The sequence below is a fragment of the Chlorocebus sabaeus genome, chromosome 16, assembly GCF_047675955.1.
Source record: "Chlorocebus sabaeus isolate Y175 chromosome 16, mChlSab1.0.hap1, whole genome shotgun sequence".
Lineage (NCBI taxonomy): Eukaryota > Metazoa > Chordata > Mammalia > Primates > Cercopithecidae > Chlorocebus > Chlorocebus sabaeus.
The window spans coordinates 54589067-54661155 of NC_132919.1; positions in this window are offsets into that span (position 1 = coordinate 54589067).

Below are 72089 nucleotides of genomic sequence, written 5' to 3' on the forward strand. Positions count from 1 at the left end.
GAAGGGATCCTGCATCTCTCACTAAGAAGCTTGAGGTTTATTGGGTGAGTGTTGCACTGAGGATTCAAATGGTCAGAGGATGTACTTTAAATACCATGTTCTGGTTGCAGTATGGAAGATGACTTTGAAAGAGGATTAGGAGGTGGAGAAGCTGGGACCATTAGAAGTCTATTGGGGCAATGCATGGTGGCTTATGCCTATGATCCCAACACTTTGGAAGGCTGAGGTGGTAGGATCACTTGAGGCCAAGAGTTTGAGACCAGCCTGGGCAACATAGGGAGACCCTGTCTCTAACAAGAAAAGAAAAAATAGGCAGGTGTGATGGCACGCTCCTATGATCCCAGCTACTCAGTAGGGTGCAGTAGGAGGATCACTTGAGCCTGGGAGGTTGAGGCTGCCGTGAGCTATGATTGCACCACTGCACTCCAGCCTGGATGACAGAGCCAGACCCTGTCAAAAAAAAAAAAAAAAAAAAAGGCTATTGCAAAGTCCAGGCATGAAATGACAAGGGCGTGAAATAACAGCAGCAGGGATGGCGAAAAAAGGACCAATTCAAGGCACATTCATGAAGCAATATCAATAGGGCTTATTGACTGATCAACTACGGAAGAGGGAGGAGAATTAGCTGACTTTCAGGTTTCTGACATGGTGGCCCAAGTATCACTGGGTCTGGATAGAAAAGAAAAGGGTCCATATGTGGGCCCTAGAATGTAGAAATTCTGGTCCATTTTGGCTGCTGAGTTTGAGGGGCTTTCACGGTACCCAGAAGACACGGTAACAGCCAGTTAGGCAGATATCCAAGTCTAAGGACAGAGGGGGCCTGAGGCCTGGAGACATAGGGCTGGGCTTCATCATCACAAGATTTGACCATGAGGTTTTGTGAAGTGAGCCAAAGAGACAGTCATTCAGAGGATATCATGCAGACAAAGCAGGCTGTGAGTGAGGCCAAGGAGGAGATTTGAAGAAGCAGGAGCAGAGCCAGCAGAGGTGGGTGTCATGGAGAGCAAAGAGGCAGAGGATGTCAAGTCTGAGGGTGCTTCAGGTGAAACAGATACAGAGCAGTCGAATGCAGTGGTGCCCTTGGGTTTAGTGACCATGAAGTCGCTTCCAGCTTTATTAAGACCGTTTCTGTGGACCTTGGGGAGACGCATGCTCACCCTGGACTGAGGGTGGCTCCAAGTTTCTTCAGCATGAACTTTCTTCCCCTAACTCCTACTTTTTACCCTTCAGGTTTTAGCTGAAATGTCACGTTTTTAGATAGACCACTCCAATACCAGGTAGATGACTTGGCAAACAATAGGTGCTCAAAAAATAAATAAAGAAATAAATAAAAGAAAATAGTTTTTGACTGGGTGCAGTGGCTCATGCCTATAATCTCAGCACTTTGGCAGGCCGAGGTGGGCGGATCACCTGAGGTCAGGAGTTTGAGACTAGCCTGGCCAACGTGGTGAAACCCCGTCTCTATAAAAATACAAAAATTAGCCAGGCATGGTGGTGGACGCCTGTAGTCCCACCTACTCAGGAGGCTGAGGCAGGAGAATCACTTGAATCCAGTAGGCGGAGGTTACAATGAGCTGAAATCATGCCACTGCACTCCAGCCTGGGCAACAGAGAGAGACTCAGTCTCAAAAGAAAAATAATTTTTACAAAGCGGACTTTGCCACTGTGAGCATTGTTGTTACCGGCTTAGGCTGGAAAGAGCTTTCTGTTGCTGCAGAACTCCGAAGACTGGGAAAGTTGACAGAGGGGGCAGTTGGGGAATGAATGAGAAAATGAACCTTCAGCAAGTTGCTCTGCCTTCCCGAGCCTCCATGTCCTCACACCAATGTGACCAGGCCAAGCACATTCATCTTCAGGATGTAGCTGGCTCTACAAAACAGTGGAAGATCCTAAGTGCTTAACTCCTCGTTGTCATACACATTTATTGAGTTGTGTTTCATGCATTCTTCCTACTTCACAACATGTGCCAGGAGGAGGTACTAAAGCCCTCAGAGATGAGATGAGGACACAAGACTGACAGGGCTAACTCATTTGCCCCAAGATCATGCAACTGATATGTTTCACAAGAATTTTAGTTCTTCCCCTGCCACTGGCTTCCAGTGATTCCCCACCCACTTTGGTAAACCCCATCTTCTGAGTGTGGGTTGGAGCCAGCAACTCCTAAAAAACAGAATGTGACAAAGTGGTGGGGTGGCACTTCCAAGGTCAGGCTACACAAAGGCCGTGCCTCTCTCATTCTCATTGTATCAGTCAGGGCTCATGGAGAAACAGGATTAATATGGGGTGTGTATGAGATAGAGAAAGAGAGAATAAAACGGAAACAGAAAGAGACACAGACAGAGACAGAGAGACACAGAAAGTAACAAAGAAAGAGAAAGAGGGACAGGCAGAGACAGAGAGACAGAAAGTAACAAAGAGAAAGAGGGACAGACAGAGACAGACAGAGACACATAGAAAAAGTAACAAAGGGACAGAGGGATTGAGACAGAGAGGCAAAGAGACAGAAAGAGACAGAGACAGAGAGACACAGAGACAGAGAGAGATACAGAAAGACAGAGAAGAACAGAGAGAGACAGACATGAAAGACAGAGTGAAACAGAGATGCACACACAGAGACAAACAGAGACAGAAGCAGAGAGACACAGAGACATACAGAGACAGAGGTAACAAAGAGAGACAGAAATGGAGAGAGAGAGGAGAGATTGATTTTAAGGAATTGGCACATATGATTATAGAGGTCTGGTGAATCTAAAATCTGACTGGGGAGACCAGCAAGCCAGAGACCCCTGCAGGACTTGTGGTTACAGCATGAACACAGTTTGCTGCCAGGACTCCCTCTTTCTCAGAGGAGGGCAATGTTTGTTCTACGCAGGCCTTCCACTGATCGGGTGAGGCCCACCCATACTGTGGCATGTCATCTGCTTTACTCAAAGTCTGCCAAGGTAAATGTTAATCTCATTCAAAAAACACCTTCACAGAAACCTTCAGCATAATCTTTTGACCAAATGTCTGAGCACCATGGCCCAGCCAAGTTGACACATCAAATTAACCATCACCCTTCCTTGTTTGAAGAAAAGTCGATTAAAGGGTTGTGAGTTGCAGTGGAGAGGCCCATGTGATAGGGGACTGATGGAGTATCAGGCTAACAGCCAGGGAGAATCCAAGGCCCTCCATCCAACAGCCATGTGAGTGGGCTTGGAAGCTCACCCACCCTGACCACACCCCAGCTGTGCCTTGAGATGACCGCAGCCTGTGAGATTCACAGGGGCAGAGGACCCTACTACACTGCACCCAGACTCCTGACCACAGAAACTATGAGACGCTAAATGTTTGTTGTTTCAAGCTGTTAAGGTTTGGGGTCATTTGGACATTAGCAATAGACAGTCAACATGTATGCCTTGCGGCTTAAGCTGGTCCTGGGATTTTTCCCAAATGTTTCATCTTAAGTATAGGTATGTGGGCCGGGTGCCTAGTGTAGAGAACTGGTTTGTGACCCATCCAACATTCTAATGTGATGATGCAGTCAGTGATTGTATTAGTCCTTTTTCACACTGCTGATGAAGACAGACCTGAGACTGGGAAATTGACAAAGGAAAGAGATTTATTGGACTTACAGTTCCATGTGGCTGGGGAGGCCTCACAATCATGGGGAAGGTGAAAGGCACATCTCACGTGGTGGCAGACAAGAGCATCAACGCCAAGCAAAAGGAGTTTCCCCTTATAAAACCATCAGATCTCCTGAGACTTATAGGGGAAACCGCCGCCACGATTCAATTATCTCCCACAGGGTCCCTCCCACCACACGTGGGAATTCAAGATGAGATTTGGGTGGGGACACAGCCACACCATATCAGTGATTATTTTGCCACCCTTCCTCCCTGTTCTTATTTCTCCCTTGAACAGTTTCAATCCAATTTCTAGATTGGGACACTGAGTTTTGAAGTGACCAGTACAGAATTGTGGAACGACGTGCCTCCTGGTGCTGGTGTTTGCACTTGGAGCTCCTCCACCCTGTGGATCAACAATCCTCATGTCAAAAGCACGACCTTCCTTCAGCAAGGAGGACATGATCACATTCCACATTGATGTGGAGACTTACTGCATCTGGGGACGGAATTCGCTCTGCTGAGCCCAGCAGCGGGGCCCTCTCAGTAGGCAGTCCATCCATGTTAATAAATGTCTCACCTACCAGACAGCTTCAATAAGGTGAACCGTGCAGGAGGGGTCATGCTTGTCAGTTTAGTTTTACTGAGACATGGAGGGCCTGTCTGATCGAGGCTCTGGGATTCAGCTGTTGTCCTGGAGGGAAGACAGACAGACTGGCAGTTTCTTCCCCAAGACCTGGCCTGCTCCCTTCCCAGACACACTCTTATTTCATTTCCATTTTTGAAGTCTAGGGACTGCTGGGGTCACATCGCCCTGCGTGTGTATGCGTTGTATGTGCATGTATCGTACTCGTGTGCAATTAGGTATAATATATGCGAGCTTTGTTCAACGTTAAAAAACGCTTCCATAGCAGCTATCTCAATTGCTGTCCCAACAGGTAAGCTGTGCAGGCATTATTTTCCCCGCTTTGCACATGGGTATAACTGAGTCTTAGAAGGTACCTGGTTCCCTTGAGGTTACCCTGTAAAGGAGGAGTGCTTATTCTCAGCCGTTAGGATTCCCAGTGGCTAATTCTCTGAGATGCTGTGTCCTCCTGTTGGACGTCATGTCTCTTTGCATCAACTGCAAGGAAATTCACAGGACTCAGGATTTTCCTAGGGATTCGCAGAGTGTCAGAATTTCACCAAAGGAGGTAAATGGCGAAACAGCCCAAGCGTGGGCATCCCCCTGTTCCACAGGAAGGAAACTGAAGGCAAAGCAGAACAGCCCAAGGTCAAATTTGACAACATGAGGGAGTCCAAGAAGCATCTGGGTGAGGCCCTTCACTTAACACACGAAAAATGTGAGCCTGTATCGGGGAGTGAGTGCCCAGAGTCAGAAGCCAGGGCAAGATGGAGATGTGGGTCTGATCCCCGTGTTCCTGCTCCTGAACCAAACAGGTTCTGATGGTCTGAAGGCAGACGCAGCTGTGTGTCTGTACTGGTGATGAATTCCCTTCTGCTACCTATTCCCTCTCCCCAGGAGCAGCTTCCTCCTTAAACTCAGCTGATCCAGCAGGGTGAGCTCCTCCAGAGAGCCGGCTGTGTCAGTCTCCCCTTCCCACACCTGTGTCCCCTCTCCATCTCCGCCCCGGATTCTCAGAGGCTGCACCTGTCCCATTAGGTCTCTCTTCTTCTCCGGGGCCCCTCCTTCTCTCTTTCGACTCTGTCAGGACATGAGTAATGGGCCCTCTCCTTCAAAGAGGAAACAAGATTGATGACAGAAAAAAAGGCCAGTGAAGATCTCCTGCTCCTCCCTGCTCCAGCAGAAAACATGCTTGTTCCGTGTGGATTTATGAAGTGGTCACATCTCCCCTCCCAGATAAAGCTTGGCAGAGACTCGGCCACCCAGGGTCACGTTTCCTCTGCAGCCAAGCGCAGAGGGAAGATTCTCCAAGGTAGGTGTGCAAATAGGACCACCAGTGGGGAGCAGAGGCCACTTTTCCCAGACCAAGAGGAGTCTAGACTATCGCTCACACATGCCCTGGTCGTCTGGGACAGCCAGAATTCTGAGAGTGCTTCAGTGGGCTTAAGGTGACGGCTGTCTTTTTTTTTTTTTTTTTTTTTTGGCGGGGGTGGGGAGGGGATTACAGGTCAAATCCTGCTCCAAGAAAATGGGATATTTCTTGTTTTTTTTTTTCTTGTTGCCCTTCCTTCCTTCCCTCCCTCCCTCCCTCCCTCCCTCCCTCCCTCCTTCCTTCCTTCCTTCCTTCCTTCCTTCCTTCCTTCCTTCCTTCCTTCCTTCCTTCCTTCCTTCCCCCCTTCCCCCACCAGGCTTCAGTGCAGTGACATGCCTGGTTAACTTTAGAAAAATGTTTTTGTATGTGTGTGTGGAGATGGAGTCTCCCAGTGTTGCCCCAACTGGTCTCAAACTCCTGGGCTCAAGCAATCCTCCCACCCTGGCCTCCCAAAAGTGCTGAGATTACAGACATGAACCACCCTATCTGGCCAAAATGGGATATTTCTGCCCAGTGAGGACACGTGTTCTCCCTCTGGACTTTTTCCCTATAAGATTACCTCTACTTGAAGATACTGTTGACAAATAAGCTATAGGATGCTCAGGTGCATTCAAATTTCAAATAAATGACCAATTTTTCTTCAGTAAAAATATATTCCAAATACTATGTAGGACATGCTCATACTAAAAAAACAAAACAACTATTCCTTTTTGCTAAATTGTGCGGCCTGACGTGAAGAATCATTTTGCTTGTATGTGTTTGTTCTTTGTTCTAATGATGAGTTTAAAAGCACTTTGGAGGAATAAATTCCTGAAAGTCCGGAAGATGAGGGCCTCCTTTTTGTATTTCATTTCTGCTACGTGCCTTGGGCCCTGCTTGCCCTTGGCCATGCTTGACTTTTGGCCACTGAATTGGGGAGGCAAAAGGCGGGAGATTTGTAGAACAGTGGTTCTCAACTGGGGACAGTTTTGCCCTCGGGGACATGTGGCAATGTCTAGAGACATTTTTGGTTGTCATTACTGGGGGTGGGGGATGCTACTAGCATCTAGTGAATGAAGCTAGAGATGCTTCTAAATACCCCACAATGCCCACACGCATGCGTGCGTGCGCGCGCACACACACACACACACACAAATTACTACCCTCAAATATAAATAATACTGAGGTGGGAACCCCTGGAGTAAAGGAAGAAAATGCACGTTTAAAATAAAGGGCCTGAGGCTCAACTACAAACCCACTGCCTCAAAGTTCTCCCAAGTCGGCCAGGCATGGTAGCTCACGCCTGTAATCCCAGCACTTTGGGAGGCCGAGGCGGGTGGATCATCCGAGGTGGGGAGTTCGAGACCAACCTGGCCAACACAGTGAAACCCCGTCTCTACTAAATATACAAAATTAGGCAGGCGTGGTGGTGCGTGTCTGTAGTCCCAGGAGAATCACTTGAACCTGGGAGGCAGAGGTTGAGCTGAGATCGCGCCACTGCACTCCAGCCTAGGCGAGAGCAAAACTCCGTCTCAGGAAAAAAACAAAACAAAACAAAAAACACCCGAGTCAGGAATTGGCACAGACAGCTTGGAAACTGCAGTCTAGCCCCCTCCTCCACCCAGAGCCCTGAAGGCCTGTAAGACCTTCCCTCCGATTTCCCCTTGAAGGCTGCCCCTGAGGTTAATTTTAACCATCTTTCATGCAGACAACAATGTTGGGGGTTGGGCGGTCTCCAAGTAGTGCTTAGTCCCTCTTTTCCGTCTTCCTGCCCTTCCCTGCCACCAGCCTTCCCTAACAAGGCTCTGGGATGATGGTGGCAACAGCTTTCCAAGGCGCCCAGATGTGTCCTTTCTGCCCTGGTGGAGGCTGAAGAAAAGATGCCTCTTTGCTTGCTGTCCAATAGGAAATGTGAAAGCACTGAAGAGGCAATAACTATTAAGACCCACCTCTTCCCCTAAGTCCTTTCTTCCACTGGCAGCCAGGGTCTCCAGAAAGGAGACTGGCAGAATCAGTATTCACTCCTAGGTTCTTACAGCAGGAGAAATAGACTGAAGGTTACCCCAACAAAGGAGACATAAATGCTCATCTTCAGCAAACTACATCAGCTCTCCATACCCTAGAGTTCAGGGAGGTTTGCAAGCTCAGCTCTCCTGCATGCCCCTTCATCCTTGTGTTTTCTCCTATGTACTCCTCAGCAGAGATGACAGTGAGCTGAGCCCCCACACTCAGCGGTCTGCCGAGGATGGAGATATTGAAAACGCCCCCACCAGCTTCTCCAAGAGCCCTCCGTGTGGTGTGGGTGAGCAAAATCCAGTCCTTTCTTTGGGCTGAAAAACAAAACAAACCATCAAAACAAGACAAAGGCAAAAATAAGCAACAAAAAAGCGGGAGGCTTTTCCTTCTTAAGTTAAATCCTGGGACAAGTAACTTTGAACTTGTTTTTTACTAGAAGGGGTAAAAAAGTTCAAGTCTTACAACTTAGATTTTGTTTCCCACAGTCTCTCACATTTTTATCTATGGCTGGAGAAGCAAAATAGTTTATTTTATGGGACCTGTGATTTTTCCCTCCACCAAGTGACATGAGCCAGTGGCCGCCCGTTGGGTTGCAGTAGAGAAACTGCTCTTAGCAGCCCTGGCTAGTCTCCTCCCTCCCCTGCTCTTTTTCTGTCTGCCCCTCACTTTGGCTCCCCAACTCCCCGCCCCACCCTTTCCAAAAGATTTATAGAGCCAAGTGGCTTGAGAACAAATGAGCAGACTTCAGGCTGATGTATTCTGCATACTAATGACAAGATACTGCTTCTGTACCTAGGGGCAAAGCCAGGTCAGGCCAGTTTAACCATAAACTTTATTTATGGGCTTATAACTTTGCAGCTGCGGTAGCTCTGCCCAATCTTCTGAGATCTGCCTCTCTCTAGAGATTCATACATATTTTTAAAACAAATTTGGTGGGGGCTGGGGAAGAGAGTGCTGGTAGCGCTTTCTTTATGATCTCCTGAGTAATTCTAGTAAGATGTTTCAGCCAAAGGAAAAAAAGGGGTCAGAGAAGGAAATAGTAATGGTAGTAGTAGTAGTAGAAGTCATACAGTAGTAGTAATTCTTCCTCACAGGGAAAAATAAAGCAATAATAATAATAATACTTCCCCCTAAGGCAGATATTTATTCTATCTAGTACTTCTGAGTTTTCTACAAGTTAATTTTTAGAACCACCCATCTTAAATCTTGAATCACAAAATGAGTTGCATGCTTCAAAATGGCTCCAGACCCTTCCTTCCTGCCCAGGATCTTCTACATTTGAGCAACTTTAATTTATCAGTGAACTGGTCTCTCCAGTCCAGATGGTGTGAAGCTCAGAGCTCAGCACCTGCTCACCTTGCCTCCCTCAATCCTTACGGTGCCCCTCCTCCATTCTGGTTGTATGTTATAACCCTGTTTGTGTAAGTCAGTGCAGCATGAGAAAGAGTCCATCCAGGATCGTAAGTTCAATGTAATGAAAATGGATCGATTTTGCTTGGCCTCTGTGTCATGGACTTAGCTCAAGGACAGAGATGGTGTAGATAGCTTCAGTCATTCAATAGAGATGTATTGGTCACCTGCTATGGGCCAAGTGCTGTGCTTGGTGTCAGGGACACCAGAGTGAACAAGATACAATAATCTCCTGTCTGTAATGAGTTTGAAGGATGTAGGCAAGTCCATTCCCACTGCTGAGAATGCATTTTAGAGCATGCATTAGAATGCTTGTGGCACCTAGGCCATCATTAGTAAACCATGCCAGATCTTTTCCAAGGTGAAGAGCATTGGATCCGTGATTGGAGATCAGCCTTAGTATCCTGGGGACTTGGGTCATAATCTCTGCCCATCCGTGGAATGGTTAATCCATTTTACCTTTCTGCACTTCAGCCTGCCCTTCAGAAAGGATCTAAGACATTAGTGGGTGAAGAGGGAAGAGTTTGTGAACACCTGTGACCTTCAACAAAAGCTTGAAAAAACAAGGTCACCACTATAGATTGCCACTTTTCTCTGTTTCACATGTGGGCTGGGCCACGACTGGGGTCAGAAATTGAATAAGGACATTCTTTGAAACTTGCTCAGAGCAAAATGTTCCCCTCTGGGGAAGGAGTTCAACCAAGTGGTCATGAGATGCCAGTCATCTTCTCTGACTCTCAGGAACCTACTCTTTCTATTCTATGTGGATAGAGACAAAGGATTGGGGCACAAGAACTTTGGGGACATGACAATAGCAAGGGAACTGTAGGCTGCTGGATAGGCCTAATCTTGCCAGCTTGTGTGACCTTGGACAAATCACCTTACCTCTCTGAGCCTCAATATACACATCTTTGAAATGGGTATAATAATAATTCATGTCCTAGGTACCTTGCATGGTTGATATATTTGCGAGGTCTATATAAACCTACTACAAAAATGCTACGAATAATTAGTGAAGTGCTCCAAAAATGTTAGTTTTTTAAATGGCTGCTTGAACAGTGGAAATCAGATACTGATGAGGATTTGTTATATAAATGAAATACCTGAATAATTGAAGGGTTTGAATGCTCCACAACTTTTTAATCACACTCAACCAATGCCGGAGTATATAAATCTATATAGTAATGATCATTTGTCTCACTGTGATTTTGAATGGATTCATTGACTTTCCTTGTAGGGCAGGGGTATGTGAGTCCCCAGGAGAGCATAAGGTTCCTGTGGGTAGCAAGTAGGTCCGTCCGTTTGCTGATGTCCCTGTAACACCTGCTGCGGAGGGCTGCATTCTCAACTGGTCACTCCCCTGTCTGACCAACTGATTGACCGACAGACTAGGGCTAGGGATAGACATTCATAGACATGGAAAGATGTTTTCTAGTCTTGTAACATCTATGATACTCCTTTGACATTCCTGGAAGTGGCATCTATACATGGTGACTGAATGAAAGCCGGGAGCTGTACAGCATCTTGTGCTATTTGCTGGTGCTGGCTGCCCCTGGAAGGTGTGATGTAGAGTAAGATTCTTCGTCCCCAGGACAGTTAGCATTGGTGTTGCTACTTCAAAACAAGATCTTGAGGAGGTCACTTTGCTATCTGATTTGGTAGTTTGCAGAACTCTAAAACTGAAATGCTAAAGGCTACCTTGCAGCTGTTGTGTGGATTGGTGTGTTCTATAAAGACCCTTGCACAGTGCCTGGAACATGATAGTGGTTAATAAATATTATTTTCCATACCGCTTTCGTACTGGTGCAGACACGACTCAAGACTACATTTGCTAACTAAATGAGTGCGTGGTGTTATCTGACAGTTTTATTGGCAGGAAGGACCATCTTTCCCATCCATCTGCTGCTAGCCACATGGCCCATGCGTCTGTGCCGTTTGTCCCCAGTTCTGTTTCCACAGCTCCTGAAGATGTTACTTCTGTACTTCAGCAGACCCCAGAGTAACTGGTTTTTTGTTTTTTTTTCTCTCATACATAATTCTTTTCTTTTTTTTCTTATTTTTTGAGAAGAGGTCTCACCCTGTCACCCAGGCTGGAGTACAGCAGCGCAATCTTAGCTCACCGCAACCTCCTCCTCCTGGATTCAGGCGATTCTCGTGCCTCAGCCTCCCAAATAGCTGGGATTATAGGCGTGAGCCATCGTGCCTAGCCCCATAATTCATTTCTTATTTCATCTATCAAATATTTATTGAAAACCTCATATATTCCAGGTGCTATGATGGACATTGAGATATACTTCTAGGCCAATACCACTGAGCTTAGAACATAAACACAATGTAAAACAAATAAACAAACAAAAAAAGTCTACTTCTAAATTCAGCCAATGAAATCCGGATAATAAGAAAGGTTACTATGGATTCCCCACCCACTTCCTCAAAAGAAGAATTTTTAACCCATTGCTGAGGCTCAAGATGTTCTTATTCCTTTTTTAGAGAATGTTTTCTTTTCCAAAGCCCGTGAGGAGAAGGAGATTGTAGAAAACAGGATCACAGAAAAGATGCTCTGCAATTTAAACTCTCAATTTGGGAGTCATCAGGCTTTTTCTGTAAAGGCCCACGTAGATAGTAAGTTTCTTAGGCTTTGTGAATAACATGGTTTCTGTTGCAACTACTCAAGTCTGACATTATAGCATGAAGGCAACCACAGATAATATGTAAAAAAAAAAAAAAAAAAAAAAAATAAGCATGACTGTTAAACAATAAAACTTTATTTACAAAATCAGGAAATCTACAAAATTCTGATTAAAAATACAAAAATGTAATAAGTAGAGAGAGATTCCATGTTCATGGATTGGAAGACTTGATATTGTTTAGATGTCATTTCTTCCTAACTTGTTCTGTACACTCACCACAATCCCAGTCAAAATCCCAGGCAGCTATTTCATAGAGAATGACAAACTGATTCTAAGGCTTATTTGAAAGGGCCAAGGTAACATAATACTGAAGAAGAATAACAACATTGCAAGACTTAAACTACCAGATATCTCACATTAAGGCTATACTAATCAAGACAGAGTGATATTGGTGAAAGAATAGATAAATAGATCAATGGAACAGAATAGAAAGCCCAGAAAAAGACCCACACAAATACAGTCAGTTGATCGCTGACAGCACAGGCAATTCAATGGAGAAAGGATAATCTTTTCAACATATGATACTGGAGCAATTAGATATCCATATGGAAAAAAAAAAAAAACTAGACACAGATCTTACACTTTATACAAAAACGAACTAAAAATGGACATGAGCCTAAGCATAAAATGAAAAACTGTAATATTTCTTGAAGAAAATGTAACAGAAAATCTGCATAACCTGGGGTTTGTGACAAGTTCTTAGATATAACATCAATAGCACAGTTGATGAAAGAAAAAATTGATGTCAGACTTTATTAAAATGGAAAACTCCTGCTATGCAAAGACAATCACATAAAAATGAAAAGGCAAGCCACAGACTGGGAGAAAATGTTCACAAAACACGTATCCAAAAAAGACATGTATCCAAAATACACAATCTACAGACAACTCAATTTAAAAATGGGTAAAAATTATGAACAAACCCTCACTAAAGAAGATACGTAGATGGCAAACAGCATATGAAAAGATGATCGATATCATTTGTCATTAGGGAATGGCAAATTAAAACAGTGAAATACCTGTTAAAATGACTAAAATTCAAAAACTAACAATACCAGCTTTTGTCAAGAATACAGAGCAACAGGGACTCTCATTCATTGCTGGTGGAAATGCAAAACGGTACAACCACTTGGGAAGACAACTTGACAGTATCTTATAAAGCTGGTCTTGCCCTACAATCAAGCAGTCACACTCCTAGGTATTTGCCCGACTGGTTTGAAACATATGTCCACTCAAATATCTCCATGTGAACTGAGCACGGTGGCTTACGCCTGTGATCCCAGCAATTTGGGAGGCTGAGGCGGGTGGATCGCTTGAGGTCAGGAATTCAAGACCAGCCTGGCCAACATGAGGAAAGCCTGTCTCTACGAAAAAGGAAAAAAAAAATTAGCTGGGCATGGTGGCACATGCCTGTAATCCCAGATACTCGGGAGGCTGAGGCATGAGAATCACTTGAACCTCAGAAGCGGATATTTCAGTGAGCCGGGATCTTGCCACTGCACTCCGATCTTGGTGACAGAGTGAAAATCTGTCTCAAAAACAAACAAACTGCATCTGAACAGCAGTTTTATTCATAACTGTCAAAAGCTGGAAGTAACCAAGACATCTTTCAATAGGTGCATGACTAAATAAACTGTGGTACATTTATGTAATAGAATATTATTCAGCAATGAAAGAAATGAGGCATCAGGACATTGAAAGACATGGACTGATCTTAAATGTATATTGCTAAGTGAAAGAAGTAAGTCTGAGAAAGCTACATGGGGTAAGATTCCAATTATATGACACACTGGAAAAGGCAAAATATAGGTCTTGTTCCTCTGTCAGTTAAGAGAACCTAGAGTTGGTAAAGAGATTGGTGGTTGCCAGGGGTTCAGAGAAGAGAGAAGGATGACTAGGTGAAACACAGGGACTTCTTTAGGGCAGTGAAATGGTTCTGCATAATATTGTAATGGTGAGTGTAAGATATTAGGCATTCATTAGAACCCGTAGAACTTTAGAGCAGAAAAGTGCACCTTAATTTATGCAACATTTTAAAAAATTGTTTTAAGAGTTTGAGGGATCTCAGGGTGGAATGCAGATGTGACAGAAGGATGTAGAATTCTTACAAATATATGAAAGAACATCAGTGAATGAGGTCAGGGAATAAGGTACTGACCTAAGTAACTTTGAAAATGAGTGAAGTCTGTAAGACCAGAAAAAGGAGCTGTAGGCCGGGCACGGTGGCTCACGCCTGTAATCCCAACACTTTGGGAGGCCAAGGCGGGCGGATCACTTGAGCTCAGGAGTTTGAGACCAGCCTGGCTAACATGGTGAAACCCTGTCTCTAATAAAAATACAAAAATTAGCCAAGCATGGTGGCGCACACCTGTAATCCCAGCTAGTCGGGAGGCTGAGGCAGGAGAATCGCTTGAACCTGGGAGGTGGAAGTTGCAGTGAGTTGAGATCATGCCACTGCACTCCAGCCTGGGTGACAGAGTGAGACTCCATCAAAAATAATAATAATTATTATATTACTAGAGAAAAAGGAGCTGTATACAAGCGCTGTATTGGCATTTCTACCCACCCCCACCAACACACTTTTTTGTGGGGAATATATGGGTTAGCAATTCTGAAACCATTATACATAAAGGCTGGAATTAGACAGTTCAATAAATGGATCAAAGATTGTGGGAGCCAGGTTTTTCATTGCTAGAATGGGAGCTCACAGATAAGCAATGGGAGGAGATGGAAATGATCCATGTGCTAATGGATTCGAGTTGGAAATATAAGTACAAACCCAGATTTAGCTTAACATAGAAACAGATGATTACATGTAGAAATATTCATTGATATGTGTATATATACAGGTTAGCACATGCATATATGTCTCCTTGCTCTGTCAGTTGGAAGAACCTAGAAGCACTAACACTCCAGTAACAATGAGCACACCTAGTGCCTGGTCTTAGTTCCTAAAACCATTTGCCTATAGAAAGAACCAGGGCTCCTTGTAGATCTAGCTGACTCTACTGGAGCAGGAAATGCACAAAATGAGCCAGGAGTCTCTTGTAGTGGCAGGAAGTAAGAAAATGCTCAAAAAGCAAAACTAAAACAAAGTGAAATTCAAAAAAAGCAAAATGATAAAACCCCCACATACCGGGCACAGTGGCTCATGCCTGTAATACCAGCATTTTGGGAGGCCAAGGTGGGAGGATCACGAAGTCAGGAGATCGAGACCATCCTGGCTAACACGGTGAAACTCCATCTCTACTAAAAATACAAAAAAAGTTAGCCAGACATGGTGGTGGGCACCTGTAGTCCCAGTTAGAGGCTGAGGCAGGAGAATGGCATAAACCCAGGAGGCAGAGCTTGCAGTGAGCCAAGATCACGCCACTGCACTCCAGCCTTGGTGACAGAGCAAGACTCTGTCTCAAAAATAAATAAATAAATAAATAAATGAATAAGGTAATATTCCATATAACCCCCAAAATATAAAGTAAATACCCATGATTCATAATGATAAAGATAAATGACTGGGTAAACAAATGGAAGAGACCAGACACATCTGTGCAGAAGGATTCCAAATAATTTATGTAGCTACTCCACCCCTGAGAAGGAGGAGCATAACTCCCCCCTCCTCAAATGTGGGCTTCACATAGTGACTTTCTTCCAAAAACTAGAGTATGCAAAGGGAGAAACAGAAAGTACAAGAAACCCAGCAAACCCTACCTGAGCCAGGTTAATATTGATATCAATAAATTTCATTGATAACATGGACTTTTTTTTTTTAATGTCAACAAAAGACTTTCACATAGACACATAAACAAGCACTGTTTTTTTTTGTTTTTTTTTTTTTTGAGACGGAATCTTGCTCTATCACCAGACTGGAGTGCTGTGGCACAATCTCAGCTCACTACAACATCCACCTCCCAGGTTCAAGCGATTCTCATGCCTAAGCCTCGCAAGTCGCTGGGATTACAGGTGCACACAACCACACTCGGCTAATTTTTGTATTTTTAGTAGAAATGGGGTTTTTCCATGTTGACCAGGCTGTTCTCGAATTCCTGAACTCAGGTGATTCATCTGCCTCGGCTTCCCAAAGTGATGGGATTACAGGCGTGGGTCACCACACCTGGCCAATAGCATGAACTCTTGATGTGATGAGAGTGGCACTTTCCATCTGTCGTCTTCCTCCCCAAAGCTCATTATCCCAGTCTAATCAAGAAAAAACAAAAAAAAAAACGAAGACAAGTCCCAACTGAGGAACCTTCAACAAAATATCCCACCAGTATCCCTCAAAACTGTCAAAGTCATCAAAAACAAAGAAAGTCACTCTGAGAAGTTATCACAACCAAGAGGAAGCTAAGAACTCATGGTGACTAAATGTAGTGTGGTGTCCAGGGTGAGGCCTTGGAATACAAAAAGTGTATTAGGGCATAATTGAGGAGATTTGAATAACATGTGGTCTTTAGTTAACAATAATTGATTAATATTTATTCCTTCGTCATGACTAATGTGCCACCATAATGCAAGATGTTAATAAAGAAAAAAGGGTGTGGGGTGTGCAGAAAAATTCTGTATTCTAAATAATTTTGAAAACCTGAAACTGTTCTAAAATTAAAATTGTAATTAAAAAAAAAATACAGGCAATAGGCTGAATTTGGCTCCTGGCTACAGTTTGCTGACTTTACCCAAGATCAATGTTTTCAAACCTGGCTGCTCATTTTACAAGCTTTATTTTATTTTAGTTTAGTTTAGTTTAGATGGAGTCTTGCTCTGTCACCAGACTGGAGTGCAGTGGCATGATCTCGGCTCACCACAACCTCAGACTTCCTGGTTCAAGTGATACTCCTGCCTCAGCCTCCTGAGCAGCTGGGATTACAGGCATGCTCCACCACATCCAGCTAATTTTTGGATTTTTATTAGAGACGGGATTTCACCATGTTGGCCAGGATAGTCTCTATCTCCTGACCTCATGATCTGCCCACCTCGACCTCCCAAAGTGCTTGGATTACAGGTGTGAGCCACTGTGCCCGGCCACAAGCTTTATTTTTAAAATAGGTAATTTACATGTTTGAGAATAAAGACATTATGAAAGTCTGTTTTTTTTTTTTTTTTTTTTGAGATAGGGTCTTGCTCTGCCACCCAGGCTGGAGTACAGAAGCATGGTTACAACTCACTGAAGCTTCAACTTCCCTGGGTTCAGTTGATCCTCCTACCTTAGCCTCCTGAGTAGCTGGGACTACAGATACATGCCACTGTGACTGGCTGATTTTTTTTCTTTTTTTCTTTTTTTTTGGTCTTTCTGTAGAGGCAGGGTTTTGCCATGTTGCCCAGGTTGGTCTCAAACTCCTAAGCTTAAGCAATTTACCTGCCTCAGCCTCACTAAGAGCTGGGATTGTAGGCATGAACCACCACACCTGGCCCTATGAAAAGTCTTAATCTTACCCATTTGGAAAGTATTCTGTCACTCCTTGTTCCCCGTTGTCACTACTTGTATTATTTTCTTTTGTATTCATCCAGTGCTTGTTTATTCAGCTCCAAGCAATAATGAAGTGTATTTTTTATTTTCTCCCTTTTTCTACATAAACAATAGTACCCTATAAATACTGTTCTGCCTCTTGCTTTTTTTTTTTTTTTGTATCTATTCTGGAGATTTTTCAATATTAGTGCAGAAAAAATCTTTCTCATTCTTTTTAACCGTTGCATAGTATTCTAAGTTACGAGTTTATTTAGCCAGGCTCCTATGAGGGTTGCCTCTAATCTTTGTTATCACAAGTTATTCAGTAGTGGACAATCTTACATGTCTGGAGTTAAAAGCTTGAGGAGGTCTGACTTTGATGCCTGCACTCCACTTGAAGTGAATTAAATCAGAAATTCTTAGGGTGGGTCCTAGGCATCCTTATTTTATTTATGTATTTGTTTTTAGATGATGTCTCTCTCTGTCGCCCAGGCTGGAGTGTAGTGGTACGATCTCAGCTCACTGCTACTTCTATTTCCCGGGTTCAAGCGATTCTCCTGCCTCAGCCTCCCAAGTAGCTGGAATTTCAGGTGCCCGCCACCACACTCGGCTACTTTTTGTATTTTTAGTAGAGACGGGGTTTCACCATGTTGGCCAGGCTAATCTCGAACTCCTGACCTCAGGTGATCCACCCACCTAGGCCTCTCAAAGTGTTGGGATTACAGGCGTGAGCCACTGCACCTAGTTGGCATCCTTATTTTAAAAAAAATCCTCCAGTGAATCCTAACATGAATCCCAGACTGAGCAGCACTGCTACAGAACAAACATATCCTGGAAGGTTAGAGGAGAATGGTTCTCAAGGCAGGTGACCACATCAGAATCACTGCAGTGCTAGATAAAAATCTATACAAATATCCATGTACAAGGCTCACCTCAGAAAAACTGGATCATAATCAATGGGAGGAATACCCAGTGTATAATTTTCTAAAGCTTCCTATGTGTTTCTAATGCACAATTAGGGTTAAGAACCATCAATCTAGGGCAAAAGTGCACCTTGTTAGAGGGAGAGCTGGAGAATTGCCTTTTCTTCCCCTGGATCTTCCAGTCCACTCTCTGTTTCTCTATCCCCTTCCTACACCTGCCTTGGAATGTCGCTAGGAAGTAGACCTAGGACAGGATGAACGGCAAGTCAGGGTGAGTGCCCACAATGCAAGAGTGGGGTGGTGGGCTTGTGTCAGCCCACGGGCAGCATGAACATGAAGGGAATGCCTGCCATCAGGGGGTGCGCATCACTGCCCATCCGTGAGCTCCGGATTAATATTTTGCCAGCCCTTGATGGACTTTTGTTTCCTTCCGGCAACCTCTCTTTGCCGTCGTCAGAGCTGTGGTGAGTTCTGAGGATATGGGTGTACAAACCGAAACTTCCCTTTCCTCATCTTTACTTAATCTCAATGAGTTGGCTTGAAATCTAAGCCATGACATGCTTTGGGCATTGCTTCCTCATTGTGTCATGGGAAAAGACACGGGGAAACGAAGTTTTAAAGAAAGGACTCTCCCTTAGTAATTGACATGTGTTGAGTGCTTACTCATGGTACTCTTGCCCCAGATGTATGACGTTTTATTTTACAATGGGAAACTGAGGCACAGAGAGGTTAAAAAATTTATGGAAACTGAGGCACAGAGAGGTTAAGAAATTTATCCAAAGTGACACAGTTGGGTAGTGTCAAAGGAAGTGGATCTGAAAACCAGGTTTACCCATCTCCAAAGCCTAAGCTCTGTTCTATCCTGCCTTCTTCCTATAGAGATTGAGAATTTTCTCCTGATTTCTGTATATCCTTGAGGACTGTCATCTTCAATGGAATCCAAAATGTTGGTGGCCTCCACCTTGAGGAAGCATAAAAGGGATCTCTCTCTCTATATATATTATCCGCTCCTATTCCAAGGTTAACTTTCTGCAGGAGGCAAAAGCAATTACTTTGCATCTCCAGTGCAGCCATAGGGCTTTGTCATAGTCTTGAACTCAAGGGTTCTTCAAAAAGTTCCTCCTGGAACTCCACAAATACCATCTGCTCTAACAACCAGTACAGTAACCATTAGGGTTTCCAGGCGTATAGAAGTCTTACCCTCATTGCCTCATTTAACCTTCATTCCACCTTATTAGATAAGCAAACTGGGACCCCAAGAACTTAAGTCACCTGCCGAAGGTCACAACACTAGGAAGTATCACTGCCAGATTCAAATTCAAGTCTCATTTGCCACCACAGCTTGTGCTCAAGCACTGCCCTGACCATTCCAGTGCATTTTCTAGGGAAACTTTCTTTTTCACCCCCTGGTGAGTCTTTCCACTTTCCTCTAGCTATCCCTAAAGACATTCAAAACTTTTAAGTCTCTTTCTCTTTCTTCCCCTACCCAAGCGAGGGAGAATTAGGCCACAGTGGATGGATTGATATGTGGAGTTAACTCATGTCTTCCCCAACCACGGCCACACAAATTCCAGACATTAGAATCAGGGGCAAGGAGCTGGAGTGAGAACCCAAGGGTTAATATAGCTATAGTGGGAAAGTTATCTGCTTTGTTGTAAAACACAGCTTCCCAGCACTACAGAAGGGGCTATTAGCATGCAAATGTACTTTGCCTCATGCTTTTTAATGTTTTACTTCTGTTAATTGCTGAAACCGGTTGTAATTTCTGGGCACTGCTGGCTTCAGGGAAGCAGTTTCCTCTAAAGAGAGTTATCATTGCACCTGGAAAGATTTGAATTCTAATTTTATTAACCAGTTGGGTGACGCATTTTCGCTACTTCTCAAAGGGAAAAAAATAGTTGGTTGAAGTAAGAAACCTTCTCATTGTACTTAGTTTCCTCTGAATTCTTTGGTTTGGAACCTGGTGTTCTCCATAAGAGATCAAGAATCACATATGAGGCCGGGCGCGGTGGCTCATGCCTGTAATCCCAACACTTTGGGAGGCCGAGGTGGGTGGATCACGAGGTCAGGAGATCGAGACTATCCTGGCTAACACAGTGAAACACCATCTCTACTAAAAATACAAAAAAATTAGCCAGGCGTGGTGGCTGTAGTCCCAACTACTCGGGAGGCTGAGGCAGGAGAATGGCGTGAACCCGGGAGGTGGAGCCTGCAGTGAGCCGAGAAGGTGCCACTGCACTCCGTGCTCCAGCCTGGGTGACAGAGCGAGACTCAATCTAAAAAAAAAAAAAAAAAGAAGAGTCACATATGAGATTTGATAAAGATAACAGGGAGTTTGCTAAAGACTTTAGATATCAGGCTCCCAGTTAAAAATTTGCAGTGAAAAATATTTCCATTTTTTTTTTCTCATTCCAGGGACAATCTAGATGAGTAAATTACTTTTAAGGTGACTTACAAATCTGAAATTCTACTTTCTATGAAGTAGAAATGACTAGAGAAGGGAACCCCTGCTATGGTAAGACAAATTTGCTGCTAGCACCCAGCAAGGCCTTCTCAGCCAGTTAAAGGAAGTGACTTCCCACCTTACCTCCATCGACACATACATCACAATGGATTTTTTTTTTTTCTTCAGTGGATGCAGAGATTCTGAAACTGGACAGGGGTTCCAGAAAACAAGTCATTTCTCTAGACCTTCCATAGACGCCGTTGTTGATCAAACCATTTTCATTTTTCAGGAAGTATTTTATTATGGAAGTCCCGAAGACCATTAGTCCTACCTGGCACTGGCTTTCGGGTTGAAAAGCAGCATTGTGGAGCCTGAAACAACGTCAGAGGCAACTACTCCCCATCCCTGTGGATTTAGGACCGCTGTATACAGAGGTCTGTACTAGAGAGCCAGCTAGAGTAGCCAGCAGTGGCATAACTATGTAGGGAGACGATGCAATTGTCACCTCGACCCCACTGGATGCAGAAATGTCAATGGAAAAACAAATTCTGCATCCGCTGAATTTGCTCTGTCAATGCTTGCATTTTCTTGTCATTTACTATATAGAAAGAATTATTACTATCTTTTATCTGTCAGTTATTGATCCACCTTTTTTTTTTTTTTGGCAGTTCTCCTATTTGTTAGTTTGTTCTCCCAGTTGAATTCTGAGTTTCTGGGAATCTCTAGTGCAATGAGAAATGATGGAGAACCAATTCTCATTATCTGATGAAGGAAAGAGCCATGTACCTACAATAGCAAAGGCTCAGACAAGCCTTCTCCTGCCTTGGGTTTATGGTCACGTGCTGTAGGTGTCTTGTCTTCCCACGCACACCTGTCTGCATCCTCATGGTGCATCTTCAGGATGTCCCATACAGTGTCTTACCTATCGTTATGCTTTTATAACAATGTGCTAATAAAAGCATGGATTACAAAACAAAACAGAAGATACGGGTTTCCTTGTTGATTTAGATATGCACAAGCTTTCTGGGTTGGGAGACTGCAGTGTCTGGACTGTCTAGAGTCAAAGCAATGTTGAATCTATAACAGCAAGAAGCTATTTCAGCAGAGCAGGTATTAGGCTCTGGGCTGAGCTTTGACGGAAACTAAAGAGAGGACTAGAGGAGTTTGCATCCCATGCAGAGGAGGATGGAATATTGTACGTGAGTGAAGTGATGAGCTTTAAAGATTCATCCGTGCTGTTAGCCCACGGTATCAAATGATGGATTCTTTCATTTTGACTTTTTAAGTTTCTTTTTAGTGGTAGTTGGGAGTGGAGGTGGTTAGTGAGAAGAGAAAGACTTTTTCATTTTTGAGCACCTCATTTGTACCATTTACATTCATCGACAACTCAGAAGAATCCAACAGGTAGTTTTATCTCTATTTTGCTTTAAAAAGAAATTGGGGTGATGGGTGCTGACGAGTTGATGGGTGCAGCACACCAACATGGCACAAGTAGACATATGTAACAAACCTGCACATTATGCACACGTACCCTAGAACTTAAAGTATAATAATAATAATAATAATAATAAAAGAAAATCCAAAAAAAGAAAAAGAAATTGAGGGTTAGAGTCCTATGGATGCCCCAGGCTACAGGAGCAGTGAGAGAGTCCTAGTGCTAGGATTTACATGGGTTCTTCCTGACACCAAAACGTTCCCCTCCACTGCCCCTCCCCAGAACTGCCTTCCAGAAGGACCAGAATGGCCCATTTGCAGAACTGGCAGTGGGGAGGGACTGTTCCAAGGGGGCCTTAGTCGAAAGTGGCCGAGCTCTGCTTCCCAGCCACCCACCAGCCCTTCCCCTCCCCGACAATTTCCACTTGTTTCCTTCAGAGGAAACATGACTTTTCCCATTGACGGAACTCCCAGGCCAACAATACGCCCAGGGCATGCCCCCCTTCCCTGGACCCGGCTTTGACGCTGGCATGTCCCTCTCCCCACCTCCCACCCCACCTGCCCTGACCTTCCCTTGTGGGGGACGTTCTGCAACAATGTCTGGTCCGTGCTGCCCGGGGCTGCCCTTTTGCTATTAGCACCTAATGAAAATGTAACCGTATTTAACCCCCCACAGTCCTGGATGGCGAGAGAGCCCAAGTGGGTTTAATTCCTTTGTATGATAAGCATCCCGCTCTCCACTTGCAGGGTCCATCCCCTTTCTCCCTGGAAAGGACGCGGAGCTGTGTATGGCTAACTCGGACCTCTCAGCTGTCCGGGGCACAATGGGGAAAGTATCTTTTGTGGCAATAACGGCTTTGGGGAGGGGAGAGGGGAGGGTCCGGGCTGGTGGGGAGGGGGTGCAGTTGAAGAGGAGGAGAACAATGTGTGAGAAGCTGAGGCTCTGGGTTTCCCACACGGACCAATATGTGCCCCCACCCCCCTCTGGGAGAGACAGATCTGCAGCGACCAGCCCACAGCTGATCCCGCCTTGATTGGCTTTTTTTTTTTTTTTTTTTTTTTTTTTTTTTTCCATTGTGCTCTCAAGGGACGAAAATCCTTTTGTGGCGTGAAAGGAGAGGCGTTCCTGCCGTCCCCTCCCTCGAACTGATTGGCTATGTCACAAGATGGCCAAATCCACCCGGATTAATGTGCGGCCGGCCGGGCCGCGGTGTGAGGACGTCTGTGTCCGCCCCTTTGGGCGAGCGTGTCTGCTGCCCTGGGAGCAGGAGAGGGGGACACGGAGGGGCAGGCCACCATTTTCTTCATATTTATTATTCCCCCCCCCCGCCCAAGACCCCAGCCCTGCAGGGATGTTTATTCATGGGCCACATCTGCTGGCTGGCAGGCGACATGTCTCTTGTTAGAAGGAATGCCTGGGAGTCCCCAAGGAGCCAGGAAAATGGGACACATTCCATAGGACCCGCCTTTTCGCTTTGCGCAGAGAATCCTTTGGGGCTTTCCCAACCCACCTGTAATCTTAGCCTTCCCCGCCGACCAACTTCCAGCCCTTCATCAGGGGTGGCCCCAAGCAACTCACCTGGGGATTCTGGGTTCCCTGATCTCCTGTCCGCAGTGCTAGAAAGAAGGCGCCTTCTCCCTCTGCTCTTTGCACCTTTAGTCCCTGCTACCTGAGCCACTCTTCCCCTGCCTAGCTTTTCGTATAAATCAATCGCAAGCCTTTAAGACCCAGCTCCGATTTTGTCTCTGACTCTCCTGATGGGGAGACCGCTCTTCTTTCTCTGAGGTCTCATATTATTTTTGCACCTCTTTGATCACATTTGCCACTTTTTACCCTAAATAATTACGGTTTGAGGGAATGCCATGCTTCCCCTCCCAACTTATAAGATCTCTGAGGATGATACTTATCTCTGGTCCATCCTTGTCCAACCACCTGCCCCCAGCTAATGCTGGTCATAAATGTGTCCCTGGGAGGCATCGCTCACCAGCTGTTGATTGAATGAAATGGGTGAATGCATGGAGAGAAGCAAGTGGCTAGACCCACAAGTCTTGGATCTCTGTCGTGGATGCTGGGATTAGTCTAGAAGGTATATAATGCCTCTTTCCCCTACTTGTAAAATGGTTCAAAATTTGCTCCAACATAGCTTTCTAGGTGTCTGTCCTGTGTGCGGCTTTAACAGTACCATACATTTCAAAAAAGTAGACACTGCAGAAAAGGATGTTCCCAATGCAAAGAGGACAGAGAGACCTATACAGAGATTTGGGGGGACAAGACATCCCATTGAGTCATTCACGGGTCAGTCTGTCTATAGGGTCAACTACATGGCAGTTAGGCTAATTATTACTTTTTGGATTGGCGGCTGGAAATGTCTTTGCTGTTTTCTAATATAATTGATATTGACTTTTGGAAATGGGACAACCTGCAATGTACTTAGGAATATGGGACTGGGTGTGGTTGTTCACGCCTATAATCCCAGCACTCTGGGAGGTCGAGGCAGGTGGATCACCTGAGGTCAGGAGTTCGAGACCAGCCTGGCCAACATGGCGAAACTCTATCTCTACTAAAAATACAAAAATTAGCTGGGCATGGTGGCGCACGCCTGTAATCCCAGCTACTAGGGAGGCTGAGACAGGAGAATTGCTTGAACCCAGGAGGTGGAGGTTGCAGTGAGCCGAGATCACTCCACTGCACTTCAGCGTAGGTGACAGAGCAAGACTCTGTCTCAAAATAAAATAAAATAAAATAAAATAAAAGGAATATGGGCAAGGAAGAAAAATAGAAAAAACGTGGAAGAAATTGTAGTGTTTTTATGGATAAGCCACGTCAAGGTTTCACAGGTTTTAAGGGAAGAACTAACAGTAGACAAAGTTATGTTGGAGTTGTATAATTTTTCCAATGCTAGCAAGAGTTCCTATGAGACCATGGCTTGTTCTGGTTCTGAGTGGGGGCGTGTCGGTAAGTCTGTGGCAAGCGATGAGTGTGGCTTCTAAGTGGGTTGACCAACTTTTAGAAGATGAGTAGGACATCTTTCAGGTATATGGTTGAGGGCCTGGAAGACTCCTTCTTCCAGGAGAAACTGGAGAAGTGGATTGTGATCACAGAGACACTTTCACCTATGCTGTTAAATGTTGCTTAACTGATTGTGTTTCAGCCACTCACACTTTGTCATGAACTGATTCAATCAAATTGCCTCTCTTTTAAATCTCAGCTGATAGTAGCTTCTCTAGGTAACAGAAACTTGATGACTAGGGGCAGACCCAGGAGAAGTTGAATGAAAGCTAAGAAAACCCCAATACCCTCCGAGAAAGAACTCTAAGAGGGAGAAGAACGCAGAAAAGAGGAGTGTGGTTGTCAAGCAAACTTCTCCTTCCTGTTCTTCCTCCACATTTTGCCTAAGATAATTCCTGTCTGGGAAACAAACATGGCAATGACTTCTTACTTTTCTATCCTTCTATTCCCAGAACCCTGCATCCAGTAGTTGGTGCTGCAGTCGTGCTCCCTTCTAGGTTAAATAAGGAGGCCTAAGAACCCAAAGCACCATTCAAAAAGAAAGAACAAAAAAGCCACATGAGTTCTTAGTTCCAATTAAGCTTTACAAAGTATTATTTGGAATACAATCCTTTCCCAACCTGGGATCAGTGCTTAGACTGGACATGGGGAAGTGAAGTGAATTGGGGGATGGAGGAAGTGGCCAGGCCTCTGAGGGCATCTGATCCTTCTTGTTGGATTAGTGCAGAATCCACGGGGCTATACATAGCATGCATCTAGCATACATTTCAATGTGTCAGCCAACCTGGTCCTGCCTCAGTCTCTTGGGGTGTTAAAAATACAAATCTGGTCCCCCAGCCCAGACCTGCCTTTTCAGAATCTCTGAGAGAGGGCCCTGGGAATCTGTATTTTAACAAGTACTCCAGGTCATCCAAGTAGATGCGTCTCACTGTGAGTGAGTAGAAGAGCTAAATGCAGACCACTGTGGCTCTCAGAACTCAGGCAGCATTTATTGTGCCCTCCTGAGAAGATGCTGAACTGAGAAGAGGTTGATGGTAATTTCTGAATTAAGCAGCCTTAGGAGTGATTAACACTTAAAATCAAACCTTGAAATTTATTTTCAATTCAATTTATTAATTCCAAGAGCTTACTAATTTTTCCTAAAAAGGATTAGTGTTAATAGAGGAAAAAAGTTAATATTCAAACATAAGGCACCACTTTCCAAGGCATAGGAGGTTAGAAGATGGTTTTGAAAAGTGATAGGAAAATGAAAATTTTGAGAAAATGTTCTTTTTAAAGAGCTTGTTGGCCGGACATAGTGGCTCATGCCTGTAATCCCAGCACTTTTGGAGGCTGAGGCAGGCAGATCGCGAGGTCAAGAGATTGAGACCACCCTGGCCAACATGGTGAAACCCCGTCTCTTCTAAAAATACAAAAATTAGCTGGGCGTGGTGGCATGCGCCTGTAGTCCCAGCTACTTGGGAGGCTGAGACAGGAGAATCGCTTGAACCTGGAAGGCGGAGGTTGCAGTGAGCCAAGATCTCACCACTGCACTCTAGTCTGGCGACAGAGCAAGACTCCATCTTGAAAAAAAAGTGCTTGTTTATGTGTCTATGTGAAAGTCCTTTGTTGATATTAGAAAGTTGAGTGCGTCTCTCTAAATAGGCTTATACAAATTTCTATGCATTTGTTATCTGCATATGTGCATAAATAATACATTTATTCATTCCCAACCTTTTAAGAGCTCAGAGTTTAAGAAATAACTTTGTCTGAGAGGGAACTTGGCATGAATTGGCATCACTCTGGACATGTAAGTCTCCATTTGTAACTGAAGGTTGGATTGGCCTTAGAACTGTTGGGGAAAAGTCTGAATAGGAGATGGTCCAATGTTTATTAAAAAAGGACATCTCTAATAGGTTTTGGTTTATCAAAGGGAAGCATTAAAATGAGTATTGTTTTTCTAAAGTTAATCTGTCCTTTTACACATAAAAATACAATTTTTTCTTGAATCAAGAAGAAACAACTTCAGTTCTGTTCTTGGTCTTAAGAAAATCTGCTGCACACATTTTATAAATGTCGAGTTAATTAGCACTGAGTTAGTGATGTCATAATGAATTATTTCTCATCAAAGCAGATGGGTCAAGAACGACTTCCTAGGACAAACAGCTTTCTAAAGCAAACATGTTAACAAAGTAGTTTCCTATAACATTCTTTGCCTCAAGTTTTCAAAACAGCAATATGGAGCCAAAATATTAGAAACCTCAAAATTGCTTTGTGAATTGTATATGTTTTCCAATAGATTGTTTTCATTTTATTTTTTATCATAGTTACCCTAATTCTTTGACTTTTTATTAAAATATAATAATATATCTAAGGAAAAGTGCACAAATCATAGGTGAGCAGTTTGATAAATTTTATAAACTGAATATACCTGTGTAATCAGCGCCTGGATCAAGAAACAGAACATTAGGAAAAGTTTCTTCCTGATCTCTTTCAGCTACTCCTCTTCCTTCCCCCAAAAGGGAAGCCCCTATCTTAACTTTGAACACCATCAATTTATTTGGCTTATTTTTGAATTTTATGCAAATGAAATCACATAGTATGTATGGTTTTGTGTCAGGTTTCTTCTGCTCAACATTCAGTCTGATTGTTGCATAAAGTCCCAGGTTATTTATTCACAGTTTGGTAAAATATTTCATGGTGTGGAAATACCACAATTTATTTTTTTATTCTACTGGAGGTAGTAGACATTTGGGTAGTGTCCAGTATGGGCTCTTATGACTAGAATATACATACAGTTTGAAATCTTTTTTAAGTCATCTGACAAAGCCTGTGAGATGAATACAGTTTTGAATTGCTAAAATCCTATTGATTTTTTGACACATGATGCTAAAAAAACCCATAATTCCCAAATTGTAAACATGTCATTGTACTAGGTGTTCTGATAGAAAACATAAATTGTCTAAAACTGACAATTTGTTTTTGACAATAAATGAATTCAGTAAAGTTTGCAGAATGTTGCAGGAAACAAAATTAACATACAAAAATCAGTAGCATTTCTATATGCCAACACAGAGCCATCTGAAAAAGAAATTTAAAAAGTAACCCCATTTAAAATAGTGAAAAATAAAATAAAATACCCAGGAATAAACTTAACTAAAGAAGCAAAAGATCTCTAAAAGATCTCTACAATGAAAACTATAAAACATTGATGCAAGAAATTGAAGAGGACACCAAAAAATGGAAAGATATTCCATGTTGATGGATTGGAAGAATCAATATTGTTAAAACGTCCATACTACCCAAAACAATCTACAGATTAAATGCAAACCCTATCAAAATGCCAATGACGTTCTTCGCTGAAATAGAAAGAATAATTCTAAAATATATATGGAACCATGAAAGACCCAGAATAGCCAAAGCCATCTGGACCAAAAAGAAGAAAACTGGAGGAATCACATTACCTGACTTCAAATTATACTACAGAGTTATTGTAACCAAAACGGCATGGCACTGGCATAAAATTGGAGACATTGACTAATGGAACAGAACAGAGAACCCAGAAATAAATTCATTCATCTACAGATAACTCATTTTCAACAAAGGTGCCAAGAACATGTATTTGGGAAAGGACAGTCTCTTCAATAAGTGATACTAGGAAAATTAGACATCCATATTCAGAGGAATGAGACTAGACCCCTATCTCTCACCATATATAAAAAAAAATCAAAATGGATTACAGACTTAAATCTAAGACTTCAAACTTGTACGAAACTATTATAAGAAAACATTGAGGAAACCCTCCAGGAATTTGGTCTGGTTAAAGATTTAATGAATAATATCCCCAAAGCACAGGCAACCAAAGCAAAAATGGACAAATGAGATCACATCAAGTTAAGAAGCATCTGCATGTCAAGGAAAACAATCAACCAAGTGAAGAGACAACCCACAGAATGAGAGGAAATATTTGCAAACTATCTGACAAAAGATTAATAACCAGAAAATATAAGGAGCTCAAACAACTCAATAGGAAAATATCTAATACTCTGATTAAAAAATGGGCAAAAGATCTGAATAGATGTTTCTCAAGACATACAGATGACAAACAGGTCTATGAAAAGGTGCTGAACATTATCGATCATCAGAGAAATGCAAATCAAAACTACAATGAGATATCATCTTAATCCAGCTAAAATAGCTCTTATCCAAAAGACTGGCAATAACAAATGCTGGTAAGGATGTGGAGAAAAGGGGACCCTTCTACATTTTTAGTGGGAATGCAAATTAGTACAACCACTATGGAGAACATTATGGAAGTCCCTCAAAAAACTAAAAATAAAACTGCTGTATGTTCCAGCAATCCCACTGCTAGGTATGTGCCCCCAAAGAAAAGAAATCAGTATATCAAAGAGGTGTCTGCACTCCTGCATTTATTGTAGCTCTATTCACAATAGCCAAGATTTGGAGGCAACCTGAGTCCATCAACAGACAAATGGATAAAGAAAATATGGTGCATATACACAATGGAGTACTACTCAGCCATACAAAAGAATGAGATCCTGTCATTTACAACAACATGGATAGAATTGGAGGACATTATGTTATGTGAAATAAGCCAGGCACAGAAAGACGAACTTCACATGTTCTCACTCATTTGTGGGAGCTAAAAATTAAAACAATTGAACTCAAGGAAGTAGTAGAATGATGGTTACCAGAAGCCAGGAAAGGTAGTGGGTGGGGTGGGGGGAGTAGGGGTGGTTAATGGGTACAAAAATATAGTTGGATAGAATAAATAAGATCTAGTATTTGATAGCATATGAGGGTGATTACAGTCAACAATCATTTATTGTCCATTTAAAAATAGTTAAAAGAGTGTAATTGGATTGTTTGTAACACAAAGATATGATAAAAGCTTGAGGGGATGGATACCCCATTTACCCTGATGGGATTATTATGCATTGTATGCCTGTATCAAAATATCTCACATATCCATAAATAAATACACTACCATATACCCATAAAGTTTTTTAAAACAAATAAATAAAACCATGTCTGTCTGCCACTATAAAAAAGAAAAAAAAAAAAAAAAGAAATTGTCCCTGATCTCCTGAGATTATCTTTTTTTAAGGCGGAGTCTCGCTCTGTCAACCAGGCAGGAGTGCAGTGGCGCAATCTCAGCTCACTGCAAGCTCCGCTTCCTGGGTTCATTCCATTCTCCTGCCTCAGCCTCCCGAGTAGCTGGGACTACAGGCGCCCGCCACCACACCTGGCTAATTTTTCTGGTTTTTTAGTAGAGACGGGGTTTCACCATGTTAGCCAGGATGGTCTCGATCTCCTGACCTCGTGATCCACCCACCTCGGCCTCCCAAAGTGCTGGGATTACAGGTGTGAGACACCGCGCACGGCCATATGAAATAGGTCAGAGCATTAGCCTGAGAAAGTAAGTCCATGGAGGATGTGAAGGTACTGAATGAGCATGGAACAATGACATAACATATTGAAATGTTCATACTTTGCACTTTGAAGTTTTTATATGGAATTGTTAATGTAACCTGTATTATCAGTGCCTGTGTTTCATGTGCACTTGACCTGGTTTACACAGAGAACCTAGTACTGCTGGGCCCTGCGAGAACTGAGGGCTGAGCCTGGAAAGTCTTATCAGCTGGCCTTTCCATCTCTCCCATCTCTCAGGGGACAAATGGTTTCTCATTTTCTGCTTCACTCAATGTATCTGCTTCCAAATCCCTTTTCCAAATTGCTTTGCTGCATTTCCTTGTAGTTTCTGCTACTCCATAAGGTTGTGTAGGTGACTTTGGTTGGCCCCATGCTGAGCCAGCGGGGGGTGGGGGGGGCGGGGGGCGGGTGGGGGAAACTCTGCTTTCTCACCTCATTACTGCACTCTACAGCTGATTAGCAACAAATCTTTATCTGCATTTTCTAATCCTTAAATGCCCAGGGGTGAAATTTGCCTGGTTCAGCTCATCTTTTGTTCACTCGGTGAATTGAACTGCTTGCCTGAGGGTGGGGGGCGATCTACTTAGCTGTCATTTGTGTGGTGGGCACAGATTACCTGCCTGTCTAGGGCAGGGGTCTGTGGGTGAAGATTCTTCCCAAAGGGAGAGTAGGTCGACTTGCACTTGGATGTCTAGTGAGGCTCCATGTTTTCCCAACTGCACTTGAATTTCTCAGAAATACTTGGAAAATAAGCTCTATCCTGCTCCACGTTATTTTGGTTGGGTTTTGCCCTGAAGGAAAGAGTCCCTGCACATGGTCCTAAGGAATGTCAAGTACATTCTTTAGACACTCATTTAGTAGGCAGTGTTACATAAATGCAGGACCAAAAAAATGTTTAATGCTTTGATATTTGCCTCCACACTTTAACACATTTAGGTTTGCAATATCTGCACAACTGTGACAGATACTGCAAAAGTATCGATATTTTTGCAATACTGCAAAATATTGCAATGACTACCTGTTAGCATGGTTTAGAAAAGTTACCTGGATCAGATGGGCTGAGAAACTGGGATTGGATAAGATTTAAGGTCCCTGCTGACCTGGGAATTCTGTGAACCCAATAATGAAGCTGGAGCCTTCCATTCTGTCTGTGGCCTGGGATGAAGAAGGCCCTTCTTTCACTTGCTATGTGGAGATAGCTTCCTTAGCATTCATCACCGTTATCATTAATTTTGATAGTAAAGTTCACCAATTCATTCACTCATTTTACACTTTTATCCAAATGCTAGATTTTCCTTCATGCAGCCCAGAAACAACAAGCACTGTCCCGCACCACAGGGTGGTGAGCAAAACACGCTGGGGCAGTGAGCCTGCAAGCTGTCGCAAAGTCCAGTTTAAACTGGGACCAGGGAAATGAATGCAGGTGCCCAGGAGCCCCGTTCTAAAATAATGGTACTTTTAGTAGCAACACATCTTGATTCTAACTGGCTTGGGTAGGTCCTTGGCTTTTTTATGGGGAAGATATTCTGTGATTAAGAACACTTTTTCGGCTGAGCGCTGTGGCTCACACCTGTAATCCCAGCACTTTGGGAGGCCAAGGCGGGCAGATCACAAGGTCAAGAGATTGAGAACAACCTGGCCAACGTGGTGAAACCCTGTCTCTACTAAAAATACAAAAATTAGCTGGGCGTGGTGGTGCGCACGCCTGTAGTCCCAGTTACTCAGGAGGCTGAGGCAGGAGAATCGCTTGAACCTGGGAGGCAGAGGTTGCAGTGAGCCGAGATTGCGCCACCGCACTCCAGCCTGGGCAACAGAGCGAGACTCCATCTCAAAACACAAAACAAAACAAAAACACTTTTTGTTAACAGAAGATGTGTGTACTTTAAAGCATTGTTTTCCCAAATCTATGCTCCTCTCTGTTCCTATTGGCTCTGATGACTGCTTTTTGAAAAAGTACATATGTGTATATATGTATATCCACATACATGCGTATATACACACATACATATAGGTAGGCATATAATTAAATGGAGGGCATATACACAATACTCATATACATATACGTGTGTATGTGTGTGTGTGTGTGTGTGTGTGTATGCAGCCATGCATCATTTAACAGCAGGGGTACATTCTGAGAAATGCATCATTAGGAGATTGTTGTCATTTGAACTTCATAGACTACTTATACAAACCTAGATGGTGTAGCCTACCACACACCCTAAGCTATAGGATATGGCCTATTGCTCCTAGGCTTTATATCTGTACAGCATGCTGCTATATCAAATACTGTAGGCAATTGTAACGCTATGGTATTTGTGTATCTAAACACAGAAAAGGTCTAGTTAAAAAATATCGTATTATAATCTTACAGGACCTCCATCATCTCCGTGGTCTGTCCTTGACGGAACGTTGCTATTCCAGGCATAACTGCATACATAATTTTATTAAAAAGCAAAGTGGTCACAGAGCCAATATGACTTGCCATCCCCTAGAATGTTGGAGCTGGAAGACACCTCTTTGTTTCTATAAAGAGAAACAGAAGCATAGACAGTGAAGATGATTTGCTCAAGGTGGAAGAACAAGTGAGTAAGAGGTTTGAGGGCTAGAACTCTGATGTCCTTTTCCCAGGCCAGTGCACTCTCCCCTGCTTCTCCCACTGGCTGCCTCCCCTCTGCAGTGAGGCAGAGAGGGCTGAGTTAACAGGGAACAATTCCCACACTCCCCCCAGGTGGGATGTGTGCAGGAGGGGGGCCTGGTGAGGCCGTGTCTGGGACTCTTCTTATCCTTGGAAGGAGCAGGTGATTCTGAGAAGACCGACCAGCTAACATGCCCAGGTGCCCATGATGAGCACACCGTGTTTTAAAGCAAGGAGCGAGGCATTTCTGTCCCCTCCATATTCTCAGTGCCTGTCTCAGTGCATGGGACAAAACAGAGTTCCAAAAACGTTTGCAGAACCAACTTTCTTGTTTAATGGACTTTCAAATGTAAATAACTGTGGGATCGGGCTTGTGGTTTAAACCATTACTTGCCATCTGTCCCAGGGCAGAGATGGATGAATGAATGTTTGGAAGACAGGTTTTATATCAGGCAGAAGGAGATAGTGCATAATCACTGGATTCTGGGAATAAGGGTAAAATCAGGGGTTAGAACAAGTACGGACCAGGGAGACAATAGCATCAAAGACAAATACCGAGTATTTTACAATTTGCACCCAGATTATCCTGTCCCCAGGGCCATGGCGCCCATCAGAGAGGCCTCTCCCTATGGCCAAGCCAGCACCCTGGAGGAAATCAGATCACGTTCTTCCCTTCCTGGGTATTTGTTCATTATCTGTTTCCCCTGTTGATACATGTTTCCTGTCTTTTCCTTACTGGCTTTAATCTCATGGCTAGTCATTTGAGATCAATTTTTAGCCTAGTGTCCTTACCTCTTGAACAGTCACGGCTATGGTTATTGCTGCCAATCTTACCCCCGTATACCCTGGCATGATTCCTGTGGCCCTTCCCATCCTTCGATCTGTTTCTTAGTCCTAACCTCTGTTCACCCACACTATTACCATTTATCTCATTATATCAGGCTCTAGATACGTGTGCTTATTTCATTTGATTCTCATAGTAGCCTTGTGGGAATCGAAGTAGTAGGTACTTACTTGCCCATTTTACAGATGAAGAAACTGAGCTTTCCTATTCAGTAAGTGGCCAAGTTAGAATTCAAACTCGCAGTTGTCTGACTTTAAAATTTCTGCTCTTTTAATTACACCAAATAATTGTCTTGCACCATGAGTTCTTAAATTCTGTGCTCTCCATTAATGCCATAAAATGATCGCTGGTGGGTCTTCAACAATCCGGTCTTATTCAGGTCTGTTGTTCATTCTTCCTTCCACCCTTGACATATCCTTAGTGTCCTGGCTCCATCATGTCCATAGCATCTGCCCAATTGTGCCACACTTCTGCTGTCCTGCCAGTCATTAAGGTACATCAACAGTTTTGTGAAGTATTTTCTTTGCATTTATCAGCATCAATTAGAAATTCGTTCATTTTAAGAGTTGAGCTGGCATTTTAAAATGAAATGTGGAAAAAGGGATTTGATGATACTCTGATGTTGCTAAACAGGATTTAATAGGGGGTAGAAAAAGTCTTGGTTGGCTGGGTGAGGTGGTTCACGCCTGTAATCCCAGCACTTGGGAGGCCAAGGCAGGTGGATCACCTGCGGTCAGGAGTTTGAGACCAGCCTGGCTAACACGGTGAAACCCTGTCTCTACTAAAAATAACAAAAATTAGCCAGGCGTGGTGGCAGACACCTGTAATCCCAGCGACTCAGGAGGCTGAGGCAGGAGAATCACTTGAACCCAGGAGGCAGAGATTGCAGTGAGCTGAGATCATGCCACTGCACTCCAGCCTGGGCAACAAGAGTGACACTCCATCTCAGAATAAAAATAACAATAAAAAAAAGAAAAAGCCATGGTTTAGGGTGTCCACATCATTCATTAATTCTTTGCTCATTCATCCAACCCATCAGAAATATTAAGCATCCACTGAAGAGGGATACTGAACAGAAATTGGGGATACCAATATCAGCAAATCCCAGTGGCTTCTTTCCAGGCTCTGAGCCCCCCATTGCCCAGCCTAATAACCCTGTCTATAATGCCTCTCACTGAGGCAACTTAAAAGAACTCTGGAGAAATGTGTAGAGGTCATTGTCATCAAATGCATTTTGCAATCACATGGTCAAATTAACATTTAACAGATCTCCTTCTCAGCACCTCTTGTCATTTCTTGGATCTACGAATAGTGGTGGTAAGCCTGGAGACATTTCTGCAAACATCAAGGGCAGATTTATACTCCAGGTTATGAGAGCAACACAGCAGCTTGACCCTAATTTCCAGAGTACTGAAAGCTCATCTTTAGGCAACATTTCTTATTGATCAGTCCTGCCAAGTTTCAAGAAGGTAAAGGAGGAATAAAAGATAGCCCAGAAAAAAAAAAAAAGCCGGAAAGGGCCGGGCGTGGTGGCTCACGCCTGTAATCCCAGCACTTTGGGAGGCCGAGGTGGGCAGATCACGAGGTCAGGAGATTGAGACCATCCTGGCTAACACGGTGAAACCCCATCTCTACTAAAAATATAAAAAATTAGCCAGGCGTGGCGGCGTGCACCTGTAGTACCAGCTACTCAGGAGACTGAGGCAGGAGAATGCGTGAACGTGGGAGGCGGAGCTTGCAGTGAGCCAAGATCGTGCCACTGCACTCCAGCCTGGGCGACAGAGTGAGACTCCATCTCAAAAAAAAAAAAAGCTGGAAAGATGGAACTGTTTCTGGAGGGTTATTTAACCTGGAGCAGTGTGACTTGAGGAGTGTTAATACCTACCTTTATACCTGTGGAAGGAAGAAGTAGGAAACTAGCGCCTGTATCATATGTAACATATGTATCTGATGTGATATGATACAGGTATGATGTGAACCATGATACCTGTAGCATATGTATCATGGGCCATTCACTTCTGCTCCAGCTTCTCCAGCTAATCCCTATTACATCCCAGTGAAATTGATATTATTGCTAGACTTTCACACGTGAGGAAACTGAGGCTTGGAGAGGGCAGGTGACTGGCTCCAGTGGCTCAGTCTCTTGGCAGCAGTGTTAGCTTTGGATCTGATTGGGTTAGCACCTGAACCCGTGCCCTGTACCCCACCGCAGTGAGGGTTATCCTCTGCCCATGGTAGTTGGATCTTTTTCCATTCTTCACTAGCACTGAGACACAGAAGAAGAAAAGGTAAATTTTGAAAACTGAAGACTTTTACATTTAAATCGACAGTTCAACTGAGGAGAAGAAATCCAGGAAACTTACTGATCAAGAGCTTGGGGAGGAGACAGACCTGAGTTCAAATCTTGGCTCTGCCAATACTTTTCTGTTTATTACTTATATGGCCTTATAGGAGTTTTGAGTCTCATTTTCTCATCTATGAAATAGGATTGGGGGATTAAATATTATAAGTATAAATTGCAAGCCATCCTTAACACTTAAGACAGGCCCCGTATTAGCAGGTATTATTGATATTAGGGTCTTTGCCACATTTGGGCTCTGTGATGGATTTTCTCATCTTAAGCACATACTTTTGGGCCAACCTTGGAGTGACGATGCACTTGGCATGTTCACATGCTGAGTACACTCAGCTTCCTTAAAGAGCTTCTGCAGTTGAAAATCAGTCATTGGAATAATTCTGCTGCAAAGGACTCTGATCCTTTTCCCTCTGGTTTTGGATCTCAGAGCTGGAGCTGTAGAATATGGTCTAGGAGTTCAGGCCATGTCTTCCTTCACTCTCTCCTTCAGAAAAAATAGCAGAGATCTGCAGATGTAGGTGCATCTCCTTGTGATTTCGGTTGGTGAAAGGCATGATGCAGAGGATAACGCAGAAAAGCTTCCCTGTGCCAGGCCATGCAGAAATGGGATCATGCAGGCAGGGACCATGAATGCTGATGCCTGTCGGTGAACTACCCCACAGATTCCAGGTCTGACCCAGCCACACACAGAAAAGGGAAGAGCCAGAATTTCTCAGCTGCAGCAAGAGGTTCCTCCTAAGAGCACGAGTTCCCTAAAGCTTCCCTGTTAGGGATCCCATGACACTTGGAGCTGCAAGACTGTCCCAGGCAATGACTTCATTGATAGAAAAAAAGGAAAAGCATTCAAGTTTAAATGAAAACCAGGATCCCTCAGAATTTGAGGGGTTCCACCCGTGCTTTTCTTGAGGATCCCAGTATATTAAAAATATTTGCAAATTCAAGGTTGTAATAATTTGGTATTTTTAAAACATTTATGTTGACTAAATGCACACTCAGTTTCAAAAACACTCAGAATTACAATGATGTATTCTCATGTGCAGATTCAGTCAAAACCCCGAATTTAAGGGTGCTTTGGACATATTGCCCTGTCTTGCTGTAGGATTGGCTGGGTAAAGAAATTCTCCTGATATCACGATCTTGCTAATGCCGTAGGACTCCTGGCCCTTTATTAGCCTTAACTATGATCCGAGAGAAGTTCTAAGGCTTGGGGCTCATGGGCAGGGTGAGGTTTTTTAGGATTCCAGCCCAAAACTCCAATCACTGGGACTTGGCTGGAATTAAACAAGAACAGTAAAATCTGACTTCCCAAATCCCAAATTTGGCCTTCAGGACCCTCTCATCCTTGGACCAGATCCCTCTCTGTTCACACCTCCCACCCCCACCACCCTGATAGCAGCTGGAGTCTGTGCAGCAAATTCCCGCCTGTGCTCCTCCTGAAGCTCTCTGGACGCTGCCCCAGCGGGCTGGGGGCTTTCGATGAGATCTGCTTTTCCCGATGGAGGTGAAGTGGCCTTTGAGGCCCTGTGGGAGGGGGCGGTAGTGGGGAGGCGGGCAGCCCGGCCGGACCGCTGACTGTGTGAATGTGGCGGGCTCATTGTTCCTCAGCTTTATTCTTCAGGCCTTGATGGGGTTGATTTAGAAATCCTAATCAGGGAGCTCTCAGGGCTTCCCGGGTGTGACACAACTTGAGCGGCTCTGGGGGATTCTTTGTTCTCTGATGACAGCTGACTTGGTCGCCAGTGGGAACAGTTTGAGCATAACTCGACACTGCATGTGCTGGCAGCTGCAGCCTTAACTCTTTGTTACCCACTCCTGAGTTCCTTCCACTTCCCAGATCCTTCCTCAGAATGACAACTCTTAAAAGTACCTTTCTATGGATGGATGAGGAGGGGACGGTTAATGCTGAATAGGGGAGGGGCACATTGTGTCCCACAGCAGGGACATTCTTGGAAAATCAAGAGTGTCCCCACCCCCACGCGATTCCACTTTGCCAGCGCTAAAGGCTGCCATAGGATGACCATTCACCGTCCACTCAGGTGCTCAGGTACACTTTTTTTTCGGCCTGGCAGAAGCGACAGGAGACCGAGGGACAGGGATCTTCAATGCTCAAGCTCTGGGGTTTCTTCTGATCTAAAAACAGAGCAAAGCAGGTCAGGATGTCTGCTGAGAAGGCTTCAGAGCAATAGCAGAAGGGGATTGGATTTGCAGCTGGGGGATCCTGCACTGGACTACAGCGTCTCCATTTGACCAAACCCTAGTCAAGTTGTTTCCATCTCTCCAGGCCTGAGTACATTCATCTGTCAAAAGGGAGATGGTTATAATTACAGTGTGACCCCCTGGCATTGCTGAGGATCAAATGAGATAGTGCGTGTGAAGGTCTGTCATAGGCATTACTAAATGACTGCTGCTGTGGCTCTGATGCCATAAACTCTCTCCAAACAGAAGATGCTACTGCTCAGGAGACAGAGAAGAGGGGAAAGCTGCAAATGTCTTTAAAATCAGATTGTTATGTAGTTTCTCTCCCGGGTTCTGAGCTAGGAGGGCAGCCACAAGAAGTTTGTTAGAAAGTGATGTTTGGTATCAGATTGGTTATTAATTTGACAAACTTTGAGTACCAGCAATAAGCTAGGTTCTGAGGCTAACAAAGATAATTAAGACATAGACCTGGCTTCAGGGAGCTGTGACGATAAAAGTGGGTGCATAGTTAGGATCCTTGGTTGCAAATACAGAAACTGGAGATTCAAGCATGATCAGGTTCCTCTTTCTGGCCCTGCTTCCACTTCTCTGTGTTTACTGGCTCCATCATTCTGTCTCATAGGAGGTTCTTATAAAGCATGGTGGACAACAGAGATTGAAACTATTCCTGAGTTTGGCATTGCATAGAATTCCTGATAAGGGGCCGGGTGTGGTGGCTCACGACTGTAATCCCAGCACTTTGGGAGGCCAAGGTGGGTGTATCACCTGAGGTCAGGAGTTCGAGACCAGCCTGGCCAACATGGTGAAACTATGTCTCTACTAAAAATACATAAATTTACTGGGTGTGGTGGTGGGCACCTGTAATCCCAGCTACTCCAGAGGCTGAGGCAGGAGAATCACTTGAACCCAGGAGACGGAGGTTGCAGTGAGCCGAGATTGCACCATTGTGCTCCAGCCTGGGTGAGAAGAACAAAACTCAATCAAAAAAAATTTCCTGGTAAGGAAACTCATTGACCCAACCATAGTCAAATGCCCACTCAGAACTGAGCAATTCTGGCCATGGGGCAGGTTCATGTTCTAAAATGGTCATTTCCTCTCAACCCCTGTGAATGGGGACAGGGTGATTTGGCCAATTTGCAAAAGAGTTACTGGGGAGACAATAGTATAGGAAACCAATATAGGAGCAAGAGCCAAATAATAAAAACAGTCTGGATGTTATCCCTAGGCCAAAAGGAACCATCGAAAAATTTAAACTGAGGAATAAAACAGCCGTGTTTATATTTTTCAACTGTAACGTTAAGAGCAAATGGATAGGAAGAGGTGATTTGGGAAGTAGAGAGACCTATCAGCAGGCTATTGCAATAGTCCAAGCATGAAATGGTGAGGGCCGAAAGTGGGGTGATGAACAACGGGGATGGCCAGAAGGTGACAAATACAAGAGATACTGAGGAGGTGGAATCATTATAACCATTAACTAGATCCTGGAAGAAAGAGCGAAATATTAAAGGCGATCTTCAAGTTTCCATTCAGAAAACAAGTTTTTAGATACAGAGTATAGCAGTTGTCCTGGACTGCTTGGGTCTGATAAATTGGTGGGTCAGTGAAATCCCCAGATATTTCCATATCCATTTTTAAATCAACCTATCATCTATCTATCATCTATACAATCTATGTATCTATTTATCCATTCACCCAACCTATGTATCTATCATCTATCTATCTATCTATCTATCTATCTATCTATCTATCAATCAATCAATCAATCATATGAGGGGATTGGTTTGGTCCCTTGGAGAGCAATGAGGAAATAAGGATAGGTAGCAAACAGAATGGTGACCATTCTCTAGCTTGGCCCCAGATGCAAACCTGATTCCCTATAGAAAAAGCAGCTGCAAGCAAAAGTTCAAAGTCAGAAATGAGGTATATCTAGGTGACACTATAAGACCCAGGGTTGTGGCATGGAGAATTTGCTCCATTGTTTTGAGGCTGTAGAAGTGACAATAGCCCAATGAGGACTAAGGGACATCCTTTGGCATCTCCAAGTTCTCTTCTTTCTGCACCCACTCAGTGGCCTTCCAGAGAGTACCACCACCACCACCACCACCACCACCACCACCAGCAGCAGCAGCAGCAGCAGCAGCAGCAGCAGCAGCAGCAGCAGGAGTGAGGCCTCAGCTCTAGGGTACTACATTGGGTGCGGTCATGGAGTAAAGCATTGCTGGCTTCTATATTTAAATTTCAGCATTATCCAGAGTAACTTTGCTTTCTTCCATATTAAGATTTCAATGGGAACAAAGGGTTCCATTGAAATAGTATCCTATTTTCTTATGGTGGGGGACAAAGTGGAATTCAGGACATCAACTTAGAAGTAATTCATACTGTTTAAGGGAGAAGTTAATGAGGGCCTAAAGTAGTTGGTGGCAGCAGACATGGCAAGGTGGGAGTCATATGAAAGACAACAAAGAGGTGGGCTCTTAAGGGCTTGCAAGTTGCATGAGGGGGCCAAATGAACAGTGAGGAGCAATGATGATTTCTAATTTGGAGCCTTGGCAAAGGAAAATGGCATTTCTGTTAACAAAATTAGAGGAGTCAGCAAGAAGACATGGGTTGGTTTTGGAATTCAATGAGTCTAAGACATATACAGATCTTTATCTGAGGAGAAAAAAATAATAAAATGTGTATGTGTTAGATCCTGGAACGAGTAAGGCCAAGATACTAGAGGTAGTCTCTTATCATGACATCTTTTGAGGTATCTGTGGGCATAACGATTATAGGACCAGGGTGAATGATAACTGCTATTGGAGAACATGTTTGGGACTAGAACTAGAGACTTCCTGCTTTGGGGGAAAATGTTTAGGACTAGATGCATTAGTGTTTTCTCCAGTGAAGGCTCCACCTAGCATCTGTCTATTCATCCATCCATCTACCCACCCATTCATTTATCTATCCACCTATCATCTACCCATTCATCCATCTATCCAACCAACCAACTAACCATTATTCCTTGAGCACCTCATATTTTCTTGACTCTGCAGTTTTAGAGAGCCAAAGAACAAAGTACAACTTAATTTCTGGATTAGGGGAATATAGCCAATAAATCATGAAATCTTCAAAAGGAACATTTGGCATCAACTTGTCAGTACTTTCGCTCACATAACAGGTCAGAATAACTAGGAAGTCTTTTTCGCAGACTGATCATCTAGTTAATGCTTTGTTTTTAGCTAAATGGCAAATAGGTTAATTCCAATAGAATGCCTAAAAGTCTTCTTAGCAATTAGTATTGGGGTTATTTACATTTTAAATATTCATTTAAAATTTAATTTCCTTACCATTTTCTATATTGATCACATGGGCACCCTTGACATCTGTCTTTCACAGTGGTTTACTTTTTATGCTCAGAGAATGCAAATTCATTTTAATACTGGCTTTAGCCACATATAAAGATGAATTGGTCCTCCAGAGTGTATATAATGCGTTGCTGTTTTCTCTGACATTTCCCCCCATGCTTCAGAAAGAACCACTAAGAGTTTATTGTACTTCAATACCCTGGACAATATAAGCCTGGCAGGACAGTTTTGTGGACTCCTCAGCCTATACTTCTCCAAAGAAAAGAGATTTCATTTTTCATCTCAGTCTCCAGGGCTCCAAAACTTACTTTTGTTAGTCATTAAGAGCAAAATTGTCAAACAGATGACAGTTTGGGTAAGTATACTGGTAAAGATCTTTAATTATTAAAAAAATTAAAACCATTTACTAGGATTTACTTTTTAAAAAATAGGTAAACAAAAAGATATTCTACCTCAAACTGGCTTAAACAATGCAGGGGGTTCATTTACTTACTCTACTGGAAGGATTGGAATTCAGGGTTGGTTTGCTCCAAACAGATCAATGAAATCATTAAGGACCTGTTTTACTTTCTCTTTGCTTTGTGTACATTGGTACCATCTTTATCTTCAGGCCAGTTTTCTTTAGAGTGGCAACATGGCTAAGCTCTACGTTTATTACCTTCAAACCACTCCTAGAGTGAGAAGGTTTGTTTTGGTAGCTCTCTCTGACAAAGTTAGAGACTTACTTCCTCAGAAATGCTAGAAAATCTTTCCTCAGGAGTCAGATAAGGAAATGCCATGTGTTGACTGACACAGATTTTACTTATTGCAAACCAATCATTATGGCAGGAGGACAAGAATCCAATCTCTGATTGGTTCAACCTTGCATCTGGGTAGTCAATCTCCGTTTAATCTCATGACTACTACACAATTGAGGAAAGATAGAAGGATTGCTGGGGCTCCAACTCTAATTTCTACTATAGTAAGGCTTTAAAATTTTTCAGTATTCAACCAACCAGCATGAGTGCTTTCTATAAGCAATGAGCCCTACTAGGTTTTTGGCAATTGACTGCAAAAATCATTATATTGACCTTTATGGTTACTGAAATAACAAAGCACTGATCTGAAAGCTTAGAGTGACAGGCGGTCCTGTAGCTTTTGTGGGGTGATTGTGGAGAGTGGCTTGTTATAAGACTCATGGCAGGTACCTAGAATTTGAACAATGAAAATGACTGAGTTCCAAGGCACCTAAGTAGGAACATGTTATTTGCATTAAAAAGAAGTAGGAGTGATTGAGAAGTTTCTTTCTTCCCTTCCTTCCATGTGTATGTCTGATCACAGTTGTTTGGGGAAAATTATGTCCACTAGACCTGTTGGGCTGTGGTACAATTCCAGTTAATATTTGACCATTGGCTTCCTGTTGCCCAGAAAACTATTAGTGAGGAATAAACCACAATATAAGTTGTCTCCCTTTTTCTCTTTCCAACTTTTGGGTCTCTGCCCTTTTAAAGAGATGCCTTTCTGCCCATACAGTTGGAGGATATGTTCACTGCTTGTCCAAAAGGGAGCAAGTGGGAAAAAATCCTCTGGTGGTAGTTGGGCCTTGTCTATGTTTCAAAGTGGTTGAAGGAGAAGGTGCAGGTGACCGAGTCTCCCAACCATTCTGCCTGGTTTCAAGGCTGCTTGAGCATATTCTCAGCTGTCCATCTTAGAGGTTATCCAGGATTGCAGGCGAGGCAGATGAGAAAATTAGGAATGGAAATTGAGAAGAAAAGAACTCTGGTGCGTGGGATCAACATGTATCAGATTGATGCAACTCCAAGTAGAGAGAAGGGAGGCCTTTTGTCCCAAGGACAAAACTGGTCTGTTTGCAACTTTGACCCCAGTTCCCCATCTTACATCCTTTCCCCTTCGGAACTTGGATGGATTGAAGAATCTTGTCAGCATATCGATTCTCTGAGCACCTGTGTCCACCGTACTGTCCTTTATGGATATTTCCTTATCTCCTGGCTTCGGCTGGCTGGTGTCTCTGTGGTAATGGAGAGTGGGGAGGGGGACGTGGTGGCATTTCAATCCATTTGTCATCAGTTGCCACTGTTTTTTGTTTGTTTGTTTGTTTTTTGTGGAGACGGAGTCTCGCAGTCTCGCTCTGTTGCCCAGGCTGGAGTGTAGTGGTGTGATCTTGGCTCACTGCAACCTCCACCTCCCAAATTCGAGCGATTATCGTGCCTCAGCCTCCCAAGTAGCTGGGATTACAGACGTGCACCACCATGCCTGGCTAATTTTTGTATTTTTAGTAGAGACGCGGTTTCGTCATGTTAGCCAGACTGGTCTCAAACTCCTGACCTCAGGTGATCCACTCGCCTTGGTCTCCCCAAGTGCTGGGATTACAGGTGCGAGCCACCCCACCTGGCCAATTGCCACTGTTTTGTTCCACCTGGTGTGTGCTCTCAATTGTGTCCTGGAGAAGGAGAAGCAGAGCAGAGAGATTCAGCTGAAGGGCTGCCCCTGCCCTCGGAAACTGGGGGTGGGGACATATCACCAATGGAACCGCCTTCAGGACAGCCAAGGCATCTCCAGCCAAGGCATGGAGATGGTAATAGAATGCCCACCTCTCCTGGGAGGATAATTATTCTGTAATCCAGATTTTATGTTTTAGGAGGGAGCACAGCATTTGTATCAGCCCAAAGGCCTTTATTGTTGAATTAAGAGACAAGTAATTCAGATGCAGCCATCCCATCGTATACTCTAAGATGTGATCTTTCTTATTCTGGGTTGGAATTTTACTTAAAAACCGTGAGGGCTACCACTGTACCCCTGCCTTAAACAGAGCATGAGTGTGTTCCTTGTTTTGTTTTGGGCCCCGTCTGTAGGCTGTGCATTCATTTCCACCATTCACAAAAACACTGGCCTCCCACCCGCCAATGTCAGGCTTACACAGGAGTTGAGTGGCAACATTCCTTCCTGGCCAGGCCTATGAATGGTCTATGGTCGAGGTCTGGTGAAGCCTTAGTTTTGCTCTGCTTCTACCTTTGCCCTTAGCAAAGGCTCAGACCAAGTTCCTCCCAGACTCATGAAATGTGAAGCCCTCTCTCTCATTCTATGAGGAACTCACCAGTGTGGCCCAACTGAATGGCTCCTTCATATTTGCACTATTTGGCCTCTGCATCCTTTACAACATCTCTCTTCCTCTAGAACTTCTTCTCTTTGGTTTCCATCACAAGGAATGCTGTGTTGTCTTCCTGTCTCTGCTGGTGCTTTTTGGATCATCCTTCCTGGTTCTTTTGTTTCCTCCCACTCTTTAAAAGGTGGTACTGGCCCCTCTTTTCATATTGTTCTTCCATGTCATCTACTTCTACAGCTGTAACTGAATTCTCTCTCTCTCTCTCTCTCTCTCTATATATATATATATATTCACATCTCCAAACAGCCATTGAATGTAACTGTGAATTCTGAAGTGGAATCTCAAACCTTGCCTCTAACCCAGATCCCTCTCCTAAGCAACCAGCTCTGAGAGACAGCTGTCTGGATGGGTACAAACTATTGAAAACCAGATTTGAGTTTCTCTTAAAATTTCCCTCCTGCCATTTTCTCTGGCTTTGACAGCATCTTTATTCTTCCAGTTGCTCAGACTCCAAATCTTTGTATCGTTTATGACTCCCCTGTATGACATAACTCTCATCTTCCTCCTCCTCCTTTTTTTTTTTTTTTTTTTTTTTTGACATGGACTCTTGCTCTGTCACCCAAGCTGGAGTGCAGTGGTGTGATCTCAGCTCCCTGCAACCTTTGCCTCCTGGGTTCAAGCGATTCTCCTGTCTCAGCCTCATGAGTAGCTGGGACTACAGGCACATGCCACCATGCCAGGCTAAGTTTTTATATTTTTAGTAGAGATGGGGGTTTCACCGTGTTAGACAGGATTGTCTCGATCTCCTGACCTTGTGATCCACCCACCTTGGCCTCCCAAAGTGTTGGGATTACAGGCGTGAGCCACCACGCCTGGCCTCCTCCTCTATCTTTTTCTCATTCTTCTCCTTTTCTCTACTCCTTACCCCCTACTTTGTCCTTCCTGAAGCCTCTGCCACTTCTGGCCAAGTCATCCTGTCTCAAAAAACTTTCATACCTCTTTAATCCCTAGAAATCAAGGTTCACTTTTTGCTTACTGTCACACAAGGTTCCCCCAGAGATGGCTTGCACTCTGACTCCAGACCTCCTCTTCTGCTAGTGTACCCTTTGAGCTTTCTGTAGCTGGGACTATCAAAAGGGACATCCTAGCCAGGCGTGGTGGCTCACGCCTGCAATCCTAGCACTTTGGGAGGCTGAGGCAGGTGGGTCATCTGACGGCAGGAGTTCAAGACCAGCCTGGCCAAAATGGCAAAACCCTGTCTCTACTAAAAATACAAAAATTGGCCGGACATGGTGTCAGGTACCTGTAATCCCAGTTACTTGGGAGGCTGAGGCAGGAGACTCACTTGAACCTGGCGGGGTGGAGATTGAAGTGAGTGAGCCGAAATCATGATTGCACTCCAGCCTGGACGAAAGAGTGAAACTCAGCCTTAAAAAAAAAAAAAAAACAAAAACAAACAAACAAAAAAAAAACACATCCTTTGGTGAAATACTTTGAAAACTGTATTAGTCAATTTTTACACTGCTGATAAAGGCATACCTGAGACTGGTATGTCTCATTTCTAAAGAAAAAGAGGTTTAATGGATTCACAGTTCCATGTGGCTGGATAGGCCTCACAATCATGGTGGAAGGTGAAAGTCACATCTTACATGGTGGCAGAGAAGAGAGAAATGAGAACCAAGCGAAAGGGGTTGCCTCTTAAAAAAGCATCAGACCTCATGAGACTTGTTTACTCCCACGAGAACAGTATGGGGGAAACCACCCTCATGATCCAGTTATCTCCCACTGGGTCCCTCCCACAACATGTGGGAATTATGGGAGCTATAATTCAAGATGAGATTTGGGTGTGGACACAGCCAAACCATATCAAAAACCTTCATGGTGTGTTTGGACCAAGTTATTCCACTTCCAGGAATTTATCTTAAGGAAATGATCAAACATCTGCACAGAGATATGTGCAGAAGAAGATTGATTACAGCATCATTTGCAATGACTAAAAAATGAAAACAATATCAGTGTCCAATAATATCAATACAATGGAATACTAGGCAACCATTCAAAAACAATACACACTTATTTCCTAACATGGAAAGATATTTCCAGCATTTTTCTATGTTCTAAGGGAAAAGGAAGTTATGGAGTAATATATATGATGCTTGCATATAGTATTTGTATATGTAAAGGAATAAAACAACTCTAGAAGGAGATGAGAGAGATCATCAGGCAGCTCTGAAGTCTCCATGGAGTTACCAGACAGGCTGGCTCAGGACATGGTGTTTTTTCTTCATGGATTCTAGAGTTAAGCATTGCTTTAAAATTGCTGAAAGGAACAGGAAGTGCTATATTATATATACATATCTGTATATCTCTCTCTATATAAACAATTTCTGCCATAACTGTGGACTAACAACATAAAGGAATGAATAGTTAAATTTACAATGTGCTGCCGGGCGCGGTGGCTCACGCCTGTAATCCCAGCACTTTGGGAGGCCGAGACAGGCGGATTACCTGAGGTTGGGAGTTCAAGACCAGCCTGACCAAAGTGGAGAAACCCTGTCTCTACTAAAAATACAAAATTAGCTGGGCATGGTGGTGCCTGCCTGTAATCCCAGCTACTCAGCAGGCTGAGGCAAAAGAATCACTTGAACCCAGGAGGCGGAGGTTGCGGTAAGCCGAGATTGCACCACTGCACTCCAGCCTGGGCAACAAGAGTGAAACTCGGTCTCCAAAAAAAAAAAAAAAAAAAAAAATTTACAATATGCTGAAGCACAGTAATTTATTTGTTTTGAGACAGGGTCTTGCTCTGTTGTCCAGGTTGAATACAGTGGCACAATCATGGCTCACTGCAGCCTCAACTTCCTGGGCTCAAGCAGTCTCCTACTGTAGCCTCCCAAATAGTTGGGATTACAGGGATATACTACTACATTCTGCTAATTGTTGTATTTTTTTGTGGAGATGGGGTTTCACCATGTTGCCTTGGCTGGTCTCAAAATCCTAGGCTCAAGTGATCCACCTGCCTTGCTTCCCAAAGTGTGGGATTACAGGTGTGAACCACAGAGCTCGGCTGCAAAGCAATTTTAAAAAATTCTTAAAAGAAGACCACGTGTAGTGGCTCATGCTTTTAATCCCAGCACTTTTGGAAGCCGAGGTGGGCGGATCGCTTGAGGCTAGCAGTTTGAGACCAACCTGGTCAACATGGTGAAACCCTGTGTCTATTAAAAATACAAAAAAATTAAACAGGCCTGGTGGCAGGCGCCTGTAATCCCAGCTACCTGGGAGGCTATGGCAGGAGAATCACTTGAACCTGGGAGGCAGAGGTTGCGGTGAGCCAAGATTGCACCATTGCATTCCAGCCTGGGCAACAAGAGGGAAACTCCATCACACACACAAAAAAATCTTCAAAGAAAACATCCTCCACTGTTTTACCTTTTGCCTTTGTTGACCTCATCTTTGTGCCTAGAAGGCTTCATGTCGCCATGTTAATAAAGCATTATCCATTCTCAAGTACAGTTAAATTCCCCCTGCAGGGGAGGATCGAAGGATCTGGAGCTGGAGGTTCCAGGTTTATATCCTCCTTCTGCCTTTTATTAGGCTGAGTTTCCATCTCCGTAAAAGAGGAAGGGGTCATAATGCCTCATTCACAGGCAAGGCATGAGGATTGAACAGTGTATGTAAGAAGCATTTTAAGAACTGCAGAGCATCACGTGGCAGTCAGGGAGTGTGATTCGTGATTATTATGAAGGCCCTGGGGTTTAACTCTGTGGACCGAATTGCCACAGAGCAGCTGGAGCCGCTTCAGCCTCAGCCTTGAGCCCAGTGTGGATACAACCCAAGCTTCACACTGGTTGGAGCCCTGGTCCCGACAAATAGGCTGTGTGGGTAAAAGGGGGTATGGTTCCTCCCGACATGTCCCCAGCACTTCCTGTTCCTTCCAGTGTTTCCAAAGCGATGCTTAACTCTAGAAGTCATGGAGAAAGCGCTGTGTCCTGTCTGAGCCGGGCTGTCTGCTCGTTGCATGGAGACCTCAGATGTGCCTGTTATCTCTTTTCTCTCCCAGTTCTGTGTTCAGGATCTGAGGAGTTGAGCGGTCACCAGGAGCTGGAGGCCCTCAGTGCTACCCACTGCGTGGATGATAAAGAGGCCTCCATTTCCCATCATAGCCCTGGCTGGAGAACAGGCTTGCAGCGCTGTGGGTCTCTCTCTCTCTCTCTCCCTCTTTCTCTGTGTGTGTGTGTGAACTAGTTTAAAGTCTTCTCTGCACACACACAAGATGATTGGGCCTACTGCATGTTTTTTAAAGTGAGTCAGGACTCCAAACCACCTACTCAGGTCCTGAACAGTTCGAGTGGGAAGGAGAGACTCTGGGAAGAAGTAAGGGGGGACCCGAGGGCGATGCCAGCCTCTGACAAGATCACCATGACGTAGGGCACCATGAAAATAGGAGCGGTCTTATTTATCCTGGTCTATGCATTTGCCTGTGGGAGAAGGGGTGAACTCCAGATGATCTACAGGGACTCTTGGAGGTGAACTGCCATCCAGAAGAAGGACTTGGAGGGATAAGGGGGTGCCAAAGCCTGAGACCATTTGTCTTGGCCTGGTTGGAAGCTGCTTGGCCAGCCTGACTGAACCTGTCAACAGCCAGAAAGTGAGGTCAGCTGGGCTAGAGGCATCGTTAGCTATCACCAGAGCTTGCATCTCAACCTCTTGAATCATCCATGATGAAACTCTTTATCAGCCTGGGAGGAGGCAGCCCCAGGGAACAAGACTCCTGGATAAGGCTTGATTTTGAGCAAGGCTACATCCGGGAGGACTGGCCAGGATGAGTTAGCCCCAATCCACACTCCAAGATAACCAAACAAGTCGACTTGCTGAAGGGAGTTATTTAGTATTCTCCATCTGGGATCAGGGGAATGCCAATCTTCTTCTCCCAAATCTGGGCTGACTTAACCCCCGAGGTCCCAGGCAGCGGAATTTCCAGGCTTCATCATCTTTCCTTCTGAATCTCCACTCCCACTCTCTGGAGGGATTCCAAAAAAACCACCAGCTAAGGGATGGGGCATGGAAACAGTTTTACTTCTGGAGAAAGATTAGGGCTTATTATGTGACAGGGAGTGTGATAACACCAGGGGACAATCAGGAGTTTCGTCAGAGATGTTCTGCTAAAAAGAAACAACTGCAGTCTTGAAGCAACACATTTGAGAGATAGGAGAGAAAGAGAGAACGTCTTGTACCTCCCCTGACCCCCGGGCCTCTAAATGCTTCAAGGCTGCTCCAAATTGCAGTGGGGAGAGGCTGGCTTCGGGAGCTGTCTTCTGAGTGACAAGGAGGTCCTGCCTGCCTGAAATGGTAATCCTGGGGTTAGAATCAGGAGGGAGGCTGGAATTTTTAGTACAGCCTTGAAAGAAAATATCAGCCCACCCCGCCCCACCCCTGGGATGGGAATAGGGTAGGAGGCTAGCAAAATAAATAAAATCTGCTGTCTGTCCTGACCAGGCATAAATTGTTACTTGAACGGCAAAGGAAAAAATGAGCCAGATATTCTTCCTGGGCTTGTTTTCCATCTTCTCATCCTCTCGTCCCTTATCAATGTGTTTCTAGAAGAGTCCCAAAGGGAGCAATTGCATGAGAGTTACAAGAGGGTCATTGCTGGAAAATAAAGTGTGGAGCTGAGAGGGGCTGAGCAGAGAAGATGGGGGATCGTGCAACACCCTCAGGGCAGCATTCCCACACTGGGAGACCCCTCGTTAGCTGACAACGTCAGAGTGAGGACTTGTATTCAGTGCCAAGATTTCCCCAAAATCACCCGGGAAACACAGCACCAACTGAAAGGAGGAGAAGAGTGCACTTCACAACACCTCCATTGACCATGTGTGTTAATGCTTCAAAAGCGAATTCAGTTATCATGAAAGTAACCCAGTTTGGCCCGGGTGTGGTGGCTCATGCCTATTATCCCAGCACTTTGGGAGGCTGAGGCGAGCTGATCAAGAGGTCAAGAGATGGAGACCATCCTGGCCAATATGGTGAAGCCCCGTCTCTACTAAAAATACAAAAATTAGCTGGGCATGGTGGTGCATGCCTGTAATCCCAGCTACTCAGGAGGCTGAGGCAGGAGAATTGCTTGAACCTGGGGAGGCAGAGGTTGCATTGAGCCGAGATTGCACCACTGCACTCCATCCTGGAGACAGAGCGAGACTCCATCTAAAAAAAACACAACAAAAAATACTAACCCAGTTTGCAGTTCTGGGGAAGTTTGAATTATCCTCCTTTGAGTTTTAAGACTGATGTTCTTTTAAATTTTTTCTATGTTGACTTCACTAGGAATCAAGGGAGATGATTGAAGAAGCTGGTCCCTTCAACCCTAGCTCCTCAACCAAGCTCTTCAACCCTATTGCTGCCACAAGCCATCAATGGTGATGGCTGGCTTGGGTGTTTTTATGAGTGTTGATAATTTCATTAGAAAGTGATTTCATAGGCTTGGCATAGTGGATCACACCTGTCATCCCAGCACTTTGGGAGGCCAAAGTGGGGGAATCACTTGATCCCAGGAGTTCAGGACTAGCCTGGGGAGTATAGGGAGACCCCATCCTACAAAAAATTAGCCAGGCATGGTGGTGCATACCTGTGAAGGCTGAGGTGGGAGGCCTGCCCGAGCCCAGAATGTCCAGGCTGCAGTGAGCTATGATTGCATCACTACAGTCCAGGCTGGGTGACAGAGTGAGATGAGGAGAAGGAGGAGGAAGAGGAGGAGGAGGAGGAGGAGGAAAGTGAGATCGTTATGTTCTCAGGCCAATGATAAGAGCCAGGCAAGTCACCTGAAAGGTGCATTCATTCATTTCAGTGGTTGCCAGAGTGCTGCCAGACATCTGGGCAAATGAAAGTGTGGTGTGTTGGGACCACGCTGGGTGAGCTATTGAGATGGGTAATCTTTGCTTGGGCTCTGGGGGCACAAAATGACCAGAGGAGTACGAAATGGGAAGTACTTGATCCCTTCCACATAAAGACAATTTGGGTGCTCCTTGGAGCATGGCCGCTGTTGATGTCTCTTAAATTGTCTCAGCACAGTTTGCCTGAACTTATTAGACAAGACGTGAACTGAGACATGGGTGGCCGGCCCTGGGAATGAGTTAGTTGTGAAGGTTCAGAAGAGTCAGCTTTGTAATCTGGGTGCTGCCTAAACTTCCTGTGTTTTCTTTGTTTGTCTTCCTTTTGGTTTTCTCTTCCTAGTCTCTCCCACACTTAAATTCCAGTCTCTCATATGGGCTAAGGGAAGCCAAGAGAGAGAGAGCTGGCCACACTTGGGCCAGAGCTCTGAAGGACAAACAATTATTCACTCCCAGGCTGACATAGCTGTGGATGTGAGAGTCAGAGGGAGAGATGGGGGAGGGGCAAGCAGAAACTCAGGTGCCATGTTGACATTGCCAGGTCAACCCCCATCTCCCCACCTGGAGAATTAGCTTCCCATTTTAAAGCCTTGGGGACTTTGTGTTTTGTCTGAATAAGGCAAGCTGTTTCCCTTACATCCTTTCAGAAATAAATAAATACAAGACTGTCATATCATTTTACAGATGCTGCTACCCACAAACAAAGGGTCAGAGCTCTGGCCAATTTCTACAAACCAGAAGATCAGAAGGCAAGGAGTGCAATGCAAGGGAGGATTTTAGAGACTGAGAAAGCCAATTAGCTGGTTTATCTATGTTTCGTGTTACTCCCACCACTGCTACTAGTAACAAGAGCATGCCTCCATTACTACCACCCTCATCACCATCATCATTATTATCACTATCACCACCGTCATCATCACCACCACCATCAACACCACCATCACCATGAACACTACCACCAGTATCATCACTACCACCATCACCATCACTACTACTGTCACCATCATCGCTACCACCATCATCACCACCACTATCACCACCATTGCCACCACCATCAATGCCATCGTGATCACCATCAACACTACCGTCACCATCACCACTACCACTACCACTACCATCAACACCACCATCACTACTATTATGATCACCATCAACACCACCACCTCCACCAAATACCTCCATCGTCACTACCACCATCATCACCACCACCACCACCATCACCATGAACACTACCACCACCATCATCACTAGCACTGTCACCATCACTACTACTGTTATCACCATTATCTTCACCACCATTGCCACCATCATCATCACCACCATTGCTACCACCATCAACACCACCACCATCATCACCACCAGCACCATCTCTGCCATAGTGATCACCATCAACACTACCATCACCACTACCACCACCACCATCACCACTACTACTACCACCATCAACACCCACCACCACCATCATTACTACCACCACCTCCACGATCACCACCATCACCACCACCACCATCACCACTACCACCACCACCATCAACACCCACCACCACCATCATTCTACCACCACCTCCTTGATCGCTACCATCACCACCACCACCACCACCACTACCACTACCACTATCATTACTACCACCACCTCCATGATCGCTACCATCACCACCACCACCACCACCACTACCACTACCACCATCATTACTACCACCACCTCCACCATCACCACTACCACTACCACCATCAACACCCACCACCACCATCATTACTACCACCACCTCCACCATCACCACTACCACTACCACCATCAACACCCACCACCACCATCATTACTACCACCACCTCCACCATCACCACTACCACTACCACCATCAACACCCACCACCACCATTATTACTACCACCACCTCCACGATCACTACCATCACCACCTCCACCATCACCACTACCACTACCACCATCAACACCCACCACCACCATCATTACTACCACTACCTCCACAATCACTACCATCACCACCACCACCATAACCATAACCACCACCACCACTGCTACTACCACCACTGCTGCCACCACCACTGCCACTTTTGGTCCCACTCCCTCTACCATGGTTATCACCTCCAAGTAGCTCTCAGGAACACCAAAGTTAGGGTCAGCTGACCTTAACCAAAATAATGCATGCCAGGTTGTTGAGTCAGATGGGGGCCACTGAGCCTACAGATGCATTATTCTAGCTGATAGGACTGAAAAACATAATTTATTTTATAAAGGTAACCCCAAAGCTACTGGACAATAGCAGCAACCTGATGTGAAGTTTCCAGTCTCAGAGCCAGAAGACCTAGGTTCTTGTCTTTGCTCTGCCATCTGCTACCTGAGTGACCTTGAGCAAGTCACTTCTCTTTAGTGACTCAATGTCTTACCTATAAAATCAGGACCATCAAAACCTATGGTCTTATAGAGTTTAAAGGAGAAAACACATAAAAACACTTATCACATTATCAGACTGATAAAAGGTGCTAAAAATCCTTCACTTCATACCTCCCTCCCTCCTTCCCTCTCTCTCCTCCTCTTTGTTCTTCCCATTTTCCCTCTTATCATTACTCCTAGATCTGAGATCCTCATCAGTCCCCAACCTCAATTCAAACTCCAATAGTCAACCATCAATATAGGACACTAATAAACCTTTATAACTACTCCTCTAGTTCCTAACATCCTATTCACAATATGCGTTTGTCCCAAAGAGGAGAAAAGCTAGCCCCAGTACCCAGGCACCCAACATGTGAAGGACGGATGAGGAGCATGACAGGGGAATGGAGAGGGGAGGCCCAGCTCCTCTAGAGAATGAGGTCAGGCCCTATGCAAGGGCTAATTAAAAGGTCAGGCTTCATTTCTTGTGTCTTCCAGAAGAGCTCACAGGGTGAGCAGGCGGGGGAAGGCCAGGCTTCCTGAAAATGCCTGCCAACTTTGTATTGCAGCTGCTTGCTGGAGAGTTGGCTCAGGAGAGCTGTTTGCTTTGGCCAGATGCGCTACACGGAAACAGTAGTAGGATAATGTTGGGGGAGTGGCAGGGACTAAGGCAGAGGGGGCCCTGTGCATTTTCAACAGAGAGAAAAGTTTTCTTTACAGGCGGTGTTATGCCTCAGGCTGCCTCAAGGAGCCAGCTGTGACTTGGGTTCAAGGGCCTGGCCGATTGGGATGTCAGATGACAGGGCCGTGTGTGACGGGAAGAGCATTTGTCCTTGTTCATGCAGAAGCGGGTTATGTGCCTCATGGAAATCAAGCAGGGGTCCGAGGAGAGTCAGACTTTGGCTTATTCCTGCCTGTCTCCCTTTGGGTTGAATTCTCATGGGATGATAAAGAGCTTGCAGCTAATGAGCATATGTGTGCTGTCAATCCAAAGAGGAGATGACGTTAAGCTGGGTGGGGGACAGGAGCAATGTGGTCAGGACATGGTACTGGTAGATGTGGCAGATCCAACAGGGGCTTCCAGATGTCACTATTATCATTCTTAACTTTTTTTTTTTGCAATAATAAAGTAAGATTCCCTGAGCACCACGTGCCATTCCAAGTGTTAAGTGCTTTACACGCATAACCTCATTCAACCTTTAAAAAATAAATTTATTTTATTTATTTATTTTTTTGAGATGGAGTCTCGCTCTGTCGCCCAGGCTGGAGTGCGGTGCTGCCATCTCGGCTCACTGCAAGCTCTGCCCTCCGGGTTCATGCCATTCGCCTGCCTCGGCCTCCAGGGTAGCTGGGACTACAGGTGCCTGCCACAACGCCTGGCTAATTTTTTTGTATTTTTAGTAGAGGCGAGGTTTCACCATGTTAGCCAGAATGGTCTCGATCTCCTGACCTTGTGATCCGCCCGCCTCGGCCTCCCAAAGTGCTGGGATTACAGGCATGAGCCACCGCGCCTGGCCAAAAAAATAAATATTAAGAGATGACAATCCTAAAGCTCAAGAGGTTCAGATAGGTACATCACACAGCCAATACAAGTAACAGATACAACTTAGACCAAGATCTGTCTGCCTATAAGCCTGGGTTCTATAGTAGCCCTGTGACGCTGCAGGCAGTGATAACTCCTCCCTACGAAGTTTTACAACTCACCCTAAGGACCACCCATGGGTGAGACTGATAGAAGGTTGTGGATTTCATGGATTATAATATAAAGGCGAGAAGCTGAAATGAAATCAACTGTAATCCCAGCACTTTGAGAGGCCAAGGCAAGAGGATTGCTTGAGGCCACGAGTTCAAGATTACCCTGGGTAACAGAGCAAGACCCCATTTCTCCAAAATAAAATATATATATATATGGTGGTGCATGTTTACCCCCACTACCCTTTAAAAAAAATTAGAGGCAGGGTCTCGCTATATTGTCCAGACTGGAGTGCAATGGTGTAATCATAGTGTAATCACTGCAGTCTCAAACTCCTGTCCTCAAACAATCCTCCCGCCTTAGTCTCCTGAGTAGCTGGAATCACAGGCATATGGTGATGTGCCTGGTGATCTCCCTTTCTTGACTCTGGGAAAAGGTCTTGCATTTTGGAGAAGCTGAGTCTCTGAGAACCAACCTTGATCTGCAAGAATAATTCAGTTTCTTTCTACAGTGCTAGGACTGGACAGAAGAGAAGGCTGAGCAGGCTGACAGATGAAGACAACCTCATGCCTCCAGTTCCTTGAGAAGAATTGCAAGGGCGGACTTGAATCTCACGCTTCAGCCTCCTGAGCAACTCTGAAAGGCAAGTGTCTTCCGCAGAAGCTATGTCGACTGAGGAAACCACAATGGAGTTTCCAGGGTCCCCTGTGGCACCTGCTCCTTCTTCCAATAGAAGACAACTGATTGTTCCTGGTCCCTTGGTCCCATACCTTGTTGTGGTCTGGGGGGAGTAAATACCTAGTAAGGAGTTTTCTACATATTTTGCTTTCTCAGAATTCAAAACATCTGGGATGGGAAGCAGCAGTGCTTGACTGCTGGGGTTGTCTGGGGGCCTCAGAACTAGTGAAGAGGGAATTGGAGGAAGAATCAGCTCCTCCATCATTGAAGGAGAACCCCAACTGCGTCTGTATCCTCTTAACTTCCGGTCACCGCAGTGGGTCCCTCCTGCCTGTTCAGCCACCAGTCGGTCACTGCAGAAGAGCTGACCACCCCCACCCATCCTTTGTCTGGGGAGGAAATTTGGACTTGAAGGCTCTAGGCCAGAGCCTGACCCCAGCTTGCTGCTGCTCCGCTGTAATCTCCTCCCCCTCCTTCCTTGACTTTCTCCATGTCTCAAAGAGCAGGTTTCAAAAATAAGAGGCTAACACACCCTTGGCAAGTGCTGGGAAGAGGGAAATGTGTTTGACACATGCTCACCCAGAGTGCATGGAGGGCTCCCAGCAGGATACAATTAATGATCAAGGGGGAGGAGGGGATTGCAACAATATGGTATTTTTTCCCCCTTCCCCATATCCCTAGTTTCTGGAGTTTGGCAACATTTCATGGTGGAGAGAAAAGCATCCCAAGGATCTGTACATAAATAGCTGGTACACATCCGTCTCAGGTGTAAACGGAAGGAAGTCCAAGGTATGTTGCTCATCCTACAGTACAAATGCAAGGATTTGCAGGAAAACTGGGGCATCAACTGGAAATCAGCTAGCTAAAGGGCATTAGGAAAATTTCCCCCAAGTTTAATCTTTTGAGCCTGCAGGCTAATTTTGAAAAAAAAAAAAAGAGAAGTGAAGCAGGATAATTAAAGTTATTAAAAACTGTTCATAGTTAGGCTAAGAAATCCACAGGCACCTGAGCTTCATAGGGGGTCAGCATCAAAAATGGGAACAGAACTTTGTGTTCCACATCTTTAGAAGGCCAGTTTGGTTCCTGGGCATTTTAAGACTCTAGAGAGCCAAAACCTTCGTCCTAATGAGAAAATTTTATTTTAGAATGGTTGAATCTCAGAGTTTTCTTACACAATGAGGTAATGATGCAATGCATCTCCCTCCTCCCACGCAGAGGCCTGTGTAGCCTACCAGCTGCCGAAGAGGCTGCAAGTGATAGAAACCTTCCAGGAATCCCCAGTTCCTTTCCTCCCAGACCCCCAGGAAAGAAAAATAAGGAAATAAAAGAAGAAAATCAAGTAGATTATAAAATGTTTAAGGGAAATCAGATTTTTTTTTTTTTTGATATGGAGTCTGGCTTTGTCGCCCAGGCTCTAGTGCAGTGGCGCGATCTCAGCTCACTGCAAGCTCCGCCTCCCAGCTTCACGCCATTCTCCTGCCTCAGCCTCCCGAGTAGCTGGGACCGCAGGTGCCTGCCACCACGCCAGGCTAATTTTTTTGTATTTTTAGTAGAGACGAGGTTTCACTGTGTTAGCCAGGATGGTCTCGATCTGCTGACCCCCTGATCTGCTCTCCTCAGCCTCCCAAAGTGCTGGGATTACAGACATGAGCCACTGCACCTGGCCAGATTTAGAATTATTGGAGTAACTGTGTGCGTGAACCAGTTGGAAAAAATGTTAGGAAAGTCTCTTTTTCCAATGATGCCTTAGTTTGGGGTAATAACAATATTCAATGCCTAACTAACCTCAGTAGGCCCCTGTGTGATGCCCTTTGTGATTCTGGACTATCTTTCAAGGATAAGTAGGGCAGACTTTAAAATCCCAATCTTATAAAGAAAATAAAGCAAACAAACTAAACCCCTAGAGAGTTCAAATGACTTGAGTAAGTTGCACAGCTTTCAAGGGTTAGGGTTAGGACCCTATACCCCTATTTTGGCTTTGCTTGTTTTTTTTTACTCCCTTCCACTTTTCCTTCCCCTTCAGCATGGTGCACAGGTGTAGGGAGATAACCTGGATGATTTTATAAAGATCGAGTGGTTGGCATATAGAGGAAACCAAGCCAGGAAGGTCTTAGGGCCCATCTTCTCTCTTTCCCTTCCCTCCTCCTGCCTTTTCTCAGGACAGGGTTTTCCAGGAAGTTCAGGGCACCAGGTGCTCAGCTGTAGAAATCAGAAGCATACACTCTTTGCATATATTGAGGAAACTGGGAAGAAAGAAGCAGAGATGTCAGACACTGACGACCCATCCCCTTTCATGAGCATCTGCAGGTTTGTCTGCTCTGCTCTTGGGTGGTTGTTACCCATTGTATGCTCCGTGATCTTGCTTGACACAATGCAGAAACTAAGTTGGGCAATCTGGGTGTGGACTCAAGAGAGCTTGGGCCAAGGCAACTTCCTCCAAGCTGAAAACCATGGGACATTTCAAAGACCAACATTGGGAGTGCCAACCATGGGTGGCAAGGCCCTTTTGGAAGTGCCTTGTGTTGAGCCTGACATCAAAAATTGGAAAGTGACTTTTGACCAGTGCCAACGAGTGAGTCTCTGTGCTTGTGTCTCACACAGGGAGGAGGTACAACTGGGCTGGACGTTCAGAGAGGTTTGTAAGTGTAGGGCTTTTAACCGGCCCATCCCTGCTCCCTGGCTAGCAGGGGGATGGTGGTGGGGCTGACAAAAGAATTCCACATTCCTTTTGCCCATCCCTTCTCCTGGCCAATCTAGTCTCTCTCTTCCCTTTCCCCATGTGACAGTCACTGTCACAGAAAAACTTTCAACAAATATTAGCACAACCTGAATTTGGCTGCAGTCCATCTTGTTTCCAGTGCCATCTCAGGGTTTGCTGAGGCCAGTCCTTTGGTGCCTGGCACCCTGCAGAGATTTATAGAATTCCAGAACAGGGAGCAACCTTACAATTCTTATTGTCCAACATCCCCTCTTGGGAGAGGGCTCCCAGCCCTACAACGGCCTCCTCTAGCCTGCGCTGGTTCTCCACCATAGCTTGTGTGCTTTTCGCCTCGGCCAGTGTATAAAGAGCGATTTTAGGGGTCCCGAGCTGCTAAACAGCGGAGGGGGAACAAAACTACCCTGGGGGTGACAAATCCCCAACCTTAATCTTGGCCCTTGAAGCAAGGGCCGCTTGAATACAACGTGCTGTTTATGCAAATCCCATGCAAATCAGGGCAACTGGATTAACTGGGGGGAAAAAAATCCCATGGTCTTTCTGAGCCTTCCCAGCACTCAGTGTTGGCCTCAGAAAGGATGAGGTTTTGTTTGGTTTTGTTTTGTTTTAAGTGCTGTTTTCTGTTTTCGAAAGGTTTCTGCACTGGTAGCCTCAGCCAGTAGAGAGTCAGTCTCCCAACTTGGCTCTTCCATGCACCAGGGTCTGTGTGTGAACAGGGAGGTTTGTTTTAAGCTCTGTCAACAGGGGCCTGTTAGAAGTGACCACACCTTAGCCAGGCTTGCCAAGATCCCTGTAGGGGGTGAGCACGGGGAAGTGGCTGGCAGTGACCAGGGGATAGGGAGGGTCCAGTTGGGGGACATTTGCTCAGCTAAGAGATCAGTGTGTCTCCCCATCACCAAGACAATTGAAGATCCTTCTTTTGGGTGGGAACCCTGTGTTTGTAAGATCCTGAATATCCTATTTGAAAACACAGCCCGTTGCCATTTGACATCCTTGGAGACTCCAGCTCAGCCACTCAGCTTGCATATTTATGCAAAACAAAATGCAAATGAGCCCACTGAGTCCTTTGTCTATATCCTGCCAAGCTGGGAACCTGAGTCTCCTGACAGACTCCTTCTCCATGCCTTTATCCTCTCCAGAAAACTTTCCTAATTAGGACATGCAGTCTCTGAAACTTTGCTAGTACAGTGAAATTCAACTCAATAAATAAGCTTTCTGAACTCCTACTAAGCACAAAGTATTATGTTAGGTTTCTAGTGAGTTGCAAAGAAGAAAAGACATTAAAGTTATTGCCCTTGACGAGCTCATGGTGTCTTTCATGAGATCTCCATTCTGGTTAGTCTCTCATTTAATTATTCATTCAACAAATGCATATTGAACACCTACTATGGGCCAGTCCACGCACTTGGCACTGGGATACACTGAGCAAGTAGGAGAAGGTTCTTGCACTCATGAGTTTCCATCCCAATGGAGAAGAAAGACAAAAAGAGGTAGTGACACATAAAAGAACAAGATAATTACAGACCGTGATAACAGCTAGGATAAAATAAACAGGGTGACATTTTATTATGACAGAAATGCATTATGGCCTGGTTTGATGTCTTTATAACAGTTACATCTATTTTTTAAGTGAATTAAAAGCAGCCACAGGAAAGGCAAAGGGCAGAAGGCATTTTTGCTTATCACCTGCATCTTTGTTTGCTTTCATTAGAATAATGATGTTCCATTAGTCAATGAATTCCATAAATATTTATTGAGTACCTCCTTGAGAGAGGAGTGTTCTGGATACTGGGGATTCATTCATAAAGAGAACAGACCAAAGTGCCTGTTCTCATGGGCTCATCCTGCAGACCCTAGGCTAGTCTATGAGACATGTGTTTGTGTGAGATGGGAGGATGGAGTGTCGTGAAGTGGGGCAGTGATAGTGGGTGTAGAGTGACAGGAAGGTGGTGAAGGTGGCACTACAATGAAGTGCAGCCCAGGTGCCAAGGGCAGCAGGAGGAAAGGATCTGATGAACAGGTTTGAGGGGCTGGTGTGAAGTCAGTGAAGGAGACGTGGAATGAGGTGAGCCTGTCAAGGCAAACAGGGGAAGAGGATGGGCCAATGGAAGGTGTTTAGAATTGATCATAAATGTGGTGGGAAATCTTGGTGGATTTTGAATAAGGAAGTGATCTGGTTAGATTACAGCTTATAACAGGTCACCTGGTGGTAGCTGAGCAGCGATGAGACAGGAGAACAACAGAATAAGCTGGAAATACAGAAGATTGTTGTAGTCGTTTGGGCAAAAGGTAGTGTCAGTATTAATTAGAGGGACAATGGGGAAGATTGAAGGGGACAAATGCAGCTGTCTTTTGAAAGTCATGCTCACCTGACCAGCTGATGGACTGGATTTGTGTGTAGCAAAAATAGAAGAATCAAGAATGACTCCTAGGTTTTTGTCTTGTGTGACCAGGCGAACAGCAATGCTGCTCTGTTCTTTGTAGAAGTCTGGGAGGAGTGGTTTGAAGGGAATGAAGGGTTGTGTTGAAGACATCTGAAGGTTGAGATGCCTCTTGGACATCCAGTTGAAGGTACTGAGAAGGCAACTAATGTCAGTCTGGAGCTTAGAGGCCAGTTAGTTTACAGATAGCATCTTAACCCTTCTTTTGACCTTTTCCCATGATTTCATAAAGACATCGGATGAAGTGAAGTGAGTCATTGCAGTTCATGGGAGGGAATGGAAGGGGCTACTCTTGAGGGTTAGGGACCATGTGCATCCTTTGCATTTTCCTGGGGCAGGAACAGGGCATGGCACCCTCAAAGCCTGTTCATTGCCAGTGTCCTGACCTTCCATGGATTACCAGGCTTGTGACTTCCTGGAGGCAGAGTGGGAGAATTGTCATTCTAATCTGAGGGAGGGTTTGGAACCCCAGGTGTTCTTTCCTGGGAGTGCCTGAAATGAGGTCAATGAAGAAGAAAGCAGCCTTGTCTTTCAGGCCATAGCAGCTTCTGGCATTGCAGGTGAAGAAACTAAGGCCTGCAGAAGAGACATGGTTTGACCAAGTCTGCACTGTTCGATTTAAATGCAGAGCTGGGCCTTGAACCATGGGTCTCATTTGCTTCTCATGTTCCTTTATGTAGGGCTTTGCAGACAGTACCAGCATGGATGAACTGGCCACAGGTGTGATGTAAGAGAGGGGCAGGCTCCCCGGTAGCCACCTTTTGCATCCTGACACAGTCTCATAAGAAGACTGTTAAAGATGAGTTAACATTATCTGAGTGTTATCGAGGTATGAGTTAATATCATCATTATCTGAGTGCAGGAGCAGTCAGATAACCCATCTTTCATGGCTTTGTGTGTTGCCTGTGCTGACGATTCTATTTATCAGCTCACCTGTGAACAACTTTTGAACACACAAAAAAAAATCAGACCATTAGAAAACAAAGCAAAACAAAAGGGATACACCGCTATTGTGGTGACAATAAAGTGTTTTCATTTGCAGAGGTTTCCACTTGTAAGGCTAGATCTGTTGGTGAGTAGGTGATGGATGTTTGTGCTGGTTCTCTGTGGACACCCCCACTATCACCCATAACAAATCTCATTGTGTGTATTAGGAGACATCGTTAGATATAAAACTTAGAAACTTGAGTTTTCTGGGTAAGAGCTGGCTTTGCATCAATTCAAAGAGACTAAATACTAAACAGTTTTAGTAAACACGTGCAATGAAACTTGATTGGTTCCTGGTGAGGTTGCTGGGTCACCCCAGTTTGCCTAGGACAGACTTAGGGGAGATGTTTCTCAGGCTTTCAGGGCTAACACTGGGACATGTCTGGGCATACCAGGAGAGTTGTCATCTTACTTCCAGTTCAGAGGAAAAAACAGAAACATAAATGAAAACAAACAGCTCTAAAAGACATTTTTAATACAACTAGGGACTTTTAATGTGGGCTAGATAGCAGATGATGATGGCAACCATTGTGACTTTCTTAGGGACATCGGTTGTAGGTGGTTACCCAGGGGATCATTGATATTCTGGACATTTGAGAGGTGAAGTGTCCTGCAGTCTGCAACTTATCATAAAATGGTTCAGGAATACAACACAACACAACACAACACAGCAGTGCAAAATCACATGTGCACATATGATGATAAATAAAATATGACAAAAAAATTAATAATTACTAGGGGCTAACGGTACAGATGGTTCCTATACTATTCTTTCAATTTTTTTCTGCAATTTTGAAAATGTCTGTAGCCAAAAGTTGAGATAATGCTTTTGAGTGGAAAGACCACTACTGCCTTCTTCTTAAGGATACCATTTTTTGTAGAAACTGAGACTTGGTAATTCAGCTCTTTGTCACAACTGTGTTGTGAAGGTTGCTAGATGCTACGAGAATGCAGTTATTACGGTTACTAATTTTTATTTTTTAGTAAGTTATTTTTTTTTTTAGTAAGCAAAGACCTATTGAGGTTATTAATCAGAAGTGGGGGAAACTTAAGACAAACCTCCACCCAATAAAGAAAATAAAACAGGCCAAGTGCAGTGGCTCCCGCCTTTAATCCCAGCACTTTGGGAGGCCAAGGCGGGTGGATCGCCTGAGGTCGGGAGTTCAAGAGGAGCCTAGCCAACATGGTGAAGCTCCATCTCTACTAAAAATACAAAATTAGCAGGGCGTGGTGGCGCATGCCTATAATCCCAGTCACTCAGGAGGCTGAGGCATGAGAATCGCTTGAACCCGGGCGGCGGAGGTTGTGGTGAGCCGAGATCATGGCATTGCACTCCAGCCTGGGCAACAAGAGTGAAACTCCATCTCAACAACAACAACAACAAAAAAAAAAAAAAAAAAAAAAAAAAAAAAGAAAAAAGAAAGAAAGAAAATGAGAAAATGAAGGAAGATGGGAGGGATTAGATTCTGGGAACAACTTCTAAATGGGAGGACAAACTTTCAGGGTTCATGCAGTTGGCAGAGAGACCCAATGCAACTCAAATTTCTCTTTGTGCTTCTTCCACATGGACAGTGATGGGCGAAATCAGAGAGAGAAAGGAGCTAAAGTATAAGGAAGTGAAGCTGTCAGTGAAGGTGGTGGGATAGGGGCCTGAGTAGTCCCCTTCCTTGAAGGAACTAAAGATAGTATTATCAGAGCTTTAAAACAATTGCAATGGCTTTTTCATACCTTCATGGAAACTTAAACAAAAATGCTAGCTAAAGCATTTAATTAAACAGACTTGAATCTCACGGTAACCAGAGAAGTGTTTGACTCTCTAGACAGACTTGCAGAGAAATCTCATTACCAAGTCCAGGCCCAAAGGTGAGGTCAGGAGGAGGGGGGCCCAGGGATGAAATGTTAGTAGGAAAATTTCCAAATCATATCTATTTGGCTGTTTCCTTAAAATGATATGTTTAACCCTTTTATTGTCCTTTAAAGCTGTTCATTAAAAGTTTAATTTGAATTAAAAAAATAAAAGGCGAAAGCATGTCATTTGGGACATATTTTTCAGTTTAAAATCAAGATAGCCAATCAATAAATCTTGAAATGATTTTCTCAGACTGTGAACAATGTAGACAAGACATCGCTGCTCACCTGCTTATGTAATTTTGCAGTGTAGACAAATAACCTCAAAGAGGGATAACGTGAATTTGGTTAAGAACTAGTTCAAGATCAGACAGACATGTGAGGGAATCCCAACTCTATTTGCTCACTGCTTGTGTAATCTTAAACCAGCTACTTAACCCCTCTAAATTTCAGTTTCCTCATCTTTAAAATGAGGTAAGATAATAGTACATTCTTCTTAGAGTCTGGGAAGCTTAAAAGCATCCATGCAGGTAATTAGCATGATATCCAAAATATAGTTCACTTTCAGTAAGTATCTATTATTATGTCACTTGCTGCTAATAAAAAAGAAATAGGTGTGATGAACTGTATTAAACTTGCTTCCTTATACATATCTCCCAGCCACAGAATGATCTCACCATGACAGGGAAGTAGACTAAACCCAGGAAAACTTACTTTGAGGACCACACTTCTACAAGACTTCTCTAGACACATGCGGCATTCTGGGGCCATGACCTTCGTTACATAGTTGGCTCTTAACACACAGTACTTTTTTTTTTTTCTTCATGAAACCACATGCTCTCATTTAGAAGGACTTGAAAATGTCCACGGTCTTGGAATTTGGGGTTAAGTCCTGGGAATGAGGGGAATGAGAAGGCAGGACTGAAACGAAGGGAGTACAGGATGAGAAAAACAGAGAAGTAATATTCTTCCCAGGCTCAGGAATACCTGGCCCCAAGCATTCACTATGGAAGGCAGGTGAGCAAGGAAGGGCTCCGGGACACTTTATAGAGCATAATAACCATTGCAGCTGTGCAAGCAGAGATCAAAGATCAAATCAAATTTCAAGCTGCAGGGACCTCAATCCGATCACCTGCAGAGGTCAGGGAAAGGAATTTTTCTTCCTTGAAGAGCCCCAAGATTGGCTGAATTCCCAACAGGGGGTTTGGCACTGCCTTGAAGGATCACATTACTGGCTACTGCCCAGAAGCAAGGGGACACGGCCTTGGGGTTGATGGTACTGGTGGGGCCTTTGCTATTGTTCCACCGCAGAGTGTCTGCCAAACTGAATGGGAGAAATTCAGAGAAAGCCCAGGGCCTGGTATCCAGGGGCTCCAGGTTGGTCAGTGATCAAAAGCCTCCTTTCAAATGTCCATTCTTAAGGTAGGTACCTTGAATGCTAACTGTTGAGGCTTTTGTGGGTGTTAGATTGGTTTCTATTGCATCCTCCTTTGAAAGGAATCATATAGTTGGTGAGCCCAGGCTGAGATGGGACTTCTGCCAGAAGGAGGATGGGCAGTTGACTTGCAGGGCCATCTGCACTGTTTGCACATCCACCCCATTTTTCCCCCCGTGCCAACCCCAACACACACACAAAAGAAAGTAGCCGAAGCCGGGAAGCTCAGGCCTGTGCCCAGCTTTGTGGATACTTGCTCAGTATGCTCTGCTGGAGACAATTCCATCTGGTCAACACGAACACCCTGGCATCTCTGCACAGTTGGAGAGAAGCAGGTGGCCTCCAGCCTGAGCTCTGAAAAGCTCCATGGAACTATCTGAACTTGGATCTTCAACTTCAGCCTCCTCTCTTTTCCTTGCGTCTCCCCATTCCCATTTGATGACATTACACATGGGGTGGAGGTGGGGCTGGGGGGCAGAATTAGGAGGATTTATTGCAGTGGTGGGAAGATTTAATTGGATGATAAAGGGAGAACAAAATTTAATTCCAGAAAGATTCAGTAGATTGTTTTTAAATATCCCCAAATGGTATTTCGATGGTCTTATCAGAAGACACCCTTCAGGGTGAGAGGGCAGTGTGTATAAAGCATGGGGAGGAGTGGTTGGTGGGTCAAATTAAATGTATTATTAAGTGAATAGGGAGAACCAAGTGACGGTGAACTTGGCCACTTGGGCTGTGGATGTCAATCAAACTAATGTGTTGGGGGAAGGGGGGAGGAAGTTTGTCACCCGTTTTAATATCAGAAATTCCTTTACGTGGGTGGTAACTGGGGAACAGCTGCAGGTAGCTGAATCACAGCCCAAATCCTTGCAAAAACGCTGGTGGGACCCCTGCCAACAACTGAGCAATGGCTTTTCAAGCTGGAATGGAGCAAGTGGGACTAAGTGAGGCGAGGTGGGGGGGACGGGGGTGGTGCTGGGGGTGGGGAAGCAAGTTTTTAAAAAGCTGAGTTTTGAAGCCGGTGCATATTTAATAGGATTAGAACACATGAGTTAGAGGCTGAAAATTCTCAACCTGCCTCGTTAAACAGCCAGCCTACAGGAAGGCCCGGCTCTCGGAGCAAAGGCAGAGAAGCAGAGAGGAAGGGAGGTGAAACACCTGGGCTCTCTCCAGGGGTAGCCAAGGCCAAAGGAGAGAGTTTGGAAGTTCTTTTCTCTCCTACACTCTCTGTGCAGCCTCGGAGAATCCATCCTTCCCATTCTAGCCCCGCTTGGTCCATTAACACACCCAGTTTGTCAATAGTGCCTTCAGGTGCCATGTCCCTGTTTGCCTTGGCCCAGGCTTGTCCACCCACTGCCTTGGTCAGCCCTGGGAGGAGAAGCGTTTGCTTTTGCCTCCTCATGCGAGGTGAGTGGGCCCAGCCCCAGCCTCAAAGGTTTCTCTGGATTCTGGCTGGATGTGTCTCGAAGGCAGTTCTGAGTCTTGGGTTTTCAGGTGGTGCGGAAGCGTTAGGGTGGGCGGGAACATTTTTCTTCTTCTAACTGTGGATCCTTATTTGCTTTCCTGATGACTAGCCCGTGGGTGACAGAAGGCTGTCCTGGGCCCTGAGAATTTAGCTGAATGGCATGTGATGCTGAAAGAGAGTTGGGGTTTCCCTGGCTTCGGGCTCTTGCACTAACTCGGGGAATGGCTTCAGATAGGAACTCTTACCTCCTGGGACTCCAGTTTCCTTATTTTCCTCCAGAGGCCACAGGTCATTCCAGCCTTTCTTAGGACAACTTTCCATGCCACTGAAATGAGAAACACATCCCAGCAGTACTACAAATATTTGATCTCAAACACTCTGCAGGTCACATCATAAGGGTGAGGGATGACAAATGCAACCGTGTTTACAAGATTGAGGACCTACTGGGTGCCTCCCGCTGTGGCCCAATGTGTGTCTAAACTTGAAACCATCGGTTTGCTCTTCAAGCCTCCTAGGTACTGTCCTTAGCAGCTGCAATACATGCAGCCTCCCTGAAAATAATTACCAGAAGTTGTTGAGGCTTAAGTGCATGAATAACCTCCTTTCTTGATTTTTCATTATGCAAACTGTCTTCTTTCTGATGTTCTAAATTAGAAAGAGGAGAGTAGATTTGCTCAGAAGAACACGAAGTGTTTCCTTGATGTTCTGTCTGTCTTCCAGGCTGGAGTGCAGTGACATGATCTCAGCTCACTGCAACCTCTGCCTCCCCAGTTCAAGCGATTCTCCTGTCTCAGCCTCCCGGGTAGCTGGGACTACAGGGACTGCCACCACGCATGGCTAATTTTTGTATTTTTAGTAGAGACGGGGTTTTACCATGTTGGCCAGGCTGGTCTCAAACTCCTGACCTCAAGTGATCTGCCCACCTTGGCCTCCCAAAGTGATGGTATTACAGGCGTGAGCCACCACGCCTGGCCCTCGATGTTCTCTCTTAAAGGTAGGTGAGGCTGGAGCACAGAGATCAAGAACCTAAGTTTTAGGACTGGATGGACTTGGGTTCAAAAGCTGGCTGCCACTTATTAACTGGACCAACTTGTGAGACGTAGTGAGTCTTTCTAATCTTCAGTTTTTTCACTCTAAAAATCAGTCAAAAGTAGGATTCCATGCAAACAAAAAACAATACCTGCATGTAACATACTTGGTAGACAGGTACAAGCTTCATGTATGTGGAACAGAGTTTTACCAATGGTTATTATTAATCGTAACCAACATTAAATGAGCTTTTTGCATGGGTCAGACGTGTCGGTCAGTGTGACATCCTTCATTCATTTGCTATCCTCAGTCCAGCAGCCTGCTCGGCCAGACTGTCTCCCTTCTTGGTTCAGGCAACTTCCCAAGTCTTCCTTCCTGACTTGACACTCAGGCCCAGGACTTGGCTTAGATAAGGGCGTGGCCCCTGCCTGGGGTGGTCCTGGAGGGCCGCTGTCTTTGGACAACCCAGGGGAATTGTCGAGCCCCAGCACCCGGATGCGGGGGCCTCAGGAATCCCGGGAAGCCGAGACCATTCCGACAGCTCTGGGGAGCCCTGAGTGAACAGTGTGTGTCCTGCCGGCTGTGTAAACACAGTAACCAAATACACTGATGGTTTCCAGGGCCCACCAGATGGCAAGAAGTACAGTGGGTGATGCAGTTTCCGTTGCTTCTCCTCCCTTCTGATTTTCATTTGCTCCTCGTGCCTCGGGGTAGGACAATGTGAGATGCCCAGGAAGCTTTGCTGTAATCCTGAATCTTCAGGTATTTGCATCTTCCTTCACGTTCTCTTTCAGAACTTTCTGTGTTCATGTGGCATCTTCTCACTGCAGGCTGCTTGGACCCGAATCGACCGACTCCTAGTACATCATATACCCTTTCCAATTGTCTTTCTTCTACCGCACTCACTATCTGACATCTATAATTTTAATTACTCCAATGTTTTTTAATTTTTTTTTTTTTTTTTTGAGATGGAGTCTTGCTCTGTCCTCCAGGCTGGGGTGCGGTGGCACGATCTGTGCTCACTGCAACCTCTGCCTCCCGGGTTCAAGCAAGTCTCATGTATCAGCTTCCGGTGTAGCTGGGATTATAGGTGCGCACCACCATGCTTAGCTAATTTTTGTATTTTTAGTAGAGAGGGGGTTTCAGCATTTTGGCCAGGCTGGTCTCAAACTCCTGGGCTCAAGCGATCTGCCAACCTTGGCCTCCCAAAGTGCTGGGATTACAGGCATGAGTTACCATGTCCAGTCTGTTTTTTTAGTTTTCTGACTCCCCTCCCCTGCACCAAAAAGCAAGTATCTAGAAGAGAAGATTTTTTTTTTTTTTTTGGTCTTTTTGTACATGACTATCTCAGAGCCTCCAATAGGGCTATATTTTTTGAATGCAGGGTTGTGAATGTGTTTCTCCTGGGCTAGGCTAAGCATGAAGCTGAGTCCTGCTGAAATATTTGCTGGAGTCTTAGGGACATAAAATAATTTATTTTCAGACTTTTCTAGGAGACTTGGGCATCACAAGGTCAAAATAGAAATCTTCACACTCAAGTTTTTAAGATAGAGAAGAGTTCCTTGAGCAAATGCAAGAAACAGTGAGTATGCTGGAGTCTAGCAAATTGGCACTGTCACCCCCACCTCCCTGTCTCGGGAGGTCCAATGGGTAACTTATGGAGTGAGCCAGTGGGGGCTAAGGATATAGTGATTCCAGCCGTTTTTAAAAATGGACGCAGAGTCTCCCGACACATTCAGTCCTCCCCAGTCATCCCCTCCACCCAGCTCTTACGCTTACCAGAGACGGGAGCTGGTGCCTGGCTCTCTAGCTCCATTCTTTCTTGGAGTACAGCCTGTGGCTGCCGGCGGCTACAACCCAAGCTCTCCTGCTGGCGGCTACAACCCAAGCTCTCCTGCTGGCGGCTACAACCCAAGCTCTCCTTTTAATGCTTGAATCCACTTTCCCTTTCCCAGAAGTGAAATATGCTTTTATATTTTATTGTACGCATATTGTTTTAATTGCTTTTGGTGGTGAGACTGAAGGTAACAACAGTGGCTGGTGTCCCTGGATGGTCACCAACTGTTAGTATTCCTGGCTCTGTCTCCACTCAGCATGGGATCCTCAGAGAAAACAGAGCAAAGAAAAGGAAACTGGTCTTGGGACAGATGGAGTCATTTGATAGGAAAGCTGGGAACTGGGGAGAAGGGAAGTGAGGAGAAGTGAGGAGAGAGGAGGGGAGGAGAGGGGAGAGGGAAGAAGAGAGAGAAGAAGGCACACTGAGGTTGGGCTTGTTTGTGTGTATTGGTTTGGTTGCAGGGGTGACAGCCTGAGCTGGGTCTAAGAGTTTTAATCTTCCAGCTACCCTTCCTGTCACTCCAGAGAAATAAAAGTCAAAGCTCAAAGTGATTTCCAGTCCATTTTAGGCTTCTTGCCATTTTTATTCATCGGATGTGCCCAGCAGCTCCTCTTGGTGGAGGCAGCTACTTTGCCAACGTCTCTGTCATTCAAGTTCAGGCTGAAGTTATGTAATAATGTAATGAAACAGTGAAGGCCATTTCTTGTTATTGTTTTTTCCTTGCTTGGATAAAACATTTGTATCTCACTGCTCTATTTTCTTCTTCTTCTCCTTCTTCTCTTCCTCCTCCTTCTCTTCCTTCTTCTCCTCCTCCTTCTCATCCTCCTCCTCCTCATCCTCCTCCTCCTCCTTCTTCTTCTCTCTCTCTTTCTGTGTGTATATATATACACACACACACAGAATATATATATGAGATCATATATATATTCTCATATATGAGATCTCAAGGGAGGGGCACAAAAAACAGTTGAGGGGATATTTAAGGAGACTGCTTTAATCTCTGTCACAAGTTTCATTGTATTTTATGATTTAAAAGCTAACATGAAAGAATTTTCCAACGCTGCAAACTTTGATTGTTCCCTAAACTGCTGTAGTCCCTACCCCTAGACCCAGAAAGGACACAAGCAAAGACACAAGTGCACATGCTACACCCTGCAGATTCTCTAACTGGCAATAGAGGCGCTATGCAAGGTAGGGGAAGGGATGAGGCAGGGGTGGTGGGTAGATGAGGGGCAGCTTTTCAGAGTTTGCCTGGCAGTCAAAGGGAGGGGGGTCATTGTAGGCTAGAAATACCTCCACAAAGGTATTGCGGGTGGAAAGAGCATGGTACTTGTGGGGAGCTGGTAGTCATTGTATGTGGCTGGTATGTTGGGGGTGAGGCTGAGGAGGTGAATGTGGACTTGGATGAGACGATAGCAGTGGCAGGGAGGCAGGCTGTGGCCCCTGGGTTTGCCACTTCAGCACATGGCACTCATTCTGTGGGTAACCGTAAGGCATGGGAATACTTGCAGTGTCAAATAATGCAGCCAAGTGTGTGTTTCAGAAAATGGGTCTCACCAATTCAGAGGATGGACCAGAGGGTATATGAGAGTACAGTGGGGAGACTCATTTGTTCACTTACTGGTAGGAATTTTTTTTTTTTTGTAGACAGGGTCTTGCTCTGTCACCCAGGCTGGGTACAGTGATGCCCAAGCCATCCTCCCACCTCAGTCTCCCAAGTAGCTGGGACTACAGGTGTGTGCCACAGCATCCAGCCAACTTTCTGTATTTTTTGTAGAGTTTGGGTCTTACTATGTTGCCCAGGCTGGTCTTGAACTCCTTA